Here is a 62,915-nt window from a genome sequence, read left to right on the forward strand (position 1 = left end):
ACTTGTTAAAGCATGTCTGTGTCCTCTGGGTGCTGTCTGCTCTTTCTAAAACCTTTGCGTGTGGCCTGGCCACTCCCAAGAGCCAGTGCACCTGGCACCAGGCAGTTCCTCCTGCCCTCCAGGGTGTTGGCACCCACGGGGGAAGTGTGACCAATAGCCACAGCCCATGGATCTGGTCCCAGACGCTGCATTGCTGCTGCCAGCCCCTACCCGTTACCACGCTCTGGGAGACTGTGGGTTCCCTTATCCCACCAGCTCTCCTCTGATGACCAGCCTGACCCCCAGCCTCCCCTTCCTCCCTCTTCCTTCCGAAATGTGCCTGCGCCTGGCTCCTCTCAACCGCGTAGCTCCAGACTGCCAACGCTTGGTGGGGCCCTGGATGCAGCACAGGTGCCTGATGGGAAAGGGAGCAGCCCTCAGTCCGCCTCCTGGCATCTCTGCCGCCTGAGCGGTGTACACTGAGGCCCTGCTATGCACACGCTCTGTGCAACCAGGGACATGGAGGCGCTGATGGGCGGAAGCTGCTGGCTAAGAACGCCAGTGGGGATGCCAGCACCAAGCAAGCGGCTCTGCCCCCTAGAGAGGCAGGAGCAGAGGAGACCCGGCTGTGGACCTAGCCCAGTGACATCAGTAGCAGGAAAGGCCCTACGGGGTCCCGGCCACCAGCCACAGACCCCCACCCCAACCTCCATCTCATGCTGGCACGTGCGTTGGCAGTAAGGAGTCAAATATGGTGCGCTTCCACAAATGAGCTGGGAATCTGCCAGAATACGGCAGCTCGGCCTGTTGCCCTAATCCCTCCCCGTAAGGAAGGCGCCCAGCAACCCAGCATATGAAAACTGGGTGGGGCTGCCAGCCCCAGGGTGGGCAAGTGCCCTGCTTCTCCTGCCCCCGTCTCATCTACACCTGTTCCCAGGCACCCGAAAGGACCTGGCTGAGGCAGAAGCTTCCAAGGGCCCCAGGCCAGGGACTTCACGCAGGTTTGTCACAAGAGCAATTTGTGGCAGCCAGGGACTTCAGTGAAAAAGCTCAAAAAGGCACACACACACGCGGGCCACCAGCACGCTGCCTCTTCCTCAGCGCTTTGCGTTTTCTGAGTGGGCCTGCCAAAGATGTTAAAAAACAAATCCCAGCTCCCACTGCGATCTTGAGTACAAATTCTGCTAACGACACTCATACCTGGGGAGGTGTCACCTCAGGGCAGGGACAGTTTTTTTTAAGTTCAGGGAGAAGGGCCCAGCACTGAGACTCTTTGAGTACTTGTCCTTCGAGCGGGAGCTGCTCAGTTGTGTTAGGACATTGCAAGGGCGTTGAGACATTAAGAGTTAATCCTCCACTGGGCCCAGCACACTAGCCTAGTGGCTAAAATCCTCACCTTACAAATGGCAGGATCACATATGGGTGCCGGTTTGTGTCCCGGCTGCTCTGTTTCCCATCCAGCTCCCTGCTTGTGGCCTGGGAAGGCAGTCAAGGACGACCCAAAGCCTTGGGACCCGCACGGGAGACCCAGAAAGAAGCTCCTAAACTCGGATCGGCGCAGCTCTGACTGTAGAGGCCGCTTGGGAAGTGAATCAGCGGACAGAAGATCTTCCTCTGCCTCTCCTCCTCTCTGCATATCTGACTTTGCACTAAAAATAAAATAAATCTTTAACAACAGCAGAAAAGAGGTGATCCCCCAAACCCTTAAACCTGCCCATTTTCAAGTCCCAGCTGCTCTGCTGCTTACACAGCTCCCTGCTGCGCCCGGGAAGGCAGCAGAAGATGGCCAGTGATCGCACACCAGTGACGGCACCGTCAGAGCTGTACCGGCTGTGGGGGCTTCTAGCACCTCCTCCTACTCTGAAAGAGCGCACCAGCCCACCACCTGCCCCGTATCACTCCCTGTGCCAGCAACAAGCAGCATTTCCCTTCCCGACACAGGAGGAGGAGGACCAGAAGGGCCCGAGATCGGCCCCTGGTACAGACAGCGGCCCCACTCACACACTCCGAACTCCGCAAGCCTCCACGGACCATCCCATCTTGCCTCCTGCAGGAGCGGCTTGCTCACGGGGGAGGTGAGGAAGGAGGCGAGCAGACAGTCCAAGCAGCTCGGGGTCTTTCCCTCGAGATGGAATCAGCGCATCTTGGCAATCATTCTTTTTCACGGCCATCCTCACTTTTACCAGCAGGTTAAGCTGCCGAGGACAAAGTTCAAACTATTAATCAGTGCACAACTTCATCAAGGAATAACAGAAGTGGAAAGAGACTGGTCTGGGGAGCGGAAAGCATAACGCCTCTTGGTAGAGCTGCAGTCCTGTGGCCATCGGGCTTCTCCGACCACTGGCCCGGCCGCCGCTGTGGGTGAGCCCTCTCAGACCCGCTCAGCCCACGGTCGCCTTCCCACACACCTGTCATGGGCAAGCTGATTGTGTCCTCCTGGGACCAGCCTGTGTTGCTGCTAAATTTATCTGTTGTTTAACTTCTATTGTCAGGTGGAAAAGAAAAGAAAAAAAAGTATCCCAGGGTCCATCGTGAAAGTACAAGAGTTAAACTGCCCCTGTGACACAGGTTCCCACAGAGTGCTGGTTCGAGTCCCAACAACTCTGCTTCCAGTCCAACTTCCTGTTAAAGATGGCCCATTAGCCTGGACTCCGGTGCCCACGCGGGAGATACCATGGAGTCCCTGGAGCCTAGAGTCAGGCTGAAGCAGGTGCGACTGGGGAAGAGAACCAGTAACGGAGGATTCTCTCTCTCTCTGCCTCTCAAAGAAAGCTTCGCAAGAAACACTTCAGTGGGAATACCGCACCACGGGCGGCGACTGTAGCCACTTGTCCCGTGTCCAGCTTTGGTCCTAGTTCCTTTTTTCCAACAATTTATTTGTTTTACTTGAAAGAATTACAGAGATAAAGGGAGAGATGAGAAAGAAAGATCTTTCATCTACTGGTTCACACTCAAATGGTCACTGTGGCCAGCACTGGTCTAAAGCTGGGAGCCAGGAGCTTCCTCACCTCAGGGTCTCCCAGGTGGGCGCAGGGACCCAAGAACTTGGATTAGCCCCTACAGCCTTCCCAGACCACGAGCAGGGAGCTGGATGGGAAGAAAAGTGGCCGGGACACAAACCAGCATCCATACGGGATCCAGCAACACGAGCACAGAATTAACCTTTTATGCCACTGTGCCAGCCCTGGTCCTCATTTCCAGTTACTCAACAAGAGCAGATAGAACTTTGCTGCAGAACCAGGCTGCCCTCCAATGCTGAGTGTGTGTTGGAGGGGATTGAAGTGATTCAGACAACCACAAGACAGCAGGGAGACAGAGGGGGCCAGGAAGCACAAAGTTCTTACAGGTACAAAGACAGTACGAATGTCATGCAGAAGTGACAAGAATTCTCTCCGACTTCCTGCTTTCCAGGGAAGCAGGGAACAGAAACCACTAGAGGCAGGTCAAGTGTCCACTTCGGGCGTCTTGTTCCTTGTACTGGCTTATTTAAATACATCATGTTTCCCTATGATGCTCAGATCCACGTGTTAGCACTGCGTTTGGGTACTTGGTGCTCAGCAACTGGAGGGCCATGGCGAACAGATAACGTGGGCTTGTCATAAAAAATCCGCTGTACTCACATAAAGCAAAGCTACTTGAACTGATTGCAGACGCATTCATGTTTCAATGGCCTAAGTGGCTCTTTCCTTTCCCAGTGAGAGAGAGCGACATTTAAGGACTTGGCTCAGGCATCCATTGTCAGATCCAGTGCTGGACAGCGGCGGGCAGGCCCCTCGCGAGCGTAGAGCGCGGGCTGTGGGCAGAGGCCAGCTCGGTCACTCCCCTGCCTCGCGGCCTGGGCGACACTCCATTTCTTCTGCCTCGCTTCCCCTTGCCTTCCAATCTGGGGAACAGATGAGCTGACAGGTGAAATGAGAGAGGGCAGCACACACGTCAGCTCTTCACCAACCTCAGGACCAGATCCCAAGGACCTGCTGGCAGGAAGGCAGGCAGGATGACGGGAAGCAATCAGAAGTGACCAGGACGACCCGTGAGCCCAGCCACATCACACGACACTGGGTCAGGACAGGCCGGCCAGGGACAAGGCAGGAGTGTCTGCGCTCGACACGTCCAGCCAGCACATCCCTGAAGCATCTGGTCAGGGAAGTCACACCGTACAAAGCAAGAAGATGCAAACAGGTGACAAAGGAAGGGGTAAGGCAGCCTCTACTTCAGAGCACTGTACAGAAAACACCAAGGAATCAGGGGCTCGCACTGTGACGGAGCAGGCGGAGCCTCCACCAGGTATCTGCATCCCACACGGGCTCCACTTCGTATCCTGGCGGGCCCGCTTCCCATCCAGCTCCCTGCCTGTGGCCTGGGAAAGCAGGCGAGGAAAGCCTTGGGACCCTGCACCCGCGTGGAAGACCCGGAAGAAGCTCCTGGCTCCTGTCTTTGGCTTGGCTCAGCTATAGTGAATCAGTGGTTGGAAGATCTTTTTCTCTGTATCTCCTTCTCTCTGTAAATGTCTTCCCAACAAATAAATAAATAAATAAATAAATATTTTTTTAAAAAAAGGAGGGCCCGGGTCCGGCACGGTGGCACAAGTGGTTAAGGTCCTCGCCTTGCACGCCTGGGATCCCATATGGGCGCCGGTCCTAATCCCGGCAGCCCCGCTTCCCTTCCAGCTCCCTGCCTGTGGCCTGGGAAAGCAGTGGAGGACGGCCCAAGGCTTTGGGACCCTGCACCAGTGTGGGAGACCCGGAAGAGGCTCCTGGCTCCTGGCTTCGGATCGGCATAGTATCGGCCGTTGCGCTCACTTGGGGAGTGAATCATCGGACGGAAGATCTTCCTCTCTGTCTCTCCTCTCTGTATATCCGCCTTTCCAATGAAAAAATAATAAAAATAAATCTTAAAAAAAAAAAAAAGGAGGTAAGTCCTCATTTCTTAACTGTCCGTCTCTGCATTACTCCCGCCTCACAGTGAAACCTCAAGGTGCGACATAGACTGGGATCTGGCTAATCCAGCTAACGTAGGATTCTTCCCGGCAGCTCATACTCTTTAGTCTTGTCTTCATAATGTGCTCCAAAATGTTCTTTTCATATCAAGTATATCCAATTATAAACAACAAAATACACTTTGCATTCGGCACTCGATGCCAAATGTGAGTTTTGTTGGCAACAAATCTGAGCCCAAAGCTCAAAACAATTATGCAAATAATAAGGCTGAGCGGCTGAGCACGGCTGAGCGGCTGATTGCTGTTACATCTCAACGGTCACAGGCTCTCCGGGCACAGGTTCCGCCTGGCGTGCTCCTCGCCCCAGTCCAGCACAGCTCGGGGAGGGTACCCCCACGTCGCCACGTCAGTGTAGTCCCGATCCGCCAACTCATCTTGTCCCACTTCTGCTGATGGCTCTCAGTATTCCACCCACAGTGGCCTTAAATGCCTTTTTATTCAAACAGAATCATTTGCAAACAGCCTATTGAAGCCGTTTCGTCGTGAGTCAGTTTGGGCCTCGACTGGTCCGTGTTCAGGACTGAACTGTGTCCATGACACACTGGGATGAAGGCCTAACCCCCACTCGGACTCTATTTGGAGACAGGATTCATAAGGAAGTAAGACTGAGAACATGAACGCTCTGCCAGGATCAGTGACTGACAGAGGAGACGTCGGAACCCTGACCCCCTCCGCCTCCTGCCGTGGGGACCGTAAGCCTGGGCCTCCTGAGGACAGAACCGTGGGAGGCAACAAAGTCCAGGAGCTCTCCTGCTAGACCCAGCCTTGCCAGGCTCCACTCTGGGACCCACAGCCTCCAGCACGGAGAACAGAGGCCTGTTGAGCATGCCACTCCACAGCCCGAGCAAACTGAATCAGCGTTTTCTCTAATGAAGCTGACTGCATCCAGCAGCTTTCAGTTTTCTGAGTCCTCAAATAAGAAAACTATCTTTAGGGGCCTGCTGTGGTAGCCTAGTGGGTGAAGCCTTTACCTGGCATGCACCAGGATCCTACATGGGCACGAGTTCTAATCCTGGCACCCCCACTTCCCTGCCTGCTTGTGGCCTGGGAAAGCAGTCGAGGACGGCCCAAAGCCTTGTGGGCGACCTGGAAGAAGCCCCTGGCTCCTGGCTTCTGATTGGAGCAGTTCCAGCCGTTGCAGTCATTTTGGGAGTGAATCATCGGACATAAGACCTTCTTCCCTGTCTCTCCTCTACTTATCTGACTTTGCAATAAAAATAAATTAAAAATTAAAAATCCTTAAACAAACCAAAAAAGAACACCCAGCATTTTTTGTGAATGGAATTGGAAGGTCCTGTGTGCCTGTTTCTGCTGTTTGTGACTCTGACTGGACGAAGTGCATGAAGCTTAAACTGGAACCCGCCTTTGTCAATTGGATCATGTCTACATTGATGCAGGCTGGGCTGACTGAATGGGTCGCATCATGCGCCACTGCTCTCTTTTGATTGGATGATCCTTGCTTACGACCCCCTGACCACGGCTGATCAGGCTGCCCCCCTCGAACAGGGGGTGGGATGGGACGGCTCACTGGTTGGCGCTGGCCGGTGAACAGACTTGAGCCTCCAGTTCATTTTCCGGCATGGATTTTGTCAGTTCACAGCAGCTCTGCTCTGTCTCCCGCCAGGGAGCAGTCCGTCAGACTCTCCCCTAATAAAACTGCTGGAGCCAGCAGCCTTTCCCGTCCTCAGTTGCCTCTGAACGTTAACGGAAAGCTTAGCCTTCTCGGCCACAGCGCTGGTCTGTCCCCCTGCTGTCATTATCCACTTTCTCTAATCTGGAGCACACTCTGTGTTCCCTTAGAGAATGCTTCTCAGAGATGATCATAAAAACCAAGTCTTACCTGGTACCTGTGTGCCAGGCGCCAGTTTAAAGCACCTTAATGGTCAGTAACCCCATTAGATATTATTACTACTTTCGTCCATTTTGGAGGTGAGGAGTCAGACACAGAGAGGTGAAGTATCTTGTTCAAGGCCACAACGCCAGGACGTAACGCGGACGTGGCAACACCGGCAGGCCTCACCCGCCCTCTCTGCCGCCTCCTCTGGGTCTGCTCCAGATGTGGTGGGTCTCAACTTCCCTTGCTCTGATGCAGATTAAGGCAACATAAGGTGCGAGTTGTCACTGCTAAATGGCTTCCCTCTTGTTCCTCTCTCTTACTTCCGTGCCTGCCCTTGTCCTTCCTGAATCAGCGACGCCAGCCCAATGCCAGTGATGCTACGTACACCGCCCCGAGAAGCCCTAATAACTGCCTGTGGTTCAGGGATGAGGGTTCACCACAGCCAACCCAGAGCCCTGAGCAGCTGGCCCCCTCGGAGGAACTCACTCCCCATGCACACCGCAGCCCACACGGCCGGGACAAAACAGCACAGAGCCAGCGGCCTCGAGCACGGCTACTTCCGCCCAGTGGCAAGCGCCGGGAGCCAGTCCCGCCAGACTTTCTGACCGGCTTGCAGATGGCTGCCTCCTCGCGGTGCCTCCCGGGGTGGAGTGCTCTGAAGTCTTTTCCTGTATAAGACCAGGGCTGCACTCTGCTGGCCCCGCTCAACCACAGCCACATGGGGTTAGGGTTCCAACAGGCCATCTCGGGCCGGGCACGGTCTGGACCCTGCCTTCCCCAGGCACTGCAGCATTCGGGCAGTGAGATAACTGTACCGAGTCTGCCTTTCCCATCAGTCTTCAGCACACACACACTGGTGTCTTGGAGTCTATCAATGACTCAGCACTACAGACACACACCCAGCAGTCAGAGCAGCCGAGAGGTGTGCCAGGGGGCCAGCCACAGGCCAGAGCAGGCACTGAGGGGACGAGGGGCTAGGCAGGAGGAAGGTCAGCAGGGGGAGGGCCAGACCCCAAAGGGAGAGCAAGGGCTGACGTGGGACCAATCTCACTATGGGGCATTGTGGTCACACTGCTCTTCTCGCCAAAGACCTTGTGGGAGAGCCAGTCGTCACACTCAGGCGCATCTAGAAGAGTGGCCTGACACAGCAGGCCTAGAAAACAGTGTCACCAGGAGGTGGGGGAGCAAGGCCAACGAGAGGGGCCAGGCCCCAAGCAACGATGTTGAGGGGAACAGAGCGAGACGCTCCCCAAGATGCCCCCACAACCAGACCTGGGCTGCGATGAAGCTGGGGGCCCCAGACTCAATCCAGGACTCCCACAGAGATGGCAGGGACCCATGTGGAGCCATCACCCACTACTTCTTAGGCGGTGTATTAGCAAGATACAGGAGAGTGGAACTTAACCCAAATCCAAACCCAACCACTTGGACCGGGGTAAGGGGCCCCAGGCAGCGGCTCACCTGCTGCTCCAAATGCCTGCTGCCCGGATGTAAGGCGGTACACCCTCTCCGTTTCCATACTTCCTTCTCCTGTACTAACCACCGCATCCCTGCCTTCTATTCGCCCTGTTCTGCTCCTGAAGGTGCCCCTCCCCAGCTGCACAGAGCCTTTCCGTCCTCAGAGGTCATCCTACCTGTAAACCGGATGTCTCCGGAAGACTTCCGCTTGCGGCGACCTCTCCCCCCTCGCTCCGCTGAACAATCTTCCTGTACCAGCCTTGGCCCCGCCGAGGCCTCTCCCCGGTTTTCTCATTTCACCAGCTGCTCTTGTTCCCAGAAAGATGACATACGTTCTACTCAGCACAATTCACATTATGTTTAACAGGTCTTCTGCACACTGTAGCGTTACTATGTCTGTCGATGTAAAACTTAAAACCTCAAGAAGCAAGAACAGCGTTAGAAAACTCAGCCTACGTTTTAATTTTTTTCACATTGAAGCCTAAAATATGATCAGTTGAGGACGTTTCTGAAGGCACAATGGATTTAGGTCTCTGCGGAAACAGTAAGTGCTGCTCTGCCTGCAAGCTTGACAGCACGACAGCCAAGCCCCGCCTTAGTCCCTCTTCCTCAAGGCGCCAAGTGCGCTCAGGCTGAACAGGACACGGGAATGCGGGAAGCGGGAAGCGGGCAGGGCGCCGCTGACCCAAAGCATACCAGAAATGCTGACCTTAACCTGTGTTTCCCATAGAACCAACTCCAGAATGCCTCTGAAGCAAGGTCTGGGCATATCTCAAAGGCCAGAGCATGGTCAAAATTCCAGAACATTCCCTGGCAGCTGCCTCTACTGGATTAGATGGAGCTCAGCTAACTAAGACATGTAGGACTTACCAGAGACAAAACCCGAGCCATCGGTGGTCCCTGCCAGGGGACTCCAGCAACAAAGGGTGGCAAGGGGACATCTATGGAGGTGTGTGCAGGTGGGTGACACCACACACCTGACCGTTGACCTGCTGAACGGACACAGAGCTCCTTCGGCTCCAGCAGTCAGGCCAAATCAACAGACTCCAACGCGGCTGGAACTGCCAGTCGCCACCGGGAATGGGTGGAGGTGGCCTGCACGCTCCTGGGCGGCAGCGAGCCAGGGAAGGCCCCCTTAGCGGCGGGACATGTACCAGTAGCGTGCGGACCAGCCACCAGGCAGTCACGCACACACGAGAGGCCTCCGTTACTTATGGCCACGAGGCGCGCATCAGTCAGCGTGTTGTTTTTGCTTAATCATATACAGTAAACAGTGTCGAACTCCAAGAATGAAAGTCAAACCATACTTCAAGGCTGAACACAGAAAATCCACTGTTACCTAAGCTGGCTCTGCCCCTCCCACAGAAACAACCTGGAGCTCACGCAGCAAGCTCTCTACTCCTCATCCCTCTGCTTTATTATTATTATTTTTTTCACAGCTGTTCTTATTTGAGAGGTAAATTTACCGAGAGGACAGATCTCTCATCCGGGCCCAGCTTCAAGTCTCCCCTGCATTGGGCACGAAGCAAGGAGCCCTGAGCTCCAGCCCGCCTTCCGAGGGCCCCCGAGGTTTAGGGGGTCTCGGTTTCGCAGGGCCGGGACTCAAACCCGCAGCTTAACCTCTTGGCCACAGAGCCAAGAAGCGCCTTCCGCCCGCAGCCCGCACGAGACGCGCGCAGGCCGAGCGCGCCTGCTCCGCGGCTGAGGCGGACGCGCATGCGTGGCACGGGCGCGTGCCTCCGGGCGACCGTTTCTAAGGCCGAGTGCGCAGGCGCCGCGTGACGCCTCACCGGCCGGGGCCGGACGAGCTGAGGACCGTGGCTCCGCTGCGCTTGCGCAGTAGCCGACGCGGGCGTTTCTTTCCTTTTTTTCGAATTGGCGTGGAGGTGGGGTCGGTCGGAGTTACAAGATGGCGTCCCGGGGTGCGTTGGGGGCTGTCAGCCCGACCATCTGAGGCTGGAGAGACGGGCTTTCCTCTCACTGCGGAGCACGGAGAGACGAGGCCCCCAGGGGACATGGTGTGGGAGACCCCGAGTTTGCTGACCACGAAGTCCTTCGAGGCTCCCAGCGCCCCGGAAGTCGCCGAGCTCCTGTGGAGACGAGATCTCGGCCCTGCGCACGGCCGCGCCCGCGGGAAGGTGCGCGAGCGGGTGTGGTGGGGCGGGAGCGGGCAGGGGAGCGGGGGCCTCCGGCGAGGGTGGGCGCCGCGGTGCTGCGCCGTTTGTGGAGCCCTCCTGGGGTTCTCCGCGGTCCTGGGCGGGGGTCCCGGGGCTGCTTGGGCTGGCGGTCCTGGGCGGGGGTCCCGCGGTCCTGGGCGGGGGTCCCGGGGCTGCTTGGGCTGGCGGTCCTGGGCCGGGGGTCTCGGGGTTGCTTGGCCGGGGGTCCCGCGGTCCTGGGCGGGGGTCCCGGGGCTGCTTGGGCTGGCGGTCCTGGGCGGGGGTCCCGGGGCTGCTTGGGCTGGCGGTCCTGGGCGGGGGGTTTCGGGGCTGCTTGGGCTGGCGGTCCTGGGCGGGGGTCCCGCGGTCCTGGGCGGTGTGTGCAGTCGCCCCGCGAGCCGCCCCAGCGCGGGGTCTCCCCGGCCCTCCGCAGTCGGCTGGCTTCCCGGTCCAGGTCGGCCCCTGGAGGGACACGGTCCTTCCTGTCCGGAAATCTGCCTCGTTTTGGCGGCTTTTTTTTTTTTTTAAACCCAGAAGGACACACGTTGTTACAACTCTATGGCGGTAATGGCCACAGGACATTGGGGCGCTAGCCCTGTTAGGGACCCCCACCGCTCCTCTCCCTGCCTCAGCAGGAAATTTATTAGTCGGGATAGCAAAATAATCTTTTTAAAGTCTAGATCATAATTCAAATTCTACCCCTTTCCACCTACAATGGTAGACTTGGGTTTGGGAGGGGGGACAATTAGTATTTTATAGATTTTGGTTTGAGACAAATGTTTTATAGTCCCTTTATTAATTTCAGGTACTGTTTTCAGGTAAGTTTTTTTTTGTCTGTACTTCCTGTTAGTTTAATCAGCGGATCAGGCTAGTGAAAAATTCTCTTACCCAAGAGAAGCATCTTGTAGAATGGGTGCCAGCCAGAGGGTCACACTTTTTTCAGCACTTTGAGCTCATAGTTTTCTAGAATATGTTTGCTTACTGACGGCGTGTCAGCAGGACAGGTTGGGGGAATTGGGGTACATCAGTGAAGAACAAGCTTGAAAAATATTTGAGGAAGTCTTCTGGATGATTTTACTCTGCAGTTGTGGTTCCCAGTGAGAGGGTCCAACTTGTACTTTTTTTAGTGCTTTCAGCTCCACCCCTTATTTTTAGTCTTAAACCAGAGGGACCCCGCCATCGGTCGCTCACTTCTTCCGCCCACTGATGGATGCCACGTGCCCAAGAGTCCCTCCTTGGTCATGTCCTGAGGAGTTAGGTCCACTCCCGTGTTTGTGTGTGTGACAAAGACCAACAGCAAAACTGAGCTGACCGGGTGTCTTTTTTTTTTTTTTTTTTATTGGAAAGTCAGATGTACAGAGAGGAGGAGAGACAGAAAGGAAGATCTTCCGTCTGATGATTCACTCCCCAAGTGACTGCAATGGCCGGTGCTATGCCGATCCAAGTTCCAGGTCTCCCACACGGGTGCAGGGTCCCAAGGCTTTGGGCCGTCCTCCACTGCTTTCCCGGGCCACAAGCAGGGAGCTGGATGGGAAGTGGTGCTGCCGGGATTAGAACCGGCACCCATACGTGATCCTGTTGCATTCAAGGCGAGGACTTCAGCCGCTAGGCCACGCCGCCGGGCCCCGATAAGGTGTCTTTAGGGTGGCATTAAAACGAGAATGTTGAGGTACTGGCTGCGAAGTGTACTTATTAAACCTGCTTTGTATTTTAGAATCTCTAATTTAACACTTCAGAAATTCCTGCAGAAATAAATGTCACAGGATATCAGGATGTATTAAAAGCTGAAAGCCTCAGTGAGCGCCCACTGGGACCCCGGCCTTGGGACATCAGTCACGCCGGCTTAGGCTCCGCAGCCGGGAAGTTCCTGCAAGCTTCCCTGGTGGCTTAGAGTTGTGTTGAGGGCAAATGTGAAGTGGGGAAGTTTGCCGAGGAAGGAGTGGGCGGATTTAAGCAGCCCTGGCAGGTGCCCAGGACAAGAAGCAGGGAAGATGGGCTGGGGTTGATCAGAGCGCCAGGCTGCTCAGGCAGCTTCCAGCCGCTGGCGGATTGTACCACCGCCAGGCTCCCGGAATTCCTCTGCACTCCCCGGGAACTGCTCGCCCTGGCGTTGGGAATATTCGTTTGATTTCAGTTTCAGAAATTCTTTGTACGGGTTTACCTTGGTTTAGCAAAGTCAGTTTTTTACTCCTGTTTCCTGTCACTTAGGTTCAAGAACATGGCCAAAAGAATTGCTGAGAAGGAGTTGACGGATAAGAACTGGGATCAAGAGGAAGAAGCTGAAGAGGTAGAGTGGCTTCCTGAGGACACACGCGTGTGGGAGATCCGGCTGTGGACTTGGCAGTGTCGGCACGCCGCAGCGCGGCCCTGCCGGGTCGGACATGGGGTTCTGAGTTTCAGAAAGCTGAGGCCTTCTCTAGCCTTTCTAGGAACCTGTTGCATTTCCTGTTCCTAGTGGATCTGAGAGGCCCCAGTAATTGTGAATAGGAACAGCCGGCTGCCGGCTCCATCTGAGTGGGGACCTCGAGAAGGGGGTGCGGATTTGGCGAGGGAGACGCCGACACTGTCCCATGATGCCCTCTGCCAGCAGCTCGAGAAGCTGTGTTTTTATTTTCTCAGACTCAGCACAAACTTTTGCACATTTGCTTATTCTACTTTTAACTTCATGACCAAGTTGGCATACAGATGTTCAGTTAGTTAATTTTTTTGTTATTAATTACATTGCATTATGTGGCAGTTTTATAGGTACTGGGATTTCCCCCACCCCTCCCCAAGCCCTCCACCCATGGTGTATTCCACTTTGTTGCGTTACCCAAGTTCAAGTTCACATGAGATTTCTTTCATTGCAAGCACATACCAAGCATAGAGTCCAGCATCTTATTGCCCAGACTAGTTCATTGGCTTGTTGGGGAAGTAAGTTAGTTTGTTATTTCATGGTCAGCCAGGTGCTGTTAAAGATAATTCTGTACGTTACTATAATCAGTTTCTTCAAAGCAAGCCATTCTTCATGCTTCAGTGGTGGTCATTAGGTGATAGCCAGGACTCCAAGGCCAAGGTTACCTACTAATTAGTAATACATTCCCACTATGTTTCTATCACTTAATGGGAGAAATACATCAAAAGGGAAAAAATATGAAGATCAAGACATAAGTTTCAAATACAACTGCAGGCTCTGTAACCTCTTGAACAATCAAACAATAATTAAATGCATATCTTTATGATACTAATAAAAGCACTAATAAAATGATTCCTCCAGCCAAAAAATTATAAAAGCAACTAAACACCTACATTTCCTGTGCTCCAAAGAGTTGCAAGGACAGGCTAACTGGTAAGGTCACAGTGACTGTATTTATCGCCCTAGCAGTTTCAGCTCATACTCCCATCACTTCCATTAATTTTTAGGATACATTATCAAGCCATTTCCCAGAAGGCGTGCTGCATGTCGGCCAGATTGCAGGGCAGTGGGTAGGCACACTATTAGGTGTCCAGAAATTGCACGGGCTTAATTGTACTTCTGTGTGTAAATTGTTAAAGGCCCACCCAGCAAGACATTATCAGCAACATTAACCCCCAAGCTCAGCTTGGTTGCAAAAGCCATCTCACAGGGGCAAACAATGCCTCAAAGGATTACAGGATTCTCCTCAGGGTGGCTGAGTGTCCATGCAGAGGGGCGCGACTGTCAGGTGGTTGGAGAGACATCCGCCACGCCCTCCATACAGCTGGAAACTCCTCTGGGCCTTGCCAGCGGGAGAGCTGGTCTCGCCACACCTTCATGTTGTCCACGCCCACCTCATGGACACCAGCAGGAACTGAATTTAGCTTAGTCTTAGGCACGGATACCTTAATAAGCTCAGACTACTGGAATGGCTTGCTTTGGTACGGAAGTAGTCAGATCTGCTGTGGCACAGGGTCTATTGAAAGCAGTGGGCAAGTGTTATTTGTCGCTTGGGGTGACTGTAGGACTGTCTGGGTGCCTTTAACCTCATGTGTGTGGTGCTTGAGCGTGACAGGATTAGAGGAGGGTTGAAGCGAAGCCAGTTCCTGCTGCAGGACCCTCGTAGGGTGGAAGAGCGGTCATCCGTGTGGATGTGCCTGTTGGGGTGGCCTTCTGGACAGTAGGCAGGTTCAGCAGGGCTGGTCAGTAATGTGGGTGTGAAATACAGAGTGTCACATTCAGGGTGCCATTGTGACCGTGCAGTACGGAAGCTACCACCTGCTGTGCCACCGTCCAGTGTGGCTGCTCCACCATCCAGTGCGGCTGCTCCACTTCCACCACGTGCCTGGGAAAGTTGCAGAAAATGGCCCAAGTGCCTGGGCCCTGCGCCCGTGTGGGCCACCTGGCTGGAGTTGCAGCTCCCGACCCTGACCTGGTGTTGGGTGTGGGGCCAACACTTGTGGATGGAAGAGCTCCGTCTCCTCTCCCTCCTCTTTAAATCTGCCTTTTAAAAAATAAGATATGTTTTTAAAGGTATTATTCTTGACCCCTGTCGTAGTGGGGCTAGCAGAGCTAGACTGAGGCACCCGAGTATGAGAATGGATTTCGTGGTCAACTATTTATTATTTATGATCTTTCAGGCTTTAGGAAAGAGCTCACGCTTCTGAAGGCCAGTTGTTTTCCAAAACTTTATTAATATCAGAATATGTATCCGAAATATTTGAACAGTTGGTCGTGAATATTTGTAAGTTTTTGAGTTGCCTTCGTCTTTTTAAACTTGTGTGCGTGCACTCCTCTGGAGCGGGACTTGAAGGCTGCGATTCGTGATTCGCCTAATTACATTTGGAGTCTACAAGATAACGTGTGTAAACTTCAGTTCTCTCGCGCTCGCTCTCTTTTTTTTTTTTTTTTGGTCTTTTAGAAGATTTTTTTGTTTCAAAGGCGGAGTGACCAAGGGAGAGAAAGGGAGAGTGACCATCTTTCTGCTACAGATTTACTGTCCAGCTGGCTAGTCAGGAACTCGGCTGGTGTCCCGCGTGGGGAGCAGGCACCCAAGGTTGACTCCTCCACCTCTGCCCTCTGCGGTGCATTAGCAGGAAGCGGGACCAGAAGTGGAGTAGCTGGGACTTGAACTGGCAGCTGAGCCTGTGGTGCCGTGATGTGCCCTGTACGCTTTGTCTTCATACGTGTTCTCTGTAATTTCCCTCTGCAATGTTAGCAGTATTTTAAAGCACCAAGTAGTTGAGCGTCCCGTCAGTCCCTGCCGGCCTCCCTTTTTGCTGCTGACGTTTGCTGTCTTCCAGGTGGGGACGTTCTCGGTGGCCAGCGAGGAGGTCCTGAAGAACAGAGCCATCAAGAAGGCCAAGCGCCGCAATGTGGGATTTGAAGTGAGTGCTTGCTGACGGCTTTTCTGTCGCATGCTCTGCCATCTCTGCCTTAGGACAGTCGCATACTCTGCCATCTCTGCGTTATCAGAACAGCTTTACTCCCTGCTCCCTGCTGCGTGCAGATCCTGGGGTCCGAGGAGCGTCTCCACCTCATGGAGAGCCTCCCCCTGGAGGAAGTGAGGTTAGGCTAGACCCGCCTGAGGCGGACGCCCAGTGGCTGCTCGCCCGCCTGGCGGGCCTGGGGGCCCAACCGGGCCGCACAGCACATGGTGTATGTTCCCTTCTGCTTTCACGGACACAGTGTGAGCTGGACTCTGGAAGTCGGGGTCAGCATCATCAGTCCCAGTGTTTTGTTTTGTTTTTTTTTTTTTAAGGTTTATTTATTTATTTATTTATTTTATTTTTTAAAGATTTATTTTTTATTTTTATTGGAAAGGCGTATATACAGAGAGGAGAGAGAGAGGAAGGTCTTCTGTCCGATGATTCACTCCCCAGGCGGCCGCAACGGCTGGAGCTGAGCCAATCCGAAGCCAGGAGCCTCTTCTGGGTCTCCCACATGGGTGCAAGGTCCCAAGGCTTTGGGCCGTCCTCCACTGCTTTCCTGGGCCACAGGCAGGGAGCTGGATGGGAGGCGGGGCTGCTGGGATTAGAATTGGCACCCATATGGGATCCAGGTACATGCAAGGCGAGGACTTTAGCTGCTAGGCCACCACACTGGGCACTTCAGTCCCTGTGTTTAGCAACCCTTTCCCCAGAAGGAGTTGGGCCTGTACCCGTCGGACAGGTGTGGCTGTGTAGACACGTGCACACAGGGTGCAGTGGGAGACCTGGTTGTCAGACAGTTTTGTAAAAAAAGCTTGTTGAGCACACATTCTGTAGCGTGCAATTTTTCTGAAATCAAGAATGAAGGTTTGATTTTTATTGGGTGGAGATGTGAAGAGGCAATCAGAAATTTACACTAGAATTAACCTGCATGTCAGCCAAACATTTCCTAAATGGTGCCTTTTGTGATGCTAATGAGAAAACAATTCACATATAGATCTGTGTGATTTGAGGGAAAGAGGCACCCACTGGGAGACAGTGTGCAGGTGGGTCCCTACAGTGCCTGTTTGCTGGGGAGCCTCTTTCCTGCCCACACCGGGATCAGCCAGCCCCCTGCTGTGGATGTGTTGAACTGGGAGTTGGTGGCCTTGGCAGGGGCCTTGGTGCTCCGCGGGCTGGACTTGCCCTGCTGCAGCTGGAGTGATGATTTCTGGTGCCCTCGGATGGTTGGGGTTTAGCGTTGCACGTCTTCAGTGATGACCGGCCTGGCGTGAGCGCCTGCGCTGCCGGAGCACGTCCCCCAGGGCCGGGCCTGCCCTCGCAGGTGCCAGTCGGCCTGGCGTGAGCGCCTGCGCCGCCGGAGCACATCCCCCAGGGCCGGGCCTGCCCTCGCAGGTGCCAGGTGCAGCCCTGCTGTTCCCGGGTTAACACCTGTTGTCTGGAAACAAACTGGCCGTGCTTGTTTGCTTCAATGTTCTTGTCATGTATAATGTGCAACATGCATGACACTTAAACTGTGTACACATTGTGGGCTGGCTCAGTTGAGCCGATTGGCATACGCGCTGCTGCACACGCTGGTTTTGAGGACGAAGTGCTTGCATCTCAGCAGTTGTCAAGTGCATGTGCCTTGTTGCTGATGGAGCTGCTGAGCAGCGCACAGGCTGCAGAGCCCTTGAGGTGGTGTTAACTGCTTTGTGGTGTCGCAGCGTGGCCTGAATTGTGGTGACCAGCTAGCGACAGTGGTCAGCTGTGACTGGGTCGGCTGGCTCTTGAGAGGCCCGTGGACGAAGGACTTTCTTCACTGGGGAGGGGATGGGGAGTTCGGGGCATGCATGGAGCCTTCCAGTGTCCTCTCGGGACTGCACGTGTGAGGGCAGGAGCAGCGGCCAGAGGGGAGTCCAGCCGTGGGCCAGAGGAGCCTGGGGGGTGGGTGAGGGCGGAGCCCCTGCATTGCACTGGAATGGAGGAATCCACGGGCACTGTTAGCTCCACTCTCGGCCCGTGTTTTCAACTGAACCCAAGAGGCCGGAAGGATTCAGCGTTGTTGTGAGCTGACGGTTCTGTTCCAGCAGTAGGTCGGAGGCAGACTAAGCAGCTCGGGACTCCTCACTGGCCAGCGGGCTGTCCCTACCACGGCAGGTGGGAGAGGGGAGCAGCCCCATCAGGCTGCAGGGATTGACTTTGTAACTCACGCTGGTGGGAGGCCTGACCAAGCGGGGGGTGGTCAGGGACCCTTGTCTTCTCAAGGTTGGCCTCTCTCTCCCCGGGGTTGTGAAAGGACCTGTGTTTTGGCCTCTCCTGTGAGGGGACACTTCACAGCTGAGTGCTCATCTGAGGGGAGGGCAAGGACAAGCGCCTGGAGCCCAGGGCCAGGCACCACCAGGACACAGACGCCCGTGGCCACGTGAGGCTGTCCAGTGGGCAGTGTTTACACAGACTCGGCAGCAAGGAGCTGAAGCAACAAGCACGACTTACAGAAGCCACTTCTGCAGGGAGCCCGGTTTTAAAGAGGACAGCAGATGTCTTTCTGTTCTGGCCTGCATAATTGTGCCTTGTGTCTGCTCACCCTGGGTCTGACTGACCTGACACCACTTGCTGCCGCCCCCACGGGCTTCGTTACAGGAGGCAGCTCATTGACTGGCTCCCTCAGCTGACAGGGGCTCAGCTCTGTCGCCTTCCAGGCCCGGCGCAATAGCATAGTTGCCAAAGTCCTAGCCTTGCACGCACCAGATCCCATATGGGTGCCGGTTCAAATCCCAGCAGCTTCCCATCCAGCTCCCTGCCTGTGGCCTGGGAAGGCAGTCGAGGATGGCCCAAAGCCTTGGGACCCTGTACCCTTGTGGGAGACCCAGAAGAGCTCCTGGTTCCTGGCTTCGGATTGGCTCAGCTCCAGCCATTAGTTACTTGCGGAGTGAATCATCGGACAGAAGATCTTCCTCTCTGTCTCTCCTTCTCTCTGTATATCTGACTTTCCAATAACATTAAATAAATCTTAAGAAAAAAAATAGTCCTTTATTCCAGCAGGGTAGGCACAGGAGCAGGGGTGGAGGGGACACATGCCCTGCAGGGTGCCCGGATGGGGGCTGCCAGGGCAGGGGAAGGGACAAGATGGAGGAGAGGAGAGCCACGGAAGAAGGAAAGGGAAGTGAGAGGAGACAGAGGAGAGTGGCTCAGCGGCTCTGACTGCTCGCTGCCCACGTGGGGCCTTGCCAGGAACCGTGTTAGTCGCAGTTCCTGCTGTGGAGCTCCTCCTTGTCGTGGTAACATCCGGCCCAGCTGCTTGCTGCCAGTCATGCCATCTACTTAAGTACTGAAACGCCACGTAGCCTAAATGGTGGATTGACTTGTTTGCTCTCGGCAGATCTCATCAGCCCTGGAGTTACGTCGGTAGGAGAACGAACCAAATAACTGTCTGATGGACTTTTTTTTTTAAAGATTGTTTTATGTTTTATTTGAAAGGCAGAGTCACAGAGAGCAGAGGTGGAGCTCTTGTGCTGTTTACTCTGCAGGTGGCTGCAGTGGCCAGCCAAGATCAAGATCCAGGAGCTCCTCCAGGGTCCCCACGTGGGTGCAGGCCACAAGCCCTTGAGCCGTCCTCGGCTGTTCTCCCAGGCTTGCTCGCAGGGAGCCAGATGGGAAGTGGGGCAGCCAGGGCACGCACCAACACCCGCATGGGGTGCCAGTGCTACAGGCAGAAGCTTAGGGTGCTATACCACAGCTCCCCCAGAACTTACCTTGTAATAAAAAATAAACACATGGTATTGTTTTTCTTCTTGCCTCCCACTCTGATTTTTCTGCATGTGCCTGCCTTTTTTTTCCTTAAGCCAGCAGCGTTTGCATTTTTGTATATTTTGTGTTTCTAAAGCCAGAGCCATAGCTGCCAGCGTTTGAATCTTGCACAAGCTGTAAGGTCCCAGGGGAGAGCCTCTAGTGGAAGGACTTTTTGGTGAGGTCGTGCTTAGGGTCTGTGGCAAATGGAGACCTGTGAAGCCACTAAGTGTTTGGCCGTAGCAGGTCATCCCTGGAGTCTACGCCCTACTCGGAATGAGGGAAAAGGGCACGGGCGCCCAAGGCTAGTCCTTCACCTGTGGTGCTGGCATCCCATGTGAGCGCTGGTTCTAATCCCTGCTCTCTGCTTCTGATCCAGCTCCCTGCTTATGCACTGGGAAAATGGGAGGGTGGCTCAAAGCCTTGAGTTTCTGCAATACACGCGGGAGACTCGGGGAAAACTCCTGGCTCCTGGTGTTGGATCAGCTCAGCTCCAGCCACTGGCAGCCGTGTGGGCCGTGACCAGAGAAGGAGAGGAAGACCGCCCCTCCCCCAGCCCGTTTCTCTGTAAATCTGCCTTTCAAATAAAAAGTGGGTAAATCTTTAAAAATGCATAGATTTAGCCATTTCAGACGAGCAGCGTTGAATGCATTGCGAGCATGCTCACTGTGTCTTGGGTCTCGTTTTCCCCTGTTGCAGGAGTGACCCTCCGGGTGCGGGTTGCATGGGGGCTGGGTGTTGCCTCTGCTGACTTGTGCCCTTTCTTCCTATTGCAGTCGGATGGTGGAGGAGCCTTCAAAGGTTTCAAGGGCTTGGTGGCGCCTTCTGGAGGAGGAGGATTTGCTGCGTTCGGGGGGAGCCCTGGCGGGAAGCCTCTGGAAGGATTGTCGAATGGAAGCAGCACGAGCACCCTTCCCTCGGCCAGCGCACGGCCAGCGGCAGAGCCCAAGGCTGCATCTGGTGAGTCGGCAGCCCGCCCTGCCCGGTCCGTGGGAAGAACAGCTTGGCAAGGATGGTGCTTTGAGGGGCCTAGTCCTGGGTCCAGGGCAGCAAAGAGAGAGGTACCACACAGGGGGAGTTGGCTGCTCACAGAGTTCCATAGTCGGGCATAGTCTGTGTCTTAGAGATTAGTTTAATTTATCCAAAAGGCAGAATGAAGTGAGATGAAGAGACAGGGAGTGGAATCTTCTGTTCTTGGATTCACTGTCAAATAGTGCAACAGCCAGCACTGACCCGGCTGCCCCGGAGCTGGGCATGCAGCGAGGCTCCGGCCCGGGCCAGGGTGTAGGCCCGCTCCCTCCACTCTGCTTGGGCGTGCCCGGTTGCTGGCCTCGCTGGGTTCTGGTATGGAATGAAGGTATGCCAGGTGGTGGTTTAACTCACTGTCCCTTTAAGGGATTTTTTTTTTAAGACTTATTTATTTTTATTGGAAAATCAAATTTACAGAGAGAAAGATCTCCCACCTGCTGGTTCACTCCCCAGGTGGCTGCAATGGCAGAAGCTAAGCCAGTCCAGAGCCAGGAACCTCCTCTGCGTCTCCCACGCGGGTGCAGGTCCCAAGGCTTTGGGCCGTCCTCGACTGCTTTCCCAGGCCACAGGCAGGGAGCTGGAAGGGAAGTGGAGCAGTGCTCCGGCCAGCAGAGCCAGTAACGTGGACAGGGAGAGGGTCTGGGGATGAAGCACCGACAGGAGACCAGCGATGGTAGAAGTCTCTGGAAGTCTCCCTTTATTGCTCCTTCACCTCTCCTTATATACTCTTCCCCCACATCCTCTTCTAGCAGGATATTGGGTACAGATGAGTCTAATTAGTCTAGGTGTTTTTAGCCACAAGCCCAGTTCCTGTTCCTGCCCATCCCAACAAGCACTTATCAACTCTTTAGCCCACAACGGAGCAGCTCGGACATGAACCAGCACACATATGGGATCCCAGTGGATGCAAGGCGAGGATTTAGCCACTAGGCTATAGTGCTGGGCCCCAATCTCTGTAATTTTCAGATAAATAAACTTTAAAAGAGGAAAGCCACTAAAAGAATAACAACAACAAAGCGTTCAGGTATCACGTGGACAGAAAAAGTCAATACCCAATAATTTATTTTACAGTTATGAGCCAGCACCCATATGGGATCCCGGTGCATGCAAGATGAGGACTTTAGCTTCTAGGCTACACTCCGGTTCCCCCCTTTTAAGATTTATTTACTAATTTGGTTTCTGTCTTCTTGTTCATGTACCAAAAGCCAGCAACTGCTAGGGCTGAGCCTGTTCAGCAGCCAGAAACTCCTGGTTCTGTGAGCTGGGTGCCGCGCTGGGGGCCACGAGCCCGGGGCCGTCACACTCTGCCCCAGGCGTGCTCCCCAGAAGCGGAGCCGCCGTCGAAGAGCCAGGCTCTGTCAGGCCCCAACGAGTGACGTTTTCCCACGGTGCCAGGCACCTGCCCTGTCTGCTGTAGTTTCAGGAAGTTAGTCCAGAGCACGGGGGATTAGTAACAGTGGGGTCAGAAGTAGCATCAGAGGTGGCCCTGCGTGGGTGGATACCCAGCTCTGCCTGGGCAGCGTGCTGCTCGGGCCGATGTTAGTGCTAGAAACGGCACTTTCCCCGACGATTTCCGCTGCTTCCAGTCGTTAACACATGATTGATACGTGAGTAGTGCCTTAATGTAGCCTAACAACTTTTTAGGGATTGTGTTTTAGGCTAATCTAATACTCCAATATCCTGATATTTGATTTGGAATGGGTATCCTTTTGAAGGGAAAGAAATATATTTTTGAAAGATTTATTTATTTTGACCTTAAAGGCCAATTTACAGAGAGAAGGAGAGACAGAAGAATCTTCTGTCCTCTGGTTTGTTTCTCTAGCGGCCACAGTGGTTGGGGCTGAGTGGATCTGGAGCCAGGAGCTTCTTTTGAGTTTTCCACATGAGAGCAGGGTCCCCAGGTCTGGACCACCGTCTCCCATCTTCCCAGGCCACAGTGAAGCAGCTAGGACATGAACTGGCTCCCACTGGGATTCCAGCACGTGCAAAGCAAAGATGCAATCCGTAGCCGTAGCACCGGACCCAGCAAAGATGATTTTTAATTGTAGAGGCTTAAATCCAGCATGTAATAGATACAATAAATAAAATGTGATTTTCTGACAACCAGTTCCTAAATACTGCTGCCTTTTGAACTCATGCATTTTGAATTGTCACAGAAATTGACAAATAGGAAGTAGGAAGACGGCACAGCCTGAAAGGCCTGGGTGGTTTAATCCAATCACTTCAGAGTAAATTCCTCAAACTTCACTTTCCTGTAGGTTCTGTTGCTGCAAACGGCCCTACTATCCTGGCCGAGAAGGTCACAAATGCCCCAACGGCCAGCGAGGGCCAGCCAGCCTGCGGCCTCGGGTCGGGGCCAGCCTGTGCTGGAAGCGCGTACCACAAGCAGCTGGCCGCCCTCAACTGCTGCGTGCGAGACTGGATCGTGCAGCACGTGAACGCCAACCCCCTCTGCGACCTGACCCCCATCTTCCAGGACTACGAGAAGCACCTGGCCAGCATCGAGCAGCTGGGCGGCGGGAGCACCCCGCACGACGTGGGCAGGATGGCGGCCACGTCCGCCCTCGGGGAGCAGGAGCCCGCGTTTCTGTTCCAAGGCAGCAAAGCCAGGGACATGGCGGAGAAGAAGGAGGTCGGGTCGGAAAAGCAGGCTACGGCACTGGGAGCAGCAGGTGCCTCGTTCTGTTTCGGCAAGAAGCCCGACAGCTCTGCCCTGGGCTCCCTCGGCTCCGCTCCCCTGACTGGATTTTCATTTTCCTCTGGGAACTCCAGTGTATCCAGCACGGACGGTGCCCAGAGTCAGCCAGCTTCTTCGCCCTTCCCCGCTAGAACGTCGGGGAGCCAGGCAGGCGGTGGCAGGAGCGAGAACCAAGGTAACCCTGACCTTGCTCACTCGGCTCATCTCTGCGTTGTGTGGCTTCTGCAGGGGAAGCGCAGGTGCCTGGCGTTTGAATAGTATCTGGCACATGGCTTTGAATGATAAAGTGGATTAACACGTTTTGAACATTGAGTTTTGCAAAAAAGCCTGACCAGTACCCTTACCGTTGATAGATTGGAAATGCAGTCACATGGTGGGGTGCCGTCTGGGAGGGGCACCGACCCCTCCAAGCTCAGAGTCCCTCTCAGGAGTTGCTAGTTGGGCCTGGCCGCATGGTGGGTTAAGCCCCCACGTGGTCATCAGCATCCCTGCCAGCCACGAGGGAGGCCCGGCGTGGCCCGTTGAGGCCGGTTCAGTCATTCGGGAAGGGAACCTAGACAAGATCTCTGCTTCCCCTCCCCTCTGCGCCTGCCTTTGAAATAAATCATTTAAAAAATTAAAAAACCTGAAGGAATTCCTGACAACTCCTTGAAAAATGCAGTTGTCTGTCCCTGCGTATCGCACAGGTCTCCCAGGCCCTGACCTGCCGCCTTCAAGTGTGTTCTCAGGCCGCGGTCTTCAGGGGGAAAGGCAGAGCTGTCAGCCTGAGCCTGCGCCCAGGGGCCTGTCCTAAGTGACACCTTCTCACATGTGACACCTTCTCACAGCTTGGTCCCCTGATGCACTTGGCCTTCTCTGAGAGAGGACTTGTCTGTGCTCATTGGGCCCTGCAGCAGCCTGGGGCTCCGTCGGGGCAGGGGCAGTGTGCACGCACAGCTGAAACCCCGGCTTGTGGCTTTGGGGTGCTTGTCAGTTCCCCATTTCCCCACTGCTGCGTGCTTACTCAGACGTGGTCCTAGGAACTGGTGAAGTTGTAAGAGTCGCTTTGCTAGTAACTGGATAAGTGAGGGTTGAAATTCTCCGCTGGCGTCATACATGTGAACAGCTTTTAGTGTGTGTGTGTGTGAATTTTTGTTTGTTTGTTTCATTGGCTTTGCTCTTAACTTTTTTATCTGAAAGTTACAGAAATCAGGATCCAGCGCTGTAGCCTAGTGGCTAAATCCTCATCTTGCATCTGCCAGTTCATGTCCCGTCTGTTCCCCTTCCCATGCAGCTCCCTGCCTGTGGCCTGGGAAAGCAGTCAGGACAGTCCCAGGCTTTGGGACCTGCACCCGCTTTGGAGACCTGGGAGAAGCTCCTGTCCCGTGGCTTTGCATCGGCTTAACTCCTGCTGTTACAGCCACTTGGGGAGTAAACCAACAGGCCGAAAAATCTGTCTCTCCTCTTTGTATATCTGCCTTTTCACTAAAAATACATAATTTTTTTCAAAAGTTACAGAACTCATCCAATGGCTGATTGGTTCACCTTGTGGATGCAGTGACCAGGGCTGGGTCGGGCTGAAGCCGTGAGCTTCATCCGGATGGCCCACATGGGGGCAGGGCCCCTCAGGCCACTCTCGGGGGGCTGGGTTGGTGCTGGGCAGCTGGGACTGGAACTAGAGCCCATCTCATGGAGGCCGGTTCAGTTATTTGCACACTGCATGACTCTAGTCCTGGAAACCTTTCTACAAATTGAAAATTATGGGACCTGGTACAACAGTGTAGTGGTTCAGGTCCTCACCTTGCACGCCCGGGATCCCATATGGGCGCCGGTTCTAATCCCGGCAGCCCCGCTTCCCATCTAGCTCCCTGCCTGTGGCCTGGGAAAGCAGTCGAGGACAGCCCAAAGCCTTGGGACCCTGCACCCGTGCGGGAGACCCGGAAGAGGCTCCTGGCTTTGGATTAGCTCAGCTGCAGCGACTGCGGCCGCCTGGGGAGTGAATCGTTGGATGGAAGATCTTCCTCTTTGTCTCTGCTCCTCTCTGTATATCTGACTTTCCAATAACAATAAATAAATCTTTAAAAAAGTTATAATTCTTTTAGAATAAAGAAGTATATTTCCATTTTAAATCATTCTTTTATATATATATTATTGCAAAGGCAGATTGTAAATTTTTTTTATCAGAAAGCCAGATGTACAGAGCAAAGGGGAGACAGAAAGGAAAGATCTTTCATTCGCTGGCTCAATTCCCAGCGGCCGCAATGACTGGAGCGGAGTCCATCTGAAGCCAGGAGCCAGGAGCTTCCTCCATGTCTCCCACATGGGTGCAGGGTCCCAAGGCTTTGGTCCGTCCTCAACTGCTTTCCCAGGCCACAGGCAGGGAGCTGGGTGGGACGTGGAGCAGCTGGGATATGAACAGGCATCCCTGTGAGATCATGGTGCAGTTAAGGCGAGGATTTAGCCACTAGGCTATCATGTCGGGCCCCATTCTTTCTTTTCACAAATATAATTAAACTCCAGTGCCCCTAGTTCAACTTAGGTGTCCATTTTCAGTCTCTTGGCTTAAATGAAGTGTCCTGGATTGAGGGTTAGGGTGGTAGGTGACCCGTATGTATCAGTTTTTCAAACTCTTGCTTTGCGTAGTACTGATGTTCCGTTGTTTCCAATCAGGAGAGGACGAGGGGAGTGAGGAGCCGCCCAAGGTCGTGGTCACTGAAGTGAAGGAAGAAGATGCTTTTTACTCCAAAAAGTAGGTAGCCGCCAGACCCCAGGGGGATGCGTGGGTCATGTCCTCGTCCAGGCCTGGCGTCCAGCTGGGTGAGAATTCTTGGCCTGTTTACTTCAAAACAAATCAGTTCTGGAAATTTCCTGCTGGCCATGTGTCATTCTTGTGGGCAAGTGTGCTCTTCATCTTGCCCCTGCTCTGCCCTGCCCGCCCCAAGACCACCTGTGGGCCGGGCGCTCTCACTCGGTGACTGCCCGAGTTCAAGCTCCCTGCACCCAGAGCTGCAGTGTTGTTTGGGTTTGGGGTTTGCTTTGGAGAGAGAGCAGCTGCTTCCAGAAGAGTCCCTGAGGGCAGCGCCTGTGAGGAGGGTGCTGCTGTGTCCCAGGTGCCCTGCTCCGGTGGAGCTCTCTGTTGATGGTCTGGGGGACGCCGTCCTGGTGCTTGGCCCTGCCCCCAGGCGGGAGGCCTGGAGGAGGGAGGGAGTGAGTCTGATTTGGTTTCTAATTAGAACACTCAGAACGAGCATCTCCTATTAACGTTACTCTAAGGAAATGCCATGGATGGCTGGTGAGTTGGTCCTCACCTCACAGTGTTTGAACGTGTTTGTGAAGTCCAAGCTGGCAGGGACCTGGAGAACGCGAGCAGCTGTCCAGCAGGCCACGTGGGCCCGGGTGCTCGTCCGAGGGCTCAGAGGACGGACAGGCCTGGGAAAGGGGAGTTTTAAGAGCAGATAGTTCCAGAAAGCTTTGCAGGGCTTCCTGTTTGGTTTGGAACGATGGGAAGGGGTTCACAACACCTTTCCACTCAGCGTGGTCTTTCTGGAACATTCTAAGATGCCACCTGAGCTTCCTCTGCCCTCTTGCAGAGCTCTAGACAGATGTGCACGCAGTGGTCGCTGGAAGACCATGGGACGGGGTCATCGTTGAACAACTCACAGCTGTCTTTTTTTCTCCGTAGGTGTAAGCTATTTTACAAAAAAGACAATGAATTTAAAGAGAAGGGTGTGGGCACGCTGCACCTCAAGCCTGCAGCCGGTCAGAAGACGCAGCTGCTAGTACGGGCTGACACCAACCTCGGTAGGTCCTGCTGCTCGGGCCGGGACAGCCTCAGGGTGGCCGTGTGCCAAGTCCTGCCTGGCCTACGGCATGGTCGTGTAAGCACAGAGCCACTGAAGGTGCCATTGCAGAAAAGGTCTCACTTTCCTTTTTGTTAGGAATGCAAGAAGGTAGAGAAATTGGGCGACTTCACAAACACCAAGGGGAAGGCATCGTTTGTGAATCACTGGCGCCCGACCTTCAGTCTGTGCCCCGCGGGCCCTTGAGACGGGCGCCGAGTCAGTGCTGCTGCCAGGGGACGCTGGGGCGGCGTGGCTGCCAGGGCGCATGGCTGTGCGTTGCTGGCCGGCGTGCCGCTGTCTGCCTTGGGTGCCCATGGCACCTGTGGAGAGGAGGCTGCAGCTGCTCAGTGGCGCTCCTGGCATCTGTGCCCATGAACCCCAGGGCTGCTGTCGGCCATTCCCGCTGGCTCCAGCCTGAGCCGTGCTCCCCGCGGTCTTCAGAGCCTGGCCTGCTGGGCTGCCGCGATGCTGACGCGTCGGCCTTTGTTTCAATGCAGGAAACATACTGCTCAATGTTCTCGTCCCGCCCAACATGCCGTGCAGCCGGACCGGCAAGAACAACGTGCTGCTCGTCTGTGTGCCCAACCCCCCGCTCGACGAGAAGAACGCCAGCGCCCCGGCCACCATGCTCGTCCGGGTGAAAACGAGCGAGGACGCGGACGAGCTGCACAGGATCCTGCTGGAGAAGAGGGACGTCTGAGCTGCTCCCCCGCCGGGCGCCGCCGCCATGCCGCCCTCCACGCTCTCCGCCTCCTCCCGATGCTCTGAGAACTTCCGGAAAACCCAAGACTTCGAGGAGGGAGACTGCTAAGGCCAATAAACCTTGTTCCGTGTCAAGAAACCGTGTTCCCTTCTTGAGATCCTGGGTGTGGAGGACGTCTGAGGGACGTGTTGTTTGGAAGATTTCCAATGTTCGTTTGTTCATTAAACTGACCATACGTGATTCCTAAGGGACTGCAACCAGGGTATCGATAACTTCCAAAGCCTTTTCCCTCCGTGGGCCTTGCCTGCTCTCTGCCAGTGGAGCTGTGGCGCGGGCCCTGGTGTCGGGCGGTGCCGAGGGGACCGGGCCTCGCCAGGCCTGCTTCGCGGGGGAGCCGGGCTGCCACACCTGCCTGTCCTGGGCTTGCCTCGCTCTTGCCTGGCGCTGCTGCAGGTGTGCCCACCTCAGCCGAGCGTCACCAGCCTTGTATCCGCAGACCTCGGCCTCTGACCGGGGTGCTGCTTCACCGTCACCAGGACCTGCCTTTCCCTGGAAAGTGAGTTGGGAGGCATGCAGTTGTGTGGTTCGCTGTGATCGGGGGCAAAGGCTCTGGGCCCGGAAAGGTTAGAAGCACAGCATGGATCGCTGCTCGTTCTCTGGGCTGCACGTCCGAAGGAAGCAGACCGGCTCGTGGGCACAGCCTGTCGCAGGGCTGCAGGGCTGGGCAGCCTCCGGCCTGGGAAGCCCTGGGAGTGCCGGAGACACGGGCCACGCACGCGCATCCCCCAGAGCCAGCAGGCCACTCCGGCATGTTCTGAAGCACAGTTGCAGCAGATGCAAGTCTGTGTTTTAACGGACTGGGATCTTGTGGAGCCCCAGAGCTCACACCAAATGCCAGCTCACAGGTTGGTGTCGGCGCCGTGGGCTCACGCCTGCGCAGTCCAGGCTTTGGTGCAGGCCAGGCCTGGCTTAGGAAAGAGGACAAGCCCAAAGAACTGTGGATTGTGCGATTGGTTTTGGAGAGCACCCCTTCAGGCGGATGGAGGTGGGCGGTCGCATGGCTGCTGCTCCCGCTACCCGAGGCGAGCAGCTGCGGGCGGCATACCCGTCCTGAGGTTGGGGATTCCGTGGGAGTGTGGCTCGGCGTGTGACCGATCAGTGACGAGGGCATGGTGCCAGCCTCCAGTGTCAGCTCGGAGTGTTTTTAGATGACTTCAGTTTGCAAGTGGCGCAAGGCCCTGCCTTGTTCACATCAGATGTGACACCTCAGATCACAGAAAATGAAGGGGAACAGAGTGCCCAGTGCACCCCAGACCCCCAGGCAGTTTTGGGGAGCCCTTCCGGGTTCAGGATGCGGGTCGGCTGGTGTGGCTGGAGTCCAGGGGAGTCTCCCCGCTGGAAGGCAGCCGGGCTTGGGGGTGTGGCTTCCTGACATTCCCACTGTGGTCAGGTCCCGGGGAAAGGGGACATGGCACCTAGCACAGGGGAGATCGTCATCAAATCATGCGTGACAGCTTCGCTGGCATCCACGTCAGTCACGTGCTTGCGTGAGGGCTGCGTGGCCGTGGCGCTGCCTGTTGACCGGCGGGCGCAGCCCCCACTGTACTGACAGCTCAGCCCAGTGCACAGGCTGTTTTAGTTTGATTCATTTTTAAACAGACTATTAGGAATTAGGTTTAAAATGTTGAATGTGAGCTGAAATGTACATCACGGAAGTGAGGATTTTTTTTATAAGTTTTAAATCAACTTGCATCTTGACAGCCTCCCTGTGGCCTTGTAAACAGATTTTGCATCTCGTCCTTTTGCGCATTTTCAGTCAGCAAAGATCTGAGTGTGGGACCAGAAGCAGGTGGAGACGCTGTTTGAAGTCCAGATAGCGTTCCCACAAGTCTGTTCCTGTGCTGAGCTGCTGCAGTGGGGCCTTCTGTTTTACATTTTCTGCCCTAAATCATCTTGTTTATATGCTGCATGCCAAAAACGTCTACCTGAGGCGGGCCCCAGTGTCGCCTCACTCAAGTTCAGAGCAGGTTCTTAATCACTGTGAGAGCCTTTTGGTAAACAGGTGTGGGTGTGTGCGTGTGCGTGGGGGGCCGCCTCAGCTGGGGTCTGCTGCCCCCGTCTTAGAGGCTTTGCACGCTGCCACGCTCCCTCCCGAGCTGGCGCCTTCTCCGTGGGCGTGGGTGCACTGCACAGCCCTGCGGGAGCAGCGGGCACCTGGCTCTCCATGGCTGCCCCTGCCGCTGCCCCACGCACCCGGCCACGAGCCCTTGGGGTCAGCAGGCCTCGGGCCTTCCCCTTTGATACAGATGTGATGGTCAATTTTCATAGCAATCAAGTGATTAAACTTTGCTTTTCAGTTTTCAGTAGGAAATTGTTTTCTTAAACTCAGATACTTGAATTGTGGGACGGGACGATCTCAGTTTGTATTCTGTTCTGAATGGAGCTGTAACAATCCGTGAAATGTGAATAAACAAGTTACAGAATCTGTCTGCCACCTTGATGTTCCTGTGATGCCCTCGCGATGATGGGGTCGGGCAGACCTGAGCCAGTCGGGAGCAGTGGCCGGGACCCCCAGCGGAGGTCGGCGATGGGAGGCGGGGGCTGCACCTGCCTGCACTGCTGGGCAGGGAGGCTGCTTCCCTTCAGGGTCGGGTCCTCAGGAGGAGACGCCACAAGCCCATTGGTTCGGTGGTTCTGGGAGGTGGTGCAGTCATGCCTGGGGGCGCTCTTCCAGTTCCCCAGGGCTTTTTTGTTTTTAAGATTTATTTTTATCAGAAAGGCAGATATACAGAGAGGAGGAGAGGCAGGAAAATTTTTTGTCCATTGACTCACTCCCAAAGTGACTGCAAGGGTCGGAGCTGCTCCGACCCAAAGCCAGGATCCTCTTCCAGGTCTCCCATGTGGGTGCAGGGTCCCAAGGCTTTGGGCCATCCCTGACTGCTTTCCCAGGCCACAAGCAGGGAGCTGGATGGGAAGCGGGCCTGCCGGGATTAGAACTGGCACCCTTACGGGATTCTGCCGTGTGCGAGGTGAGCACTTGAGCCACTAGGCCATGGCACTGGGCCCCCAGTCCCCAAGGTTTTTAAGCTGTTGGCACATATGGGGGTCTCCTGGTGGGAAAGGACTCCTGCAGACTTGGGCTGCCGTTGGATGTTCTTGCTGGACTGAGGTGGAAACAGGTGAGCATCACTGCCTGGCCTTTTGGCTAAGAGCAAGTCAGATTGCACCTCGGCCTCGAGGGGCCGTCAAATGAGCTGAGAACGGAAGCGGGAAGGAGTTCATTTTACTACAAAAAGCAACTTAATTCAACAGTTTTTTCAGAGCCTGCACTTGAAGGTCTTCTAAAATGAACTCCTCATTCCACTGTTCGTGAACTCAGTGCGGCCCCATCGTTCTTAGAACACACACTACAGGATGGTCACCTTCGGAGGCACGTGAGGCCTGGTACTGTCCCCTTTCAAGTACCTGAATCCTTAGCAGCCACCTGGGTGATGCGTGGACACTCGCGAGGGCCTCTTGCTCAGCTTTCGGCAGTGACCGGGTCACCACGGCCTGTGGCCCACGCCACGGGCGGCTTCCCAGTGTCTCGGCAGGAGGGAATGGTCTGGATGGCAAGTGCGCCATTCTCTCCTGCACCTGCATCTCCCCCGTCCCTGCTGGCGCTGCTGGCGCCCCCTGCTGACCGCTGGGCCTGGCCCGTGCCCAGAGACAGACCTCCCCGTGGGAAGAACAGAGTGCAGACCCAACTGCTTTCCAGGAGCGGATTCCTTTGGGAATCCCAAAAGATGACTGAGCCACCCACAGCGCGTGGAGTAAAAGGCTGAGTTCCCGGGTGGGGGTGGCGCACAGCTGGGGAAGCTGCCCTGCAGGGTGGGATCCTGACCCTACCGATGCCCCAGTGTCCTTGGATGCTACCAGCCCGAGCATGCGGTCTGCACACCCCAGGGAGAGGCTCTACCCCGTCCCAGAAGGTGATTGGTGACAGGGCGCTGATGGCTCCAGGGGCTCCGAGCACCAGGGGCAGTGCCACCCTGCTGGTTCACTGGCTGAGCGGCAGGCACTCTGGCTGTCCCTAGCAGGGCTGTTGAGCTTTCCCAAAGGCTCCTTGTGGCCAAGCTCAAGGGTGCCTGTGCCGAGTTGTCCTCTCAGAACCCTGATCCAGTTGGGAGGACAGGGTGGGGGACCCAGCCTTAGCATGAAGACCCACGTGGCTTCTGAAACAACTTTGGCCAGACTGTAAACACACAGGGTGCTTCTTGGAGCCAGAGCTGCTGAGCGTTACGCGGCATGAGCACCCCAGAGCCCTGCCAATGTCCCAGGCCAGTCACCAGGGAACTCTGCAGAGGCTTCTGTTAACTTCACATGGCAGCAATGACTGCTCCTGTGACACTAACCAGTCAGGAGATGTGGTGGGGACCCGGGACTCCGTTTGTGGGCTTGGCCCTACCCGGAGCCCCATCTCAGCTGCAAGGGCACAGCGCTGTGCTTCCTGCACCGTGGCCAGCCCTGGAGTTACCCCAGTGTCTGCAGAGGACACATTCCTGAAGGAACAGTGCCCTCCCCGCCAGCAGGGAACAGTGTCTCAGGACGTGGGGTCGGCTCACAGCTCCCTGCGCTCTGGCCCCCTGCGGCTGGCATGGCTGGCCAAGTCAGCCAGTCCCAGTCCACCCCACCCAGTCCTCAGGCCAGGCCATAGTGGGCAGGGGAGGGGAGCAGCCCCCTGGCCATGCTGGGGGACCCCCACTGACCACGGCACCGGAACCCTGGAGACTGTAGTGAGGTAGCTGCTGTCAAGTGGGCAGACTGAGGCACAATGAAATGCAACAGCTCGCTTTTAATAACATACAAAATCTGGAGAAAGCCTCAAAGTAGTTCCCTGTCCCCAGAGCCCGTGGAATAAAAATGGACGGCAGAGTGCACGCCTCGCCTGCCTTTCCTGCCCAGAGCCCGTCGCCCGACACCCCGGGGGCTCTGCCCAGGCTCTGACAGGATACAGGCCCCCGACTGAGCCAGTTCCTCTTGGCCTCAGTGAGCTGGTCTGAGAGATGGGACCAGCACACTCTGTCCAGTGGTGAGAGTGCATGAAGACCCCAAAAGAGATGAAACCACACGCGCCCTGCCCTCCTCCGCCCCGCGAGGCCCTGCTCTTCCCCACCGCCTGGAGGCCACAGGCTGGAGGGCTGCAGGGCGGTGGTGTTCTTTGGCTGGAAGCAAAAGGCCGGTGTGGGAGGATGGGACCTGTCTGCTGGACCTTTCCGCGGAGCCGACCGTGGGGTGAAGGATTCCCAGCCTGGGGCTCAGGCAGCACCCTGGCTCCCGTCTCAGCCCTGGTTCTGGCCACATGATGAGCAGGGGGCGAGCTGTGGCGATGGCCAAGGGTGGCAGGCCCGCCCTCCTCTGCTGACTGGCCCACGCGTGTCCGCTGCGGCAACCCTGCGCTCTCCGCAGTCTCCTGCACTTCCCAGCCGGAGCCGCAGGTCAGGCTGACAGGTGGGTGGGCGGGCGCAGCCAGCGGGGAGGAAGACGAGGCACTTCCGTTTGGGCTGGTGGTGGCCGCGGCTCGAGCGCTGCCTTGTCACAGAAGAGCCCGGTGGCGGTGGCGGTAGGCACTTGGCGGCGCTCCCAGGGCTGGGCAGGGCTCGGGCACGGCTAGGTCATCAGGATGGGCTTCTGCCGGACTTCCAGGATGTCTGGGCCCCACGGGAGGAGGCGGGGTGGGTGAGAGGGGAGCCTCTAGTCAGCAGGGAGGCGCACCGGGCAGCCCGCACGGTGCCCACGGAGCCCACGGAGCAGGCACAGCATGACCCCGCATCCCGCCCAGGACCACTCTCCTCAACAGGGCACCCAGCTGACAGGTGGGACCTGCAGTGGCTTAACGGGACACAGCAAATCCCCCCACATGGCCACAAGGACAGTCTCCCAAGTCACCTGTCAGAATCCGATGCAGCGGCAAAGTGACGTAGGTCAGGTGTGCGTAGAGAAGGAAGTTTCCGTCGGCACGGTTCAGCTTCAGCCAGGACCCGACCAGGGAGCGGCCCGTGCCGGACAGGGACCTGGAGCGCAGGTTGGTGGCATTGTGCAGCTCGGCTGGAGCGGAGAGGACCGGGTTGGCGTGGTCACAAACTGGGGGGCAGCAGGCTGATGCCGCCCTGGCCATGGCCCAGTCCCTGGAGTTCCCCCACACCCTAGGCCCAGCCCAGGCCTCCGCCTCCAGAAACGCCTCCCAGCTACTTCTCCCTCTGCTCTGGCTTATGCTCAGGGGCTCCCTGGGGAACCCGGCTCACCCATTGCTGTATGCCCCCATTTGCCCCTCACATCAGGCACTGCTGGCTGCAAACTCTGGGGCCACAAGTCCCTACGGGGAGGCAGGTGGAGGTGGTGCCTAGGGATGCCAAGGCCCTGCTGGGTCCCAACGCTGGGCAGGGTGCTGGGCAAGGGTATGCCTGCTGGACTCTCCTGGCCGCAGGCTGGGGGCAGGACCAGGCCAGCTGACATGCCCCAAGGCTCCGCCTGGGCAGGCAGCAGGCGTGGCTCCCTTCCCTTCCTCCTGTGAGCACAGCAGGCCCGTGCCAGCACTCTCTGGCTCACGTAGGCAACATGGGCAGGGACACTCTCGGTCCTTGCCAACACCTTAGCCCTGTCGCGATGGCCAGCGCTGTCCATCCCATTCCTCAAGGCCCTGTGTCGGCTGATGGCGGCTGCCTGACTCCTAGCACTGAAGCCGGCCCAAGCAAGGGACAGGTAGGTGCAGGACTGTGGGGAGTGGGCAGGCCATGTCAGTCCTGGTCATGCTGCCGCTGGACAGCAGGTGGAAGGAGGCAGCCCAGAATGGGAGGGGAGCACACCCACACACTGTCAGTGGGACAGGGGCCCAGAGGCAGGGACACACGTGAGCCTGGTGTGGCTCCCAGAGAACCAGGGTACCTCCGCCATCTTCCTCGCGGAAGAACTCCTCGCTGTCATTGGCCGAGTGGGACTTCTTCATCTCAGCTATGCCAGGCCGTGGCACCTTCCGCTTGAGGGACGGGGAGAAGAAGGTGGGCCGCGTGCTGCGCTCTGGGGTGGGTGGCGTGCTGAAGGAAGTGACCTGCGGACAACGGACTGACATGACCAGGCAGGAAGGGGTGGTCCCGCCCCTCAAACGCAGAGCCCCAGGAGAGGGGACACACGGGCCGGCCCGAGCCTCTCGGTGGCAGCTGTGCCACACACTGTCCAAGGGGCAAGCAGCTGTCCCCGAACATGACAGAGGGATCCATTTTCTGAGTCCCAACGCTGGGCAGGGTGCTGCGCAGGGTGCTGGGCAGGGTGCTGCGCAGGGGTATGCCACCACACCGTCCCCTGGGTCCTCCTGGCCGGGCCAGTGAGGGAGGGAGGCAGGACACCAGTCTCGACTTCCTCTGGCCACCACCCAGCGGGACAGTGGCAATGCTGGGACAGCAGTGACTTATTCCCTGGTCCCTGTCCCACGCGCTGAGGCCCCAAGCGCCTCCTCCCCTCCCTTCGGGACACACTGGATGCTGTTCAGACTGTCCTCACACCCACCAGGGGCCAGGTGGACATGGTCCAAGACAGGCAAGCACAGGGTTCGCATCCCTGCCCTCAAGGAGCTCACAGTCTGCTGGGGAGACAGGCTCAGACAGATGGTGGGGGGCCGGGGGCGGGAACGTGCAGGTACAGAGGGAGTGACAGCCGGGGAGGCTTCCTGGAGGAGGTGCCGCTGGAGCTGGGTCTTGAAGGACGAGTAGGAGTTCGCCAGGTGAAGAAGGGGGGGAAGGGCGTTCCAGGCAGAGGGAACTTGGCCCATCTCCTCCCTCCTCCCCACGCAAACAAGAATCCAAGGAGCCAGATGAGCCAGATGAGCCAGCCCAGCCTCCAGGAGCCGTCAGCCGCCGCCTCCTCATGGCTCCAACATCCACACAGTCCTGGCGGCTGCTCGGTTCCAGACGGGGAAAAAATAAAAACAAACACCAGGCACCACGATACACAGAGTCTGCCAGTGTCCTGCACCGGGCCCGGGCTCAGGGAGAGGCCAGCACGGGACAGAACACACCTCTGCCCCTTCCCCCGGCCCGGGCTCCAGGGAGAGGCCAGCACGGGACAGTAAACACTGCCAGCCAGCCTTCCCCTCAGTCCCAGACAAAGGACACCCCTGGACAGAACACATGTCCGGCCCCAGCACCCACGTGGGAAAATCACATTTTGGCCGCTCAGGGAACACAGGCTAGCCTTAGGGCCATGCATGATGACCATGTAGCCATGGGTCCCGGGGAGAAAACCCAGAACCCAACACTGTCCCTATGGCAAAGGCAGGGGCCCTGCAAGGACTTCCCAGCCATCTTCACCCACACCCGCACGCCACACTCCCGTAGATACCACAGAGACACGGAGTGACACGGAGAGCCACAGAGACACGGGGTGACACGGAGAGCCACAGAGACACGGGGTGACACGGAGAGCCAGAGACACGGGGTGACACGGAGAGCCACAGAGACACGGGGTGACACGGAGAGCCACAGAGACACGGGGTGACACGGAGAGCCACAGAGACACGGGGTGACACGGAGAGCCACAGAGACACGGGGTGACACGGAGAGCCACAGAGACACGGGGTGACACGGAGAGCCACAGAGACACAGGGCGGGAGAGGACAGGAAGCCTGCATGTGTGGCTCCAGGGTGTCAGTGGCCAGGCTCCCGCCACGGAGTGGAGGACACAGTGCCCCCCGTGCCAGGCACCTTGGTGGGAGTCATGGGTCCGAGCAGAGCAGCCACCTTCTGCTCACTGCCCCATGGCTGTGACCTGGCCAGATGAGCGAGCTCGGTGAGGCACTAAGGGTTGTGTACAGCCCTGGCCAGCCAGGCTGCTGGGTGGACCCTGAGCATGGCAATTCCCCTCGCTGGACCCCAGTGTGTGTGGGGGGGGACTCCTTCCCTCGGGGAATGGGAAGGGGGTCCAAGGGACAGAGGCCCCACCCCAACACTGCCACCCTTACCCGCTCCTGCATGGGTGAGGCTGGGCTGGAGTCCTCCTCGGTCCCACAGGGGGATGTGTCACCCGTGGACACGCGGCTGACGGCCATCTCAGCGTGGCCCTTCCCCTGGGGCCCCTTCATGCGCACAAACTCCATGTTGTTGTACTTGTAGAAGCCAAACGACATCTTCTGGGCCATGCGGGCAGCCACGCTCACCTGTCGGCAGGTGGGCCACGACCGGAGTCAGTGCCAGCAGGGGCAGCTCAGTGGCCAGGCCTCCCCACAACTCACTCAGGCAATGGAAAGGGGTGGAGCGGGCAGCGCGGGCCACCTGCCGGGGGGACGGGGGCCGGGGGGACGGGGGGATGGGGGGACGGGGGGACGGGGGGATGGGGGCCGGGGGGACGGGGGCCGGGGGGACGGGGGGACGGGGGACGGGGGCCGGGGGCCGGGGGATGGGGGCCGGGGGGCGGGGGGCTGGCTCCTGTGCGCTCCGGCTCACCCGGTTGTCATACACTTTCTTGAGCGCCTCGTAGCGGATGGAGCCCTGGAAGATGACCCCCTGGAAGGTGTTGCTTTTGTCACTGGCCACCAGCTCCACGCATACCATCTCTCCTTCCCCCACAGTCATGTCACCGAACACCTGGGGGCGGGGTACAGAGCAGCAGCAGGGGCGTCAGTGCAGCCCCGAGGAGCAGTGGGGAAGCCTGGCCGGAGGCCTCATCTTGAGGACAAGGACACGGGGTGAGGGGCCAGCTGCTCGGCCTCAAGTACCCTGGTCAGCACCTGAGACCGGCAGGTCTGGCTGACCTTGTAGGCGTGAGCCGAGCGGCAGGGCTGGCACACAGAGAGGAGCTTCAAAGTCAGAGGAGGCCCCCATAGGGGAGGCTCCCAGCAACAGCCCTGCAGGGAAGGGACCACCCGCTGACCGTCCCCCAGCTCTGCCCTGGGCCCTGTTCCCCCAGTGAGGCTCCCAACCTTGACATCTCTCTTGTTTTGCACATGTGGGGGCCTATCTCGCTTGTAGCTTTGGGTGCTCTCTGCTCCAGTTTAAGGGGGACATGTGCAGGGAGGAGCTCACGGGGGCAGGCTCACCTCCTCGAAGCTGTCAATCATGAAGAAGATGTTGGGGTAGCTCATCTTGGACTCCTCCCCCTTGCTGTCCATTGGGTGCTTGCTGGGGGACGCAAACACTTGCTACGGGAGAGTACAGAGGGAGGACTCAGGCTGCGCGTGCCGGGAGCTGGCGCTGCCAGGGTACCAGGTGCTGCATGGAACGCTGGTGTCAGTGCACCGGGGCAGACACAGCTCTGGGGATGAGCTGGACGGGCAGTGGTCGGGAACCCTGGCACGAGCTAGGCAGGCAGCAGCCGGGGGCCTGGCCGTGAGAAGACAGCTCCGGGCATGAGCTGGGCCTGGCAGCAGCCGGGGACCTGGGCAGCAGCCGGGGGCCTGGCCGTGAGAAGACAGCTCCGGGTATGAGCTGGGCCTGGCAGCAGCCGGGGACCTGGACCTGGGCCAGGCAGGCAGCGGCAGGGACCTGGGCGTGCACACAGGGCTCACCTGCGACTTCTTCTTGTGGATATGAATGTCCCCGCCATCGGCACGCGTGCACACGGCACAGGTCACCATGTAGTCCAGCTGTCGGGAGCACAGGTGCGTGGTGGGGCCGGGCGGGAGGGTGCAGCTGCCCCGCCCACCTGCAGCCGTGTCCCTCACGTACCTTCTGCAGGATGAGATTGAGGCAAACGCTCTCCTCCCAGTCAATGTCGGGGTCCCCCAGGCCTGGCAGCTTCTTCGAGTCCCGCCGGTACACCTCCACCTCCACCTCGGGCTCAGCCTCTGCTGGCTGTGGGCACGGGCAGGAGTGAGCGTGTGCAAGGACAGACAGGCCGCACAGCCCTGTCCCCCCCATCTCCAGCTTTGCAACTCAGAACCCCCTCTCCTCTGGGAGCCTCTGTTTCCTTGTTCCCACGAGTGAGGTATTAGTGACTCACTGGGGACACCTGCTGACATGTGCTGGTTTTACAACCTTGTCAGCTCGGCCAGTCCTGACAGGGCCAGGCTGGCGCTCCCCACCCCGCTTCAACAGACCCGGGGCAATTTATCTATGCATCTGTGACTTCCGGAAGGCAGAAAAGCCCTTCTATCTGCTGCTTCCCTTCCCCGAATGCCAGCAACAATCAGGGCTGGACCAGGCTACAGCCAGGAGCCTGGCACCCCATCTGGTCTCATGAGTGGCAGAGACCTGAGACCTGCTACGACAGCAGAGAGCTGGAATGGGGAGTGCAGCCAGGACTTGACCCCGAGCCCTCGGGCCTGGGGTGCGGGCCATCCGGCAGTGCCCCAGCTGTGGCACCAAGCGCCTGCCCCAGGACAGGTTTGCTGATGATCAAATAGCCAAGAGAAGCCAGAGCAGCCGCCTCCCTTCTCCCGGGAACTGTCAGACACCGTCCCGGCTGGGAGTCCAGGGGTGGCGGCCACACAGACACCTCCTGCAGGTGCCCACGCCAGAGGCAGAGCGGGGAGCCTGGGGGAGAGGCAGCCTCGGGTGGGGCATCCACTTCCACTCCCCAGGTGTCCCATAGAGTCCCCACAGCAGCGCTGCGTCCTCTGGGCTCACTCTGCGGCCCTGGTTGCTTTGCCCTGCTTCCCTCCGACATCACCCCCCTTGGCCTCGTCCTAGAGAGCACAGCCCCAAAGCAGCAGCCAGTACCCGTGCGTTCTACTCGGGGAGGCGCTCGGCCGACCTTGGCTGACACAGGAACTGGAAGCACATGGGGGGCCGCTCAACCGTCTGCAGGATCACGCCAGCCCCAAGCCAGGAGCCAGCAGCTCCTTCTGGGTCTCCCATGTACATGTCGGGGACCCAAGCAGCCAGGCCATTCTCGGCTGCTTTCCCAGGCCATCAGCATGGAGCTAGACAGGAAGTGGGGCAGCCGGGACTGAAACTGGCGCCCCCATGGGATGCCAGCATCGCAGGTAGAGGTGTCACTTGCTCTATGGCACTGTCCCCGGGGCATTTGCTGTGGCACACAGAAGTCACCAGTCCACCCGTAACACCAGCAGCCCTTACACTCTGCTTCCCACACAGGCCCCTGCTAACAGCCTGAGAAAGCAGCAGAGGGGGGCCCAGGTGCTTGACCTGGAAGAAGCTTCGGGCTCCTGGCTGTAGCCTGGCCTGGCCGCAGCCACTGTGACCATCCGGGAAGCAAACCAGCAGATAGAGGTTACAATCTCTTTTTCTAACTCTGCCTTTCAAATAAAACAAATCTTACAACTAAGAAAAGGGGAGAGGCCAGAATTCTACAGAAAACAAATAAACAAACCAAACCAGAAAAGATGGGCGCAGGGCTGGGGCACTGGGTGTCCTAATGGCTCCTGCCCGTCTCTTGGAGCCTCAGCATTCTCAAGCGGGTGAGGATACGCTGTGCCCCGGGCCTGCCGCAGACATCCATGTCAGAGACAGCCGCCATAGCATGGCCCGCTGGTCCTGGGCAGGCCCCTGCCACACCAGTCCCCTTGCTGCAAAGCGAAGATGGAATCCCCTTCTGTCCTGCCCACTCACCTCGTTTGCTACCACTGGTTGCCATGGGATCAAGCACCATGGGGGAGCGGGGAGGGGCACTGGCCATAGCAGCTCCACAGTGTACAGGTGCGCCACCATCCTTGCCCCGCTGGCCCTGGGCCTCTCCTATCCCACATCCCCCTGCAGACCGCCCTCCACCCTGCGCCAAGGAAGCTGGAAAAAGCACCTAAGAGACCAGGGGCCCTATCCGCCCTGCAGGACACCACCTGGGCCCCTCCCCGCAGGGCGTCCTGCCGGCACTGTCACAGGCTGTGTCCCGTGTGCTGGCAGGGTCCTCAGACCACAGCTGCCCTCACAGGGTCCTCAGGCCTGAGCCCCATTGGCTGTGCTGTCTGCCCAACAGACTGGGGCTCATCGAGAACAGGCTCTGGTGTTCCTGGGGCAGAGGAAGACAGCATCTGGGCAGAGCTCACAGGAAGCTCCATGGAAGATTCCGGAATGGGACCCCTCCTCCTTCTCTACCTCCCTCCTTCCCTCCCCCTCACATCCCACCCCTTCCACTCTGGGATGCTTTGTTCCTCCCAGAGGGTGGCAGGCACCTTCAGCAACCCTGTCACCCACACTGTGGGCCCGGTGTGCCCACTGCTCTCGCCCTCCTGGCCAGAGCCCTGACCCACCTGGACTGAGGTGTTTACGCATGTGTGTCATCCTGCCTCATGGGGCCCTGGGACCAGCACTCCAGCAGAGGCTGAGGGCTGGGGGGCGGGGGGCAAGGGCTGTGCTGCCCGCTGCTCGCCCTCCGCTGCAGGCCTGTGCTGAGGCGTGGACAACACCACGGGGCAGCAGTCACCTTCCCGCTAGGGGCACCTGAGCCCGACCAAGTGTCGGTGTGGGGCAGGGTGTGCATCTGCAGCAGGGGAAGCTGACCCCAGAGATGCCGACTTGGACAGTGTCACATACAAACCCCAGGGATCACGCTGGCCTAGCTGGCCTAGCTGGCCAGGGGTGGGGCTCCACCGGGTGCTAGCGTCCCACCCAACGCTGGCTCTGCAGACCATCCGCTGTGCTTCCCTTTGCCCTTCCACCCCTCCCTGCCCGGCCCGAGTGGCTGCGGTGCCCACCGACCTGACCTACCGCCACTAGGCCCGCATACCCTCCTTTTCCAGATGCAGGGAGCCCCTGGGGTGCTGGCCACGCCCACTTCTGCATGCCCTTCCCTCGCAGGAGCAGCCCCCTCCACTGCTGCTTCCCCCACTTGTGGCCAGTGGCTCAAGGCTGCCAGGCAGGGGCGTCGCCGCTGCACCCCTGCAGGAGGCCCTCACCCTCGCCCGGCAGGGAGGTTCACAGGACTGCCTGGCAGACATCCCAGCTGACCAGCCACGGCCCCGGGCTCACTGGGGACGGAGATGCACAGGCGCCCCCATCTCGGGGCAGTGACCCCACAGCTTGGCGCATCGCTCACCTTCCTGCCCTCCCCGCCGCTCTCGCTGCCTGTGTATGCCAGTCTCCGGCGCACGTAGAAGAGCAGGTCGTCCTGTCGCGGGGCCCATTTCTCCATGAAGTAGGTGGAGAACATCCACGTCCAGAACACGATGCGGTCATCCTTCAGGCAGCCTGCAAGGCAGGCCCGGGCGGTGAGAAGGCGCGGGGCCGCCCTCACCCCGTCCACGGGAGCCCTTCATCCAGGGGACTCCTCCACCAGCGGCAGGGCGCAGCCCAAGCATGAATCAGCAGCTGCGGCAGAAGCCAGAGCCGCAGGAGAAACGTCACTGGCCCGGGGCCGGGCATCCTCCCTCCGCCCCAAGCAGAACCCCACTTAAAGGACCCGCTGCCCCTCTGAGCAGGCGACAATGGCGGGAGATGCGCCCGCAGCCGAGCCGCGCGGGACTCCTCCCCTCGCTGCAGATGCGGCTTCTCTCCAATGAATACTCTTCCCTACACAGGCTCGGCTGGGCACAGCCAGGGCGCAGGCGTCATCCCCTCCCTCTGTTCCCCTCGCAGGTAGATGAACTGAAGCCTCCGGAGCACAGAGTGGGCAGCCCAGCTCCGCCTGCCCTTCGCTGACCAAGTCCAAAGCCAGCGGCTGCTGCAGGGCTTCCCTCTAGGCACAGAGCCCACTCCCTGGGGGCTGGCCAAGGGCTGAGTCAATACAGAAATTCCGCTAACCCCACCAATGAGGGCTCAGGACCAACAGACAGGAGCCACTGGGGCCACTCTCCCCGTGGCCCTTCTTCTCCTAAACCCACCCCTCCCTCCCTCCCTCCTCTCCCACTCACTCCCCCATCCAGCAGTGAACCAAGCAGGAGCGGCGGGCCAGGAGCATCAGGGGCCTACGGCCTGGAGCCCCTACAGGAGCCCCTGGTCATCCTGACTCCCGGGCACCAGGGAGAGTGGAACTCCGACCCTCCCTGTGCACTGGGGTGGGGGGTGAGAGGGTAGGCTCTTGGGAACCAGGCAAAGGCACCATGGCTGGTCCTGGGCACACTCAATGCCTCCAGCCCCTGCTTCACATGGGTCTCGCTGAGCCACATTAGGTCTTTTAGACCAAAATGCTCTTACAGGGTGGCTCAGGCTGGCTGCTGCTCGGCCGAGCGGAGGGGCTGGGACTCACCCCCCACCGTGACAGTGCAGCACCTGGCCACCTGCCGGGGTGACCAGTGGGCGTGCTCCCACCTACACCATCCTGTGTCCTGGGCCTCCCCTGCCAGGTCACCACTGGTGTGTCCAGGGAGCCACTTGCTGGCTTCATCACCGTTAGGTCCTAGTGCCTGCTGCCATGCCTGGCACACAGGGGGCACTCAATAAACGCAGGCCAAGCAAATGTATAGCCCCAGCTTCACGACCCCCACACCAGGAAGGCAGTGCCCAGAGCGGACACGGGTGTCCACAGAAGCCTGCCTCGTAGTGACTCTAAGCCGACACCAGGAACATGGGCATGTGGTACATGGGTCACCCATCCCTAGACCATCGCTGGCAGTGAAAGGAGCTGCTCACACCTGGCGCCAGGTCAGGACTAACAGGAATCTGACAGCGCATGGAAACTGTAACTCAAAGGTAAGTTCCTGTTAATGCCAGGGACCTGTGATGTCCACGCCTAGTTTTTCTGCAACACGTATCTTTCACGAACCGAAGTGTTGGAGTCTTCAGACCCCCTACTGCAGGGGGGACAGCTGTCCAAAAAGTGACCCAAAGGGTCTGGTGCCACACCCTACTGGCTAAATCCTTGCCTTGAATGCGCCAGGATCCCATATGGGCGTCAGTTCATGTCCTGGCTGCTCCACTTCCCATCCAGCTCCCTGCTTGTGGCCTGGAAAAGCAGTGAAGGACGGCCCAAAGCCTTGGGACACTGCACCAGATTGGGGGCCCAGAAGAAGCTCCTGGCTTCAGTCAGCTCAGCAGTAGCCTTTGTGCTAGCTGGGGAGTGAACCAGTGCATGGAAAATCTTTCTCTTTGTTTCTCCTTCTCTCTGTAAATTTACCTTTCAATAAAAATAAATAAATCTTTAAAAAAAAAAAGGAAAAAAAGAAGTTACCCAAAATTAATGATTACACTTGAGTGAAGTGGCTGGGAAACTCCAGCCAAGACAATAAGGCATAGACATGCAGGCCACGGTGAGGCCAGGCGAGACCCAGGCCGGGGGCAGGGCATGCCAGCAACTCAAAGCTTTTTGTCTTTGTGGAAAACCTCAGCACGTGGGCACGGGTCACAGAACATGGTCTTAGGGGTCATGGCACGAGAACCAGACTGCCTGGCACCTGCAGCTTCGCCTGGGCGGGCAGAAACACAAGAGCAGAAGCCATTACACTTAGACTGCCCTTCCTGAAGACCTCACGCGCCCCACATTCGCCTACTGGCTGACGCTCGCCACAAAGCAACAACTGTTACCTTAGTTACCATCCTGCGATCAAGAAACGCCAGACACCAGGGGCGCTGCCGGCCCTGGCACCGGCTAAGTCCCCGGCCTCCCCTGGACAGGGTCGTGTCATTATTTATTCCAGCCCAGATCTCAGACGTGTCATGAGTGTCCCAACTCACTCTCTGAGTCCCATCCCCACCCAGTCAGAGCAGGCTGACTGCTGCCCTCCTCTGGGCCCACCGTGGCAGGTGGATCCCAGGACCGTGCAAATGCTTCACCTGTTCCCATGCTCACGGATTTACAGAGCAAGGGTGGCGATCCGGGTTACAGCCACCACGCCGGCGAGGGTACGCCGGATCGGGACTGTCACCCAAGGAAGGGCACAGGCCCCGCCAGCCTTGGTGACAAGGAACGGGCACTCCCTCACTTGTTCGCCTTAAGGTGGAGGAATATAAAATACAAAGATGAAAGCCCTATGCAAAGAAACGTCTCCTGCATTATTAACCAAACAACAGAAGATGTCATTGTAAGAAAGGGGGCCGGCATGGCGATACGACACGTTAGCCCTCCACCTGCTGCCTCCTGTCCTGGCTGTTCCACTTCCAAACCAGCTCCCTACTAAAGCACCTGAGAAAACAGCAGAGGATGGCCCACGTGCTGGGCCCCTGCACCCACATGAGAAACCCAGAAGAAGCTCCTGCCTTCGGATCAGCTCAGCTCTGGCTGATGCGGCCACTCGGGGAGTGAACCAGCCAATGGAAGATTCATCTGTCTCTGCTTTTCTTTGTAACTCTTTCAAATAAAAACAAAACAAACAGAGCCCAAGATGCTGACTCACTGACCTTGGCCAGTCAGATCACACAGGAATACCACAGATAAATACAGCAAGAGGGCATGAGCAGCCGAACTGGTGTATGCCGTAAAATATTAAAGAGAGGGACAGCAGGGGCAGAAGAAACACACGGTCTTCTGAGGGAAGGGGGGGACATTCCACATGTGGACACGTGGAGGGGCCAGCACTGGAGGGGACCTGTCCCTGGGGGTGTAGACACACCCCCGGTGAGGACATGCGGAGGGCCAGCACTGGAGGGGACCTGTCCCCGGGGGTGAGGGTGCAGACACACCCCCGGTGAGGACACGCGGAGGGCCAGCACTGGAGGGGACCTGTCCCCAGGGGTGAGGGTGCAGACACACCCCCGGTGAGGACACGCGGAGGGGCCAGCACTGGAGGGGGCCCAGGTGAGACACATGAGGTGTTCCTCCTCATGCAGATGAGCAGGCCGTTCAGCCTGTTGGGCCTTAGTGACCACACCTGCCAGATGGGCCAAAACCGCCACCCTCACAATCAACAATGAGGCCTGGAGAAGGGCCGTGACAGCCCCTGCTGAGCTGAGGTGCTCTGGGGACCCGCCCCTTTGTTTTTCTTTGAGATTTATTTATTTGAGAGTTACAGACCGCTGGTTCACTCCCCTAAAGGCAGTTCTAGCCAGGGACGGGCCAGACGGAAGCCGCAAGGAGCTTCATCTGGTTCTCCCACAAGGGCGCAGGGGCCCCTCCCTTGTGCTACCCCACAGCACCAAGCCGAGGGAGCCCTCGTGTAACCTCCCCCCAGGCTGCTCTGCAGGCCCCAGCAGCTGCCACTCCAGCAGCGAGCCTCCCAAGGATCAAGGGCTCGGTCCTGGGCGGCAGGTCCCTGCCTCCCCCACTCCCAGAGTCCAGGGGGGTCTGCAGTGGGATGTCGCAGGTGGAGCCATTGTTGAGACACCCACATCCCACGTGGGCAGCGGCTCAGGGCCCGGCTGTCCCACTTCGGATCCGGCTCCCTCACAAGGGTCCCAGAGAAGCAGCAGAGGATGGCCCACGTCCCTGGACTCCTGGCCCCTGGCTTCAACCTGGCTCAGCCCTGGCCCTTAATGCCACTTAGGGAGTGAAACAGACAATGGAAGACCTCTCTTTGTGTCTTTTTCCCCCTTCAGTATAATGCTACTTTAAAAAAAAACAAAACCTTTGCTTTATTTTTATTGGGAAGTCAGATAATACAGAGAGGAGCAGAGACAGAGATTTACTGATTTACTCCCCAAGTGGCTGCAATGGCTGGAGCTGAGCCGATCCAAAGCCCTGGAGGGAGGTTACAGGAGGGCCAGCAGCCTCCTCAGGTCTCCCACACAGGTTCCCACAAGGAAGGTTTTGGGCTGTCACTGACTGCTTTCCCAGGCCACAAACAGGAAGCTGTAAGGGAAGTGGAACAGCTAGAACACAAACCGGCGCCCACACGGGATCCATCACATACAAGGTGAGAACTTTAGCCACTAGGCTCCTGTGCCAGGCCCTATCTGTAATGCTGACTTTCAAATACATAAAAAAACAAGCAGGCAGCGGGCACTCACGCGGGCAGCACCATGGACAGTTCTGTGCTTCAACCGGGGCGAGAGCAGCAGTTAATCCTTCCTCCAGACCCGCCATGGCCCCTGGGGTAGGGATGTTCCCAGTGGGAACTGGCCCTGCTGACCCAGCACCCCCAGAGGAGAGCACGGGGCTGCCAGGTGGCACCCACTAGCCAATTCCTCACTGCCTTGTTCTCTGACATCCTCTCGGGCCTGCCGACCGCCTCCTGGGTCAGGGCTTCGTCAATAACCAACAAGAAGATGTGACCCGTGGAGCGTTTCCCAGAGGCAGAAGGGCAGGACGGGACCGAGTTGGGCAGCGGTCACTTTGCTGGGCCTCCGTTAGCCACACGAGTGCTGCACGTGCTGACCTTGAGATAACAAAGGGATTCTTGCAAACAGGCACCAGACGCAGACACGTGCGGTGTGGGCTCACGCTCGGGAAGGACCTACAGGCGGATGCCGAGCCCGCACACTCAGATCCCTGTGTGTCAAGGAGAGGGGGACCGCTGTTTTTCCTTTTTTTTTTTTTTCAAGGACTATTTATTTTGATTGGAAAGTCAGATATTATAGAGAGGAGGACAGACAGAGAGGGAGATCGGTCCACTGATTTACTCCCCAAGTGGCTGCAACGGCTAGAGCTGAGCCAATGCGAAGCCAGGAGCTTCTTCCAGGTCTCCCACACGGATGCAGGGTTCCAAGGCTTTGGGCTGTCCTCTACTGCTTTCCCAGGCCTCAAGCAAGGATCTGGATGCAAAGTGGGGCCTCTAGAACATGAACTGGTGCCCATATGGGATGCCGGCACTTGCAAGGCGAGAACTTTAGCCACTCGGATACCACACCAGGCCTGGGAGGCAACTTTCTACCAGGAACACGGCTGCCAGCAGGGCTGCAAATTAAGAGCCAGCTTGACCCAGTTGCTGACCCGCTGCCCCTTCGGGGAAATTCCTGATCTCCCAGCCTGAGTTTCCTCATCAACATGATCAGAACAGTCGCCTCCCATGGTTACTATGGAGACCAAAGGGAGGACACAAGATGCCCAGGAGAGCAACTGGCACTTGCCAGACACTTCAGGAATGACAGCCGCTGCTATGAATAACCTGATTTCCTACCATCAAGACCTTGGAAATAACAATGACGGGGATCAGAGGCAGTGCTCCTTGAAACCTATACCGATACACTGCTCAGGCCAGGAGAGCCACGGCAAACCCACTACGAGACTTCACAGCCGGCGAGGAGGACAGTCACGTGTCACAAACGGCAGGACTGTCCATGATCTACTATCAAAAACACACAGGGGAGAAGTCACCAGCCAAGGATGTCCCTGGGAGGACAGTCCTGCCGGACGGCACGCAAACAGACTCTGTCTTCACTTTCTCAAGACGAGGCGGGCATTTAGTCGAGTCACCAGCTGGGATGCCCACGTCCCACATCTGGGTTCAAACCTCGGCTCTGTGCCAGACACCAGCTTCCTGTGAATGCCGCAGGCGAGGGCCAGGTGCTGGAGCCCTGCCACCCAGCGGGCTCCTTCCCGGCCCAGCCCCAGCTGCCATGGGCATTTGGGGGGTCAACCAGAGGAAGGCAGATCTCAGTTTGGTGCTCTGCTTTTCAAATAAAATCAAAACAGGTCCAGAGCTGTTCTTGCATTTTTGGGGTTTATGAAACCTGTGGATTCTGATCGGTGAGAGAGAACGCTGATGGTACACCACACGCACACTCACACAAAGGACAGCACAGGCTAACTAACACCTCTCAAACACAGGATGAAAAAGAACTCAGCTGTCTGTTGAAAACACCTGCAGGAGGGTGTGCTCAGGAACACAGCAGTCCGATATTACAAAATCTGTCATGTTCATACGCATTTGCAGCTCAGCAAAGGTCACTTCCTCCGACCCTGAGACAACAACACAATTTAAGAGCTACTCTTGGTTGTGTGAGCATTTTTAAAGTCTTCATAAAAGAGGAATAATTTAGCACTTCCTTAAACAGGTACATGTCACAACCAGAAACAGGAACCAGTTCCATATGACCGTAACCCAGCGCTGCTGGGAGGGCTGAGGGTTCTGAGTCACAAGCACGGAGCCACACGCAGCTGATAAAGACCTGGTCAGGAAACACAAACGAATCCATCTAAGCAGTGTCAGTGCCAAGACCGCCGGGACACGGAGCCGACAGCAACTCTACTAACCAGCAGCCGGCGTGGACACACGACACAGCTTTTCAAAATAGAACATGGGAGCCATCAAAGGAACAAATGATAAAGTAAAACCTACCTGGGAATTACAGAAAATTACAGACATTCCCTATACAAATGCACACCTTAATAATGCAAAAAGCAGTCCAGAGCGACAATTCCATTGGCTAATCCTTCCCCTACAAACCTGCATTCCATACGGACACCAGTTTGTGTCCTGGCTGTTCCACTTCCCATCTAGCTTCCTATGTGTGGCCTGGGAAAACAGTCGAGGACGGCCCTAAGCTTTGGGAACCTGTACCCTTATGGGAGACTCAGAAGAAGCTCCTGGCTCCTGGCTTCAGATCGGTTCAGCTCTGGCCTTTGCAGCCATTAGGGAATGAACCAGTGGACGGAAAATCTTTCTCTCTATAAATATGCCTTTTCAATAAAAATAAAGAAATCTAAAAAAAAAAATATGCAAAAAGTAAAAAATGGGGAATGATAACAACTCCCCAGCAGACATGAATGGTTTGCAAAGCTAAGAAAGGAGCATTCAGAACGCTCCACACACCACGGCCTCGGTCAGGGAGACCGTGCAGCCCTGTCCATCCCGTCAGAGCCCGCAGACACAGAAGCACCTGACAGCCCTGCAACCGCAGAGGCTCTGCAGAGAGCGGACGGCACTGAGCATGGACGTAAATGGAGAGTCCCCAACATGCGCCGGACAAGGAAGCTCGTCGCGCATGCTGGCTGCCGTTACTCCCCCTCAGCAATGCCGCCCTCCTTAGTGCCACACATGTGAATGTTACTGTAGCTCTTCTTACAACATCCTGGAATGACCTCAATGACAGGCTTTAACTAACCAGGTGAGAAAGCACACTGAAGCAGGCCTCTGGTGTGGGTGTGGAGATGCTGCCTGGCCGCCTGCATCCCAGGCTGGGGTCCCTGGCTCTACTGCTTCCCAGCCACACCCTCGGAGACCACAGCTCGGGGTCTGGACCCCATCACCCACACGGGGACCTTCACTGGCTTTGGACAATAAGCAAGGCTTTCTCCAGGACTTTGAAATAAAAGTGCAAATAAAATATTTACCCCAACTGTAGCCTAGGTTGCCTTATACCTAGGCCAGGGTTCCACTGCTGGAGAAAACCAGCCAACAGCTGGCAGGTATTCTGGGCCTGGTTCATGCTAAATCTGTGTTAGCTAGAGCAGTGTGCCAGCATAGTTGCCCATCCTGTTTTTTGTTTTTTCAGATATGAGGGGAAGATGGGAAACGCCAGGCTGGGCCGTGCCACCCTGGCCCCTCCAGGTGGTGGAGCTGCAGACTGTCCAGGGAAGGGGGACTGGGGACACGCTGGAGCGGCTGCCGCTGACGCCATGTTTGACAGGCGAGGAGAGACTTCTGGGGAGCTCCATGGACCAGGCCATTGCACTTGCAGCTGGGCAACGGAGCTGATGAGTCCTTTAGACAGGAGAAAGGAGGGCATGTCTGGGTCAGGCCAAGGTGTCCACCCACACGGGAGACCCGGGCAGGGCTAAGTAGTATCATCCGCCACCTGCTGGTACAAGCAGAAGCTGGGGCTGGGGCCATGCCTGGCTGGGCTAGACTGCAGTACCTACCCGTGTGGATCAAGGCAGGGAGTGGGCCACACAAGGCCGGGCCACAGCACCCAGCAGAACATGAGAAGCAGATCTGGGGGCAGGTTCTGCAGGGGACTGGTGGGCTCACCTTTGGGGGACTGCAGCACCCACTGGTTTGCATGAGAGCTGGGCGTGGTGAGAGGCTGAGCCAGGCTGGACCACAGAACTCCCCTGACACAGGAACCTAGCTGACACTCACAGGAACCGGGGCTGGAAGAAGGCTGGGCTTGGCCAGGCTGCAGCGTCTACCGGCACATGCAAAGGTCAAGCCTAAGGGCAGACCATGCCAAGCACATGCCAGCATATGTAAAAACAGGGGCTGGGGGTGGGCCTGGTGGAGGTTATTGGGGGTCACCCTGACTAGGCTGCAGCATCGGCTCCTGTGTGTGAAAACCAGGCCTGTGGTAGGCTGGGCCGCAGCTCCTATCAGCTCGTGTGAGCAATGGGGCTGGGGGTCGGGAAGCTGACCAGGCGGCTGTATCCACGGGCATGGTCATTATGTGATGTGGATGAGGGGTGAGGCAGAGCCTGACCCTGCACTGGCTGCCGCACACAGGAGTCAAGTCCGAGGTTACCCCAGGTGAGGTTTCTTGGGGGATTCCCCAACTAGACCACTAGAAAATCTTAGTATATGTGGTCCGACCTTGGGGAGCACGTGTTGAGACTGGGCCTGCTCGGCTGCCGATGCCTGTGCAGTGAACGCTATGCCCTAATGACATGGGAGACATGACAGCCAGCTCATCTAGGTCAGCAGAGGACGCCAAGTGCCTCATCAGAGGACAGAAAGCAGAATGGGTTGGACCACGCTCCTGGCCAAGCTTTGTAGCATGCTCCCGGGCCTGTGGACGCAGTAAGGCAGACCTGGGAAAGATTTACTCAACCCTGGAGCTACCAAGCTGACGATGTGGCAGAACTATCAAAACCACTCCAGTAACATCCCCAGACCACTCTTCCCATATCGGGGTTTCTCAGGCGTCATCAAGCGACCATCCCCCATCCTCGTGCTGAGGCAGCAAGCAGCAGCAGCCTCCTCCTTCACCTGTTCCTCCTCCCCTGCTGACACAGCAGAAAAAAGAACTGAAGCACTTGTTCACCCACTTCCTCTTCACCTGACCCTCCCCACCTAACCAGACTCACCCGCATATGGATCCTTCTCAGCCATGTAAACATTAAAACAAGATTTAAAAAAAAAAATTTTTAAAGACACCATTTCCTGAACACTAACTATAGAGCTGTCACAAGAGAGGCAGGCCGCTGAATCCGTCCTGGCGAGAGCAAAGGAAGTGGGGCACGGGCCACCCGGCATCGGAGGTCTGCATCCCTGAAGGGAAATGACCATGTGTCACACATGTGGCACGCCTGGACGATGGGCTGGGAGGCTGGTGAGGTGGGAACACTGGGAAGGTGGTGGGAAGGCAGAGGGGCTGCTAGTGTACCCCCAGCCCCAGCAGCGCTGGCCTGTGACCTGCCAAACCCCAGAGCCCGGCACCTGGTCCCAGGCTCGCCAGGTGACCACAGTGGCACTGCCTCCTGGGGCCATAAGTCCTGCCCCTAAACTGCCCCCGCCATGGTTCACAGGCTGGAGATGGAGCCCCCTCCGTGGCTGTGTGCGTGGTGTCTGGCAGTGGGGCCTTGGTGGGGGAGCCTTAGTGGACTGCACCGTCCCTCTTGGGCCCTGGGATGCCTTCACCCTCAGCACAGCCCACTCCATGCGCAGCCCCATCCTCCACTTCTCAGCTGCCCCTGCTCTTCCGGGTCACACCGCCAGTGGAGCTGGGCCACTGCTGGGCTCACGGCCTTCCATGCACTCAATTCTGTCCGCAGACTACATTCCTCTATTCCAAACTTCGCCAGAGCGCTTGTCCTAACAATGCACTTACTTGACCAAGTGCCTGGCCCGGGGGAGGGGAAGGCAGCTGTGCAGTTTGTACAGAGCTCACGTAAACTCTTAAGAGGGGGAAATGTTTGAAACTGACCAGGAAGGAAGAACCAAAGGACGCACAGCCAGATGCTCTCGGAGGTGGCATGACAGCTTCCCCATCTCACGAGCAGCAGTGTGCCAGCCGAGGGCTTCCTGTCGGCTGCCACCTGCTCCCACTCCCACTCTCTGCCAACAGGCTCATGGGGCAGGTGCTGGTCTAGGAATGAGGGCCCTTCAGCCAAGCGGCTGCCCGGGTCACACAGCTGGTGGGACTGGAACTCGAACCCGGGACCCCGGCGGCCTTGGCCTGCAGAGCCAGCCAGGAGCACCCAGCAGGCTTGGAGTTCAGTGTCCTGGGCCTGGAGGGTAGAGCTGTGGGGGGAGAGGAGCAGGATGTGTTAGTAAGTCAGCAGGCAGGGCCACTGGACACTGGATGAGTGGACACCGAGTTAAGGAGGCCAGGGGACGGGGAGGTGTCCACAGTGAGGACTGGGGAGGGAAGAGGACCCACAGACTTCCCCCGGGGCAGGGGCTGGCGGGAAGGGGCCGAGATGGTGCCTCCCTCTACGTCCACCCATTCATGCCAGGTGCCCAGCACAGCCCGTCCCTGGGCTGTCTGGGCCACGGGTCACAAGGCAGGGACTCCGCTGAGCAGCCACCTCCCAGGGTGAAGGGCTCAGACGGCCCCTGGGGAAGAGTCCAAGGTGGCCTTTGGCCTCTGGACTCTCAGGCCGCCGGGACAGGATGAATGGGCCTCTTTGGCCCTCAAAGGGCCTTTCTTCACTCGTGCCTCTCCGGCACAAAACACAAAGAGGTCACGGGGAGGCCAGGCGAGGACAGGGCCGAGGCAGGGCTGCCCTGGTGTGTGCGTTTGGAAGAACCAGTCAGCCGGGTCCCACGTGAGCCATCGCACCCTCCGCTCTGGCCTGAGGGGAGCCCAGGGTGGCCAGGCTCTCGGGACAGCCCCCCACGTCGGCCGTGCAGCCCTGGACACTGCCACCAGCAGGGCACCTTCCCGCCCTGGCCAAGCCAGGGCTCCCCTGCCCCAACTGGGGCCCTGCAGCGTGCACCCAGCCAGTGAGCGCCCACAATACTTCCCTGATCTCTTACCAGTCTGTGTGCCACGGCTGGCCCAGAGACCACATCTGCTGCAGCCACGCTCTTGACGCTCATCCGTAACTGCCGCCCGCAGGGTCCCCAGGCCCTGCCTTCCTCCTCCAAGGAGCACCCACAGGATCGCTTCTGAGTCACACACTGTGAAATCTCTCAGGTCATCCTGTGACCTCCCTAACAGCCCCAGTGCACAGTGAAGTCTGTGAGGGGAGCTGGGCAGCGTGCTCAGAGGGCCCGGGGTTTGGGGAGAGAAACCCTGACCATGACCTCTAGGTGCCTCGCACGGTTTCTACCAGAGCAGCCCCCAGGCCACTGTTCCCACAAAGAACACTCCCTGAATCATGGCAAGAAGAGCAAAAACCCAGGACCTGCCCCTTCCAGGCCACGGCCTCCCAACAGGATCATGGCAATGACTGCCCTGCCAGATCTACAGCCCCAGACGCCACCTCCTCACACAGAACGTGGGCTCCCACAGGCAAGCTGTCATGCCTCCTGAGTCACCCCTGCAAGGGGCTGCCCGGCCCAGGCAGGAACCTGGAGCCGCCACGCCAGCTGTCACACGCCCCCAACCGTCCAGCTGCCTGAGCCGGGGCCACCGGCCAACACCTCTCTCTGTACCAGCTCACTGCATCAGTAGACACCAAGAATCAGCTGGAGGACCTCAGGCCACAGGAGTCCCCCCAATCCCCCTTCCTTCCTTTACAGCCCTGCTCACAGCTCACCGGGGCGGGCTCCAGGCTCTGAGCCAAGCACATGCTGGGCAGGTCGACACAGCCGGGAGCCCTTGTCTGGGCACTCTGCTCACTGCAGGTTCTCGGTGCCCTGGCTGACTGCAGTGCTTGTCAGGGCCAGGGACACTCCACAGAGACGGGGAATCCAGGGCACTTCCCAGGCTGCTCAGACACCAGGGGACCAAGCCAGCCCTTCAACCCGGGTCATCATCTCCTTGCTCAAGCCCACAGCTTCCGCAGTAAACTTCCCCCCCGAAAGGCCCATTCTCCCGCCCGAATCCTCTCACTCCCTCCTTTATCTGCACTTCTTCCTGTGGGAACCAGGGGACTACGTTCTTGCTCACATACCGGAGGACATAAAGATCCCAAATGCTCCCCTGAGTGGGTGCGTGTGTGAGTGGGAGAGACAGCCCACAGTTCAGGAGAATCAGGTCCTAACCCCACTCCGCTGTGGGATTCAAACTCAGGCCCCCACTCAGGCATTCAGGGACTAGGGGCACCAAGCTGGACACCCAGAAGAGGGGGTGGCTAGTCACACAGATGCCAGGCGTCCTTGGGAGAGACCTGGCCTCGGGGAGGCTGCTGGACGCTAGGCCTTCCTGTCGCAGGGATGACCTCATCCCTGCACCCGCAGCAGCCGATGCGCTGCCTGGGGCTCAGTCAGCTCCCTGGGGCTTGCTGCAGTGAGGGCTCCAGAGTGACCGGGGCAAGGGGACCCCACCAGCCTAGGCCTCCAGCTCCTGACAGTGCGCAGCCCTGGCAGTGACGAGGGCAGAAGCAACCTTGGCGCTGTAGACCGAGAGGGGCTCAGCGTGGAGGTACCTGGGCCCAAATGTGCAACCACAGTCCTCCCCCAGGGGGTGGGATGGACAGGGGACTCGCCCCTCCATCACCCAGCATGCTCCACGGCAACTCCTCAGGGGTCATTCTGAGCTGGGACAAGGGACCCAGGCAGCACCGACTGGGCCCTGAGGCGAGCCGTGGGGTTAATGGCAGGATCACACCAGAGGAAGAAGTGGTCAACCCACCGAGGGCCAAGCAGGAGGCCGCCAGATGGGGTAAGACAGGATTCCCAGTGACAAGTCACTGGGGGTATGGGGCTTTTCGCCTGTGACACCCTGCCCAAGGTGGCATTGCTCATTTAAGGGAAGCAAAAATTACATATATTCCTACCAAAACTCAGGTAGGCTGGAGGCATCACTGGTCCAATGTGTCCTTTTTGGAAAGGGCAAGTCTCTCCCAAAATGAACTGGTGACAACAGTCTTCCTCTCCTGGCAGGATGGGGTCCACCTGAGGGACCAGGGCAGCCCAGATCCGAGATCCAATGTCTAAGCCCCCCACACGGCCAGACGGACACCCCCTCAACACCCTGGCCCCGCTGTCCTGTCCAGGCCCCACGAACGGCCAGATGGACACCCCATCAACACCCTGGCCCCGTTGTCCTGTCCAGGCCCCCCAGACGGCCAGATGGACACTCACCTCAACACCCCGGCCCTGCTGTCCTGGCCAGGCCCCCACGAACGGCCAGCCGGACAACCCCCTCAACACCCCAGCCCCGCTGTCCTGGCCAGGCCCCCCCAAGATAGCCCGACGGACACTCCCCTCAAGACCCCAGCCTCACTGTCCCTGGCTGGGCAACAGGGGCCCTTGGCTTCAGGAGGCAGGGCAAGCCGGAAATGCCAGGGCGTGAGCCAGCAGGTGAGAAGGTGAGAGGTCACAGGTACTAGCGCCACTGACGGCTCTGCAGCCGGATCCTTGCCGAGCTGCGCCTGCAACCCAGTGCTGGGAAGTCACCACACCTCCTGAAACTCCCCTTTCCGCTCCCTGTGGACTGCTGGAAACACCAGGCTGTTGGCCTCCTGTGTGCTCAGCCCTGCCTCGAGGGGTCAGATAGGAGCCACCAAGAAATGACTTTGAACTTGGCACCCTACAGAAATAATCTAGGAAGAATCACATCCAAGCTAAGTTTCCAAGCAAAGGAGATCAAGTGTGTAAATGGGCGAATCCATTGCACTTTCATGTCATCATTTAAGTAACGCTTAGGTCTTGACCAACAGAGACATGAGGAAGAAACCTCCTGGTGGACAGTAGGTCAAGCCGCCACCTGTGACGTGGCATCCCATGAGTGCCGAGTGAACTCCTGGCTGATCCACTTCCTGTGGGAGCAGCAGAGGACGGCTCAAGTGCGTGAGGGCCTGCACCCATGTGGGAGACCCCGATGGAGCGCCAGGCTCCTGGCTTCAGCCCAGCCCAGCTCCGGCCAGTGCAGCCACTTGGGGAGTGAACTAGCCAATAGAAGCTCTCTCTCTCTCTGTAAATCTGTCTTTCACATAGAAGTAAATCCTCATTTGGTTTTTCTGCAGTGAATATCAAGTACTATTCAAGAGAGGCCTCAGTGGGCGACTGGGAACCTGAGTCACTTCTCCCTCTGCTTTTTCCGGTCACTGTAACACACACGTGACGTTTAGGAATGGAGAAGGGATCTCTGACAGGTGCCCATCGGCGTTTGTCCGTGATGCGGCACAGCTGATTGCCCTCAACCCTGCCCAGCCCGTGAGATCCCTGGGGAGCTATCACCCGGGCCGGACAGGAGGCACCAATCTAGCTGACTGACCCCAGGGAGCCCCTGGAGCGGGGGGCTCTCAGCCTCATGGGGTCTCTGACTCTGCCTCTGGGGCTGTCCCAGCCCAGGGACAAGGGAGGCCGGAACCCTTAAAATAGGCCCAGGAACCGAAAGAGGCCCCACGAGCCCGTTCCCAAAAGCCACACTTCCTCCCTGCAACAGACAGCTCCAACTGCCTGAGGGCCCAGTGACTGCAAAGCCAGCTGCGGGCGGGCGCCAACACAACCCGACTCTGAGCCTAGGTGCTGGGCCAGCTGCGGGCGGGCGCCAACACAACCCCAACTCTGGGCCTAGGTGCTGGGCCAGCTGCGGGCGGGCGCCAACACAACCCGACTCTGGGCCTAGGTGCTGGGCCAGCTGCGGGCGGGCGCCAACACAACCCCAACTCTGGGCCTAGGTGCTGGGCCAGCTGCGGGCGGGCGCCAACACAACCCGACTCTGGGCCTAGGTGCTGGGCCAGCTGCAGGTGGGGGCCAACACAACCCCGACTCTGAGCCAGATGTTTTTTCTGCAGCAGCAGCAGGAGCGTGTGGACTGTGCTCGACATGTGCCAAGCCTGCACCTGCTGTCTCGCATACTTCCCCTCTCTCTGCAGGCCCCACTCCCAGAGTCCACTGCTTCCATGGCCTGGCTCTCTCAGGTCCCCTACCACATCCACGCGGTGCCCAGGAAAACCACAGGGGACCAACCGCAGGTACTAGGGCTCGTCCCAATTCACAGGTGGCCCAGGGGCCCGGAACGCCCAGCCTGAGCAGGGATACTGGCACACAGCCTCCTCCTGCCCCTCTATACCATCCCATGCCCCTCCCTGCTTCGGGACGGTCATTTGCACTGGACAGGCCTCAGTTGGAATCCAGCTCGGCCACCTCCCAGCCACATGGCCTTGGGTGAGTCACCTTCCTGCCTGAAGCTTAACTTCCAAGTGTGTCAAATGGGGCCGTGACAGAGGCTCTCTACAGGAAACGTTACAAGTGCACACACAGGTGCAGAGTAGCCAGCCCGCAGCCGGTGCACCTGGGCTAGCTCACGGGCCTCCCTCAGGTCCAGAAAGCCCCCCAAATGCTCCGATGATGAAGAACGGAGCTGACGGCCTGGGCGACACCATTCAAGCCAGTGAAGCCCTGCTCCTCTCTGGGTGGGCCCCGCCCAGCCCTGCCCCTCCCTGGGGCAGACCTCACTTTGCACCCGGCCAAGATATCCCCTCACCTTCCAGGTCTGTCCCCTCCAAAGCCGCAGGCGCCTCCCGACAAAAGGAAGCGTGTGACAGCTGCCTATGGGATGAGTGCAGGGTAGGAAGGAAGACTGAACACAGGACCCCCTCCAAAGCCCCAAAGTGCCCAGCCAAGGCCCGGAGGGAGGAGCCTCACCCCTCCCAGCGCTTCTCAGACACAGGTCACCCACTGGTGGCAGCACGGCCCCTGCTGAGAGGGGGTCTGCCCACATGGCATGCCTGGGCCAATGTCCAGGTCCCAGAAGAAAGTGGCAGGCCACCTGCGGCCCAAATGTTCACTTCACACATCTGGACAGGACACGTCCACATGCACCACCGCCAGCCCAGCCTGGTCCGACCATCAGCAGAAGCAATAGCAGGGGCAGCCGTGGCAGAGGCTATGCCTCACAGCGCTTCTGCTCTGGTCTGCAGCCACCCGTGACAGTGTCCCTGGCTTTTCTCTGCCACTACCAGGCACCCCCAAGCAGGCCCTCTCTCAACACAGACAGCAGCCCTGAACCCAGCATACCCTGCACCCCACACACTGCATATACAACCAGCACACTGCACACACCCCCACACAGCACACCCTACACACTGCACACCCAGCACATACAATCAGCACACCCAGCACACTGTACAATGCACACACAACCAGCATACCCCACACACTGCACACCCAGCACATTGCATACACAACCAGCACATAGCACACTGCACACACCCTGCACAGCACACCCTACACACTGCACACCCAGCACACACTGTACAATGCACACACAACCAGCATACCCCACACACTGCACACCCCCCCACAGCACATACAATCAGCACACCCCACACATAGCACCCCACACACTGCACCCCCAGCACACTGCACATCCCCCCACAGCACACCCTACACACTGCACACCCAGCACATTGCATACACAACCAGCACATAGCACACTGCACACACCCCGCACAGCACACCCACACACTGCACCCCCGGCACACTGCACATCCCCCCACAGCACACCCTACACACTGCACACCCAGCACACAGCACATACAACCAGCATACCCCACACACTGCACACCCCACACACTGCACACACCCCCCACACTGCATATACAACCAGCACATAGCACACTCCACACACCCCATATCCCACACACAGTGAGGGTTGATCATGAGGCTCCAGTTAGGTCTGGGCTGTGGAAGCTCCGGCCCTGAAAGCAAGTGGGGACTCCTGCCGGGGAAGGCTGTAGCTTTGTGCCATCCACAAACAGACCTCGACCAGGGGCTTCCTCAGTAGCATCCAAACAACTTCAGGACCGGCATAGCTCTGCATAACCTAAGTGCCAATCAAACAGCAACAAAAACCCAGGATTTAAATTCCTACGTGAGCCTAACAGGTCATCCCAGCTGTGGAGTGCAGATAACGAAATGCGATTCTGATCCAGGGTGCAAGAGGGTTCAGTGATTTAGCAGCTAGCAAAGGGCTGGGTTTCCAGCTTCTGGGCACTTGGGCCAAGCAGCAGGTCCTAACAGTATTTGGGGCACTAGGTACCTAACTAACCTCACTGTCCAGATGTCAAACTTCCCATTTGAGAAGCCAGAGAAACGGGCACAGCAAGCCCCTCTAAGGAGCCAGGAGGCCAGCCAGGCCAGCCACGCCCTTCCCTGGCCATGTGACTAAGGCACACCTTCCCTGCGTATGCCCCCATGCCAGCCGCTGGGAAGACAGTGCCCTTGGGGGTTCACCTGCTTGCGGGAGCTAGCCACAGGGCTCACCCCAATGCCTCAGGCACGCTGATGTTGCCAGGGCCCTGGGAAGGCCCCCTGGAGCAGACACCTGAAGGCAGACTGAGCTGGGCGGCATCCGGGTGAACAGGCACACAAAAAAAGAGTCAGGGCTTCAGAGAGGATGGGGGAGGGGCTGAGCACGGGGGAGGGGCTGAGCACAGGGGAGGCAGCCCAGCGGTCAGCCAGGAGAGACCCCCCACCCTGGGCAGAATCCTGAGTCCTGGGCTCCTGGGGCTGGGGGGAGTCTCGAGAAGGGCAGGCTCTGGGGTCAGATCCATCAGGGGTCATTGGGGCTGTGTGCCCAACTCCGCCTCAGGGAGCAGAGAGACCACCACACCTGGCCAAGTCAGTGATGGGACAGGCAGGTGCACACCAGGGCACACCAGCTGCCCCTGCTGGTACTAGGGCATGGTCCTTCCGGCTCCTTAGGGCAGGACTGACAGACAGAGATGCCAGGACAGAAGGGGCTGCTGTGCTAACAGGGCCAAAGAGCCCACAGCAGATGGTCCCCCAGACCCCTGCCGGTTCAAACATTCTGTGCCAGGAGTCAGGTGGGCCCACTGGGCTGGCACACACATAGTAGGTCTCAAAGGATGTTTGTGGAATGAAAGGCGTTCTGTTCAAATTAAATCTTGGCAGAAAATATGCCACAGAAACCCACGTTCCTGTCCATCCCGTTGGCACGCTCCACCCAGCCCCCACCACATCCACCAGGAAAACTTCATCCCCAGGCAGGTGGCTGGCCGGCCTGCACCTGCTTCGCCTGAAGAAGGATCTTGGAGGATTCAGGTTCGTTTCCGACCCTCACACAGCCTCCAGGGTATGGCCGGGACCGCCCAGGGAGAGGCCATGTCCCGGCTGCTCTCCTGGACTCAGTTTCCCCAGTGGTCAAGAAGGGGAACATTGGCAGGAAGTGGAAGGCTGGCACACCCCACCCAGCATCACCACCGTGTGGCGGGGATGGGGGGACGCCCATGCAACGTCCCCAGCCTGGGCTGGAGGTGGGGCGGGGGCGGCGACAATGTGGTATGAAGTCACCCCTTGCACACAGGAGGGAGGGGTCTTCCCGTGGAGAGAACGGCCAGCCCGCGCCTGCAGAAGGGCCCCTCCCCCGCTCAGGCCTGCGCCCCAGCCGGCCGGGGACCCCTCCCGCACCCCATCCACGACTTAGGGCAAAACGACCCCCCGACCGGCGGCAGCAGGTGGGCCAGGGGGGTGAGGGAGGCCCAACAGGTCCCTGGGATGCAGGGCCAGGCGGGCGCCCAGACAAAGGCTCGCCTTGCCGATCCGGGGGCGGCGGCCGAGCGCGGGGGCGGCGAGGTCCCCAAGCCGCACGCCAGGCTCCCGCAAGCCGCCACTTAGGGACGTCCAGGCAGACCAGGGGGACGACGAGCCCCGCACCCGGACAGGCGGGCGGCGGGGCCCACGCGAGCCGGGCGCGCAGGGGCAGGGTCGCGCACGTGCCCCGGAGCCCCGCGGGGCGCGCACGGGGGGACCCCCACTCACCGAGGCCGCAGACCTCCCGGCGCAGGCTCAGGCGGCCGCGCTCCTCCGCTATGGCCCGCAGCATGTGCTGCAGCGAGCGCTCCTCCGCCTCGCCGCCGCCCGCGGGCTCCGGGGACACGGCGGCGCTCGCGCCCAGGGCGGGCGGCCCGGCACGGAGCCCCGCGGGCGCCGACGCACAGGCCCGGCCCGGCGGCCGCGCGGAGGCCATGCCGGGCTCCGGCTCATCGCCCGCGCCGCGCCCGCGGGGGCCCTCGGCGCGCCCCGCCGCCCCCGCGCCGCCGCCGCCCGCCGCGAGCACCAGGGAAGCCACAATCCGCCCTTGAGCGCGTCGCCGCCGCCGTCGCCGCCGCCCGCCGAGCCGAGGTGAGCTCACCCGCACCGCCGGCGCCGCGCGCTCCGCCCCGCTCCGGAAGCCCCGCCCCGGCCCCGCCCCGAGGCGGCGCCCCGCCCCCGGCCGCGCTGAGGAGACGCCCCGCCCCGGCCCCGCCCCGAGGCGGCACCCCGCCCCCGGCCGCGCTGAGGAGAGACCCCGCCCCGAGGAGAGGCCCCGCCCCAAGGAGGGACCCCACCTCGAGGAGAGGCCGCGCTGAGAGGCCCCGCCTGCGTCTAGGACCGCCCAGATCCTCTCACAGGGAAGACCACGCCTCCTGCCGGGGCTCCGCCTCCAGGCCCGATGGCTCCGCCCCGGCAGGCCCCGCCCCACGGCCCAGCCGCCCCTTCCCCAGCCCCACAGCCCACCCACCCTGACGGTCCCGCCCCGCCCCGCCAGGCCCCGCCCCGCCCCGCCAGGCCCCGCCCCCAGCCCGCCGGCCCCGCCCCGCCGCCCGTTCGCTCCTCCCCGAGCGGACCTCGGTGTCCTCCTGCTGCTCGTCACGCCTTCACACCTCACCGGACTCTGCTCTTCTGACTCGGCCCCTGCTGGCCTTCCCTCCGAGTTCCCCAGAGCCCTAGCCGCAGTTTTGACTTCGTCACCCTCCTGCCCTCAGCACGTCACCAATGAGAATTTCCCACCTGGTGTCTGTGGGGGACAGCCTGGCCAGCTCTGGGCAGGGGGTCACGCACCCCCACCTTCCGAAAGGACATCTCCCGGGGTTGGGGGGCCCGGGGTGAGCCTTTCCGGTCGCCAGCGACGCCAGTGTACACGGGGAGCCTCGCTGTCCTCTGGTGCTGCTGTGGTGGCGGTCGGGGCTCAGCCAGCGTGACGAGGACAGACCCCGCGAGCAGCGGCCAGAAGCCTCCCCCGCGCTGCGCTGGCATCCGTGCTGGGTCTGCCCCTGCCCCGTAACCCCTGTGTGCCCACCGTGCCCAGGGCGCCTAGGGTGGGCCCCGAGCAGTGGGAGCCCCCTGCCCACCTCCGGCCACCCCAGGCACACCGCTGCCCCCTCAGACTGAGGCACGTGCGCCACCTCGCCCTGGAGGAGGGCAGCGGATGTGGAGTGAATCAACAGGGCACCGTTTTGGGTTCTCTGCTTGTTACCCCCCGAGCTACAGGGCATCCTGGCCCTTTTCCACATCAAATATTCAGAAGATAAAGAATTTAAAAATAAAGATTTCGCCTGGTTGAGCCCTACTGCTTACAAAGCACTTCCACATTCCGTGTCTGTTGTCCGGGTCCTAGGAGGCCGTTGTTCAGCCCAGGCTGACAGACCTGACTT

The 62,915-nt window shown here is 58.4% G+C and overlaps 2 protein-coding genes across 3 annotated transcripts; one reads left to right on the plus strand and one right to left on the minus strand.

Moving 5' to 3' along the window:
- Positions 1 to 10,130: 10,130 nt before the first annotated feature.
- NUP50 (nucleoporin 50) lies at positions 10,131 to 27,942 on the plus strand. Its single transcript, XM_040987355.1, has 8 exons — positions 10,131 to 10,408; positions 12,635 to 12,713; positions 15,665 to 15,748; positions 20,335 to 20,518; positions 22,846 to 23,460; positions 25,935 to 26,013; positions 26,947 to 27,065; positions 27,604 to 27,942. The coding sequence occupies exons 2-8, from the start codon at positions 12,645 to 12,647 to the stop codon at positions 27,804 to 27,806; spliced, it is 1,353 nt and encodes a 450-aa protein (XP_040843289.1). The 5' UTR covers positions 10,131 to 10,408; positions 12,635 to 12,644; the 3' UTR covers positions 27,807 to 27,942.
- Positions 27,943 to 32,623: 4,681 nt separating this feature from the next.
- KIAA0930 (KIAA0930 ortholog) lies at positions 32,624 to 61,450 on the minus strand. 2 transcript variants are annotated; one of them, XM_040987378.1, is made up of 11 exons: positions 61,261 to 61,450; positions 41,772 to 41,923; positions 41,660 to 41,662; positions 38,504 to 38,620; positions 38,344 to 38,421; positions 37,876 to 37,977; positions 37,283 to 37,423; positions 36,802 to 36,996; positions 34,734 to 34,896; positions 33,738 to 33,896; positions 32,624 to 33,499 (listed from the first exon to the last, which is right to left on the minus strand). In XM_040987378.1, exons 1-11 carry the CDS (start codon positions 61,322 to 61,324, stop codon positions 33,459 to 33,461), a joined length of 1,215 nt encoding a protein of 404 aa, XP_040843312.1. In that variant the 5' UTR covers positions 61,325 to 61,450; the 3' UTR covers positions 32,624 to 33,458. The 2 variants fall into 2 exon arrangements, with proteins under 2 accessions (XP_040843312.1, XP_040843303.1); XM_040987369.1 differs by lacking the exon at positions 41,660 to 41,662 and having other exon boundaries at positions 38,504 to 38,629.
- Between the last annotated feature and the right edge of the window lie 1,465 nt (positions 61,451 to 62,915).

The sequence above is a fragment of the Ochotona curzoniae genome, unplaced genomic scaffold (assembly GCF_017591425.1).
Source record: "Ochotona curzoniae isolate NIBS_2020 unplaced genomic scaffold, NIBS_Ocur_1.0 contig_1014, whole genome shotgun sequence".
Taxonomy (NCBI): domain Eukaryota; kingdom Metazoa; phylum Chordata; class Mammalia; order Lagomorpha; family Ochotonidae; genus Ochotona; species Ochotona curzoniae.

Excerpts from the sequence above, each read along its gene's own strand:
- NUP50 (XM_040987355.1), top strand. The coding sequence starts at position 12,645 with ATGGCCAAAAGAATTGCTGAGAAGGAGTTGACGGATAAGAACTGGGAT. Across the intron at positions 12,714-15,664 it reads AAGAGGAAGAAGCTGAAGAG|GTGGGGACGTTCTCGGTGGC; the intron begins GTAGAGTGGCTT and ends GCTGTCTTCCAG. Across the intron at positions 20,519-22,845 it reads AGAGCCCAAGGCTGCATCTG|GTTCTGTTGCTGCAAACGGC; the intron begins GTGAGTCGGCAG and ends ACTTTCCTGTAG.
- KIAA0930 (XM_040987369.1), bottom strand. The coding sequence starts at position 61,324 with ATGCTGCGGGCCATAGCGGAGGAGCGCGGCCGCCTGAGCCTGCGCCGG. Across the intron at positions 37,424-37,875 it reads TGATTGACAGCTTCGAGGAG|GTGTTCGGTGACATGACTGT; the intron begins GTGAGCCTGCCC and ends CCCCGCCCCCAG. Across the intron at positions 36,997-37,282 it reads AGAAAGTGTATGACAACCGG|GTGAGCGTGGCTGCCCGCAT; the intron begins GTGAGCCGGAGC and ends ACCTGCCGACAG.